This window comes from Antechinus flavipes, chromosome 3 (genome assembly GCF_016432865.1).
Source record: "Antechinus flavipes isolate AdamAnt ecotype Samford, QLD, Australia chromosome 3, AdamAnt_v2, whole genome shotgun sequence".
NCBI lineage: Eukaryota > Metazoa > Chordata > Mammalia > Dasyuromorphia > Dasyuridae > Antechinus > Antechinus flavipes.
The window spans coordinates 351,321,976-351,394,064 of NC_067400.1; the positions used below are offsets into that span (position 1 = coordinate 351,321,976).

Sequence of the window (72,089 nt, forward strand, 5' to 3'; positions counted from 1 at the left end):
TGTTGCTATTACTCCCAAGTACTTTCCAGATTTCACAATTTCACACGGAAGGAAGATGAGTAGTACGTACTAATGCCCACAAGATGTCGCTTAAGGCCATTATTTGGAAAAGAGATTCTTCTGTTTGCCCAGATGACATCCTCAATTTTTCATAAGTCTTATGAGATAGGCTTGGGTTTTTAGAATAGAAATTATGATGACTTTGATGTTTGTCTGACTTGTGCTAAGAGAATAGAATAAAAGAGAATAGACTAAACAACTATGAAAAGGTGTAAATAGCCATTATTGCCTATAGGGACACGACAACAGCAACAGCATGAACAATGATTATAAGATTTATGTAGGTCTTTATGATTTGCAAAGTGATTTCCATATATTAACTCAGTGAGATCAGTTAGTAAAAACCAGCATTCTCTCTGCTCCTCCCTATCCCATCTTCTCCAATCTTTTCCCACCTGTTGGATAGTACAGCCCCTAATTTTATGTTTACTGAATCAATCCACTTAAAATGCAAAAAGCCCTGGAAAGGATAAAGCTTTTTCTTCAAAACACATTTATTATGGATACTATAGGCAAAATACAACACTAGAAGAGTTACAATGATAAATATCTCCCTATTCTCAAATATTTTCTGATTGTTATCATTTTTTTATATTATACTATTTTTGAGAGATTTGGGAATGGAGCTGGGGAAAATGGGTTAATGAAAGGGAACTTCTCCTTAAGAAAGAATAAAAATATAGAAAATAGATTAAATAATTCTGTATCACTTTTACATGGTGGTGGTGAGGGTGTATTGGGGAGCTGCAGAAGCAAATTGGAACATTTAAACCCAGCCAGATCAGCAACTCAAACACCACATTTGGAAACCATATGACTCCAGAGTTTGCCAGCTGTTAAAATAGCCCTCCAATCAAATTGTACTTCTAGATGAGACATGCTGGAAAAAGGCCTGACCCATTCTGGCTCCAGGGGCAGGGCCTTAAGCAATTGGGATGTTCATTTACACTGCCATCCCAGATAGAGTCCAATTCCCCAGTAGCTGAGTTGGAGTTGTCTGATCCAGAAATCCTTTAGCAGTTTCTATTTTTGAAGTAATGGGAATCATTTCAATGCCTCTTCTCTGCAGTCTTTGGGAGGATTTATATTCTTTGGTCCTATTGTCACTTATCCATCTTTACTTTAATGGGAAATTAATTTGAAAGCCAAAATAAGTACTATCCATGCCAGGTAGAACATGATAACATACTATCAATTGAGTATATAAATAAGAAAATCAAATCTGAAATGCAGGTGTTGTCATCAAAACTTCAGGAATTTGGAAATTTCTGGATTTGGGGCTTAACTCCCCCCATTTTTCATCCAGATGTTTGTCACCCTATAACAGATGAAAGGAGAGGGGCAAAAAAATGGAAATTTAAAATCAATTTTTCCAATATTTTCTTAATCACACATTAAGATATTAGAGAATGGTTGGGAGAGAATGGAGGATTAAAAAGAACCAGGTTGACCAATTTCCCAGTCATAGAGGTCACTACAACACATAGATTACAAATAAACAAAACCATGAGTTATCTTGTAATGAAAGGGGTTCTTCCATTATCATTTGATGGCCAAGCAGGTTCTCTCACTCAAGAACAAAGGAAATGGAAATCAGCCCACACTATTTCTTCCTGAGCACACAAGAGTTGGAAAATCATGTTCAGCTATTTTGCTTCTGTGTCATTTGGAACCTGCATTTGGATCTTCTCTCATTTACCTTCAAAGAAAGCTAGAATATTAAGAAACCAGTATAACAATTGTAAATTTTTTGAGATCAGGAACTCTGTTTTATATATTACTTCATCTCCTTTAGCACCAAGCACATTTCACTGCCTATAGTTTGCTGCTTGTTTTCTTAATAGCTCATACTCTTTCTCTAGATTTGCATGAGTTCTGGATAGTTAGTTTCCTATGTCAGAATCTCAGAGAGGAGGGGCTGTCTTCTGGTTGACAGTCACTTTGTGGAAAACAACTTGAATCTGCAACTGCTGCTCTAACCTTATTTAGAATATTACCAGTCTCCCTGGAGGACTTATCTGATCCGGAGAAAGAGACTCTATGATGCTACAAGAGTCTAGGGAGGAGATGAGTCAAAGAACTTGTTAAAAATCAGAAGAATAGGTGATTCATAATATTCATCACCCTTTGCTTTCTCAAAACATTTTTCCTACTCACATAAAGTGAAAAATGGAAGCTAAAGCTACAAAGCAACAAACAACTTAAACTCAGAAAAACAAAAATGTTCGCAACTGAACAGCTTCTTCTAAATTTGCACTCCAACCAAATACAAATCATGAACATGGGACAGAAATGGGGTGGGGGGGATATATTTGCACAAAATATTCCCTTAAAGTGAAATCCAAAGAAGCTCACTGACTTAAAATGAGTTTGTATCCAGTTTGGTTAAAATGTTAACTCTCTATGGCTCTTTGTTATTCCAAGGAAAAATGAAAAAGATGTTGAAGAGTAAATAAGATTTAAAAAAAATCCTACCAGCTTCTGCTGGTTTCTGTCTCCATGGTATCCTTTTTAGTATTGAAGAAATGGAATTAAGTTCTTCTCATTTGACTATCAAACCTGAAGGAAGGTACCCTGTCTGTTTGAGGACCTTAAATGTCCACTGAAGGAAAGGTTTCTTTGTGATTTCCCTAAAGCAAGCTTCTTGAGAAAGAAAACACTTTGGGATTATATTATAAGGGAGAAATCCATCAGAAGGGAATCAACAATCACAGCCAACCCTTTCATGATCCCAAATATTATAGGCTCCCTCCATCAGTTTTTCCCTTTGGGGTTTAGAAAGATGACTTATTCAGCTATGAGAATCAGACATACCTTTAGAGGGACTCTGATCTCCCCAACCTCCACCTCGAAGCTAATCTGACTGAAGGATGGAGTAGTTTGGAATTTTCTAGAATATACTTTAATCAAGAAATTTAGAAAAACAATCATTGTTTCATAAATGTAGAGTTGGATAGGATGCTTGGGATCATCTCTATTTGACAAGTGAGGGAAGTGACTTGTCCAACAGCACATATGTGGAGAAAAAAACAGAAGCAAGAACTAATTCCAGTTCATATCCTGTCACCATCTACATAGGCAAAAACTCCAATCATTATCTTTTAATCCTCTGAAACACTGGTATGTTACCTTCCATAAAGGATTTATTTGATATTTTTGAAGGCTTTTCACAAATCTAAAGAAAACCAAAAAAACACAAATGCTAGATGACTGTGGGTTATGTAAAACAAATCTATGAAAAGAGATATTGTTTGGGGCATTTAGGATGCACAGTGGATTGAGCACTGACCCTGGCGTCAGGAGGGTCTGAATTCAAATTCAGACACTTAGTGACTGTGTGACCCTGGATGAGTCACTTAACCCTGACTCCCTTAAAAAAAAAAAAGACAATGCAATAGAAGAGAAAAGGTAGATTAGGGCAAAACTATAGAAGAGCTATAGGGCTATAGAAATTGACTTTTGTATATGTGTGCATACATGTGTTCATTCTGACATTCTTCTCAGAATAACTTAGCTATTCAAACTTTACACATTCTTTAAGATCCAACTCAAATGATGTTGCCTCTATGAAGTATTCCCTGATTTCCAAGGGGAAAGACTGTCTCCCCTCTGTGAATTTCATGATACTCTTCTCCTTTCTTCTGGTACTTATCATGTTCCACTTTGTATCATAGCATGTCTCATCACTGCAAGCTACCTGGGAGTTGGAAATGGTCTATATCCAGCAACCTGATCAGACACTGAAAAGCAGCATGGCATAGTGGAAAGAATGTTGGCGCTGAAATTAAAAGAAAAGCAGAATCCAAATTTCATCTTTGATACCTGTAAACTATATGAGCAAAAATGAGTCTCTTAAACTCTCCAGAGTTTCAGATTCCTTATCTTTTCAAATAGATTTGATAATACCTTGAATGATTACTTCTCTGGGCTATTATGATGATATTATCAAATATGATGCTTTATAGACCTGAAGTTCTATATAAATATTAATTATTATTAGAATATGTGTTTGATATTGTTTTAGTTGAAATAAATGTTTAGCTACCTAATCTAGTACTGAAATATTGTCTGAAATGTTTATATTCAGTGGATTTGCATCATCTCATGAGAGGATGATCCTTTGAATTGCAGATTTCATAGTACTTAGCATATCCTACTTTATCTTATAGTTATTATATTTGTTTTATTTCTTCTACTAGACTGTAAGTATCTGAAGGTCTGGAACTATTTCTGATTCATTTATGTATGTCTAAAAAAGGTCCAATACAGGACTTGGCCCATGGTATTCCTGAATACATACATACACACACGTATATCCATATGCATGTATATATTTTTAGTCCATAGAATAGTTAATTTTATAATCAAGTGCTGAAATATCAGGCTAAAATGTTTACATTCAATGATATTTGGGCTGTCTCATAATGTGAATGTAAACTTTTGAATTGCCTGATATTTCAGTGGTTAAAGTTAAGAAAATGAAAACTCAAATAAAGAAGCTCCGAGGAGCAGATGGCATGGTGCTGATAAGAGAAGATCAATACAAGGCTGCTCTTTAGGTCACATGAAACTGAAGTAGCTTAAATGGAACCCGGGAAATGAGAATACTGATAGACAGCTAATGTATCATGTAAAAGAGCAATGACTTCTGAGTCAAAGGAGCTGGAATTGAACCTGGTCTTGACTACTTGAACTTGCATGGTCCTTTATAAGTTACTATACTTCTCTGAGGCTTATTTACCTCAGTTTGAGAAAAAAAAGGGCACTGCAATGAAAAAAAATCAAATCCAGGGATGGAAGAAAGCATGCTGTCTACTTTCTCACAGAGAGCTGATAGACTGAAGATAAAGAATAAGACATGGATTTTTCTGCATAGCCAACTTAGGAATTTGCTCTATTTGATTGTTCTTATTTGTTAATAGAGTTTTTGCTTTGTTGTTATTGCTCAGTTAGTGGGGAGAAAGTACAGAGAGAAAATTAATGGTCATTAATGGGGAAAAAAGTTTAAAAATAAAATAAAGGCATTGGGCTAAATGAGTATGTGACCATTATGGTAAAGAGGAAAGAGTCCTGCACATGCTGTCAGACAATATGTATTCAAAGCCTATCTCTGCCACTTATTATTTGTGGTATCTTGAATAAACCACGGGACTTCTTTTTCAATTTCCTCGTTTGGAAAATAAAGAGGTTGATTGAGATGACTTTCAGGGTCTAAATCTTTGATCCTAAGAGGAAACCATAGAATTCATGACCTTCAGAAATCATGAAAATGTAGTACATGACTACAGTCTCTTATATCCAGAATGAATAATCAGACCAAAATACTTTCTCCTAATATTAAATATCTTTAAAGATACCATAGTTTCTTTATGTCCTATTTTCTTCTGAACTGTTTAAAGCTTAGTGCAGTAAGTTGGTCAAAGCATAGAATGAATGTGAATCCTGAGCAAAGACAGATTTCTAAAGTTTGTGTATGTCATCTCAGAACTGAATATGAGAAATAGGGTTGCCTGAACTGCTTTCTAGAAATCAGATTATCACCTTCAGTGATTTTAGGCAACCCTCCATATTTTTTAAGATTAATATTATGGCATATAGCTAAGAATAATGGAGTATGCCAAAATCTTTAAAGAATCCAAAGACAACATGGTTGGCAGGCAGGAGCATCTGACCAATGATAAGGGAGTACAAGATATGGAAATGTAGGGCAAGAACAAGAGGTTAGCTTGCCAGGGAGCTAAAGTGAGGGAGAAGAGATTATCAAAATGAATTTACATTGATTCCCAGAATTTCAAAGGGCTCAGAATGATTCTCAATATTTTTTGCTCCCCAAACTTCTACACAAACAATAATCAAAAAATTATTTTTGTCCTCAAAGTAATTTAATATGCTACACATAATATATTGCAATCATTTATACTAAAGAATTACATTAAAGAAGATTAAGATTACATTAAAGAAATTTTAACATGAACCCTTTGGATGTCATCTCAAATCCCCAAGGACTTCAAGAACCAATTACTGGAAACCATTGGCCAGGAGAAGGCTTCCAGCAAGTTGGATAAATCCTCTAAATAGAATTTATAAAAGGGCTTCTTTAAGAATCACACAGGATAAAGAAACATTAAATATACTGGAAGGATTAGCCAACTAGATAATTTGAAGTGTTCAAATTTACAGTATCAAATCGGAAGTTAAAATTTTTCCCCTTAAATAAACAACAACAACAACAAAATTTTACATTTGTAACAAATTATACTTCATATAAACCTATCATGTATGTTTTTTAAAAGTATTGCTCTCACCATTTTACAAATTAGAAAACTGAGGAATAAATGTTAACCACACAGGTTAAAAATCACACAATTAGTACCAGAATAAAGATTCAGACTCAAGCTTCTAATTAGACAGAACACATGTGGACTAGACAGAATACATGTGGACCAGACAGAATACATGTTCGGTGCTCTCTCTCCGCTGTATTATGTCCTTTGTTTTCACAACTTTGTTCTTACTACTGTTTAGAGAAATATTTGCATTCTTCACCAAGTTTACAAAGTTCTATATATAATCAGTTCACATTCAAGATTTATTGAATTGAAATGGATTCAATTTTATTGAAAACCAAATGTAAATGGAAAACAGATTAAAGTTGAGAAATGCCACCTTGGCTCAAGAATGTCCATGGTTCTCCCTTCTCTGATAGGCATTTGTGAAAAGACCTGCTTATTTTTATTTGATGTCCGTCTCACAGTTAAGAAAGATGTCTCAAACACCCCTCATTTTCTGTGTTGATGTTCAATTGATCAATCATGTGTAACTCTGCATGTCTGTATATGGGGTTTTCTTGGCAAAGATGCTGGAGTGGTTTGTCATTTCCTTTTCTAATGGATTAAGGGAACTAGAGGTTAAGTGTCTTGCCCAGGGTCACCTAGCTAGTTAGTGTCTGAAGTCAAATTTGAACTCAGATCTTCTTGATTTCAGGCCCAATGTCATATCCACTTCTAAATCACCTAGTATGTTCCATAACAACCTGCTATATAGCTCCATTATCTAGAGTAATGTTAAATTGTCGACAATTTCTGGGAAGTACATTTCAAATTTATCTTAGGATAAATTAGAACCTGTTTTGTTGTTTTCTTTTGTTTTGTTTTGTTTTGTTTTCACCCACTGGACTCCAGTCCAGTGGACTGGACTATATGCAAAACTATATGCAAAAAGTGACTTCAACTTATATCTATTCTAGAAGAGCAGAAGATTTAAGTGAGTCTTTGGATCCCCTGCCCAAACATTCAAGTCTTCAGGCAAAAGTTCTGGGATCCCAACCGTATATTTCACCAAGAGACCAGAGTTGATCAAAGTGACAGCCAGATCAAATTTGGAATCTGGAATCTCCTGAGTAAAAGAGTGTTAGCAGCCCCCATCTTGATCAAACACTGCAGACTAATTATATATGCAGCAGAAACCTTTGGGGAAGAAGGGCAAGGAACCTTTCATTAGTGCATGTAGAGCTTTCCATCAACGTCTGGCTCAGGAATGGAATGTGGGGAGTCCAATCTGGGACTTTATATATCTTGCTGCAGGGCTGGGAGTGAATGAGGAGTGCCATTCAATGGTGAATATCCCCCATTCTCCTAACCCAAGCGGAGGCTGCAATTGGCCCTACCACTAGACTCTTTAAGGATGTGCTCTGTGGCACATAATTACTGCTATTATGATTATTGTTAGGATTAGGCATTTATATGGCATTTAATATTTTCAAAGCACGTTATAGTAGTTTAATTAGTTATTTCTTGCAACATTCCTGTGTGGTGGGTGGTAGTCAAGTTCCTACTTTATAGATGAGGAGACTGGCAGTAAGAGAGAAAAAGATGCTGCTTAAAAGGTCACCAGACAACTGGGGATTTGAAGTCGAGTCCTTTGGCTTGCATCCCTCCGGTGACATGGCCAAGATAAATAACCCTGGTTCAAGTCAAGTTCTGTCACACCAAACATTATATCATTTTCCATAGCTGAGGTTACTGCTTCCCATTGGATGATTCTCCTAGAATGGTGTCTTCGGTATCTTTTTCCTTGATGTATCTTTGGCTTGAGGGCCAGACACCTCTCACAAAATGTCTCTGTCAAGTTCCAATTCACATTCATTCAAAAGTGCTGACACCTTTTAACTGGCAGGATGACTCCCTTTCCAAACCTCTCCATTAAAAAGCATCTATAAAACCACAGCGTTATAAGACTCAAACATGTCAGTTTCTGATAGGAAGTTTTTAGCATCTGACAAATGCTGAAATTGGTCTATAAAAAATATAGGAGAATGGGAATAGAAACGGGAGATGAGGAGGATGCGGGTGGGGGGAGAAGTCAGGGCCTTACCTCTAAGCTCGACGAGAGACTTTAATATCTGCTAAAAAGATTAGTGGAAACTTATTTTCACCTAAGATTTCTCTCAGCCCTCCAAGTGTTACAGGAAGCAGGCAAATTCATTTGCGTCCATAACCATAGCACTAGATGCGCCAGCTCTGGATATAAAGTGATCCAACTGCCCTTCCTGATTTTGTAAGAGAGGAAAGAAGACAAAAAAGGATAGAGACAGAAACAGAAATAGAAAAACACCGAGAGAGACTGAGAACTCCTTAGGAGAGCAACAAGACGTTTTCCACACTTATTCCCACTGTACGACCTCCTTAACTAGTGCAATTTCACTTGTAGAAAAGGACTCAAGGATAATAAGTAACTTCCCTTTCTTCCCTAGACACCTGGAAAACTCCTACAGGAGGCTCAACTTTTCTTCTTTTAGAAAGTTCCCAACCCACCATAACCTTCTTCACAGAGTTAGAGATGAAAAGATACCCCGTGGAAGAAGGACCGTTCGTGCGGGGTTGGGAAGAGCGTCAGAGAAACCGTTCTGTTTATAGCTCTCCTTATGAGGTTGCAATACATTGCTTACCTCATTTGAGGAAAGCAGATTGGTTAAAGCACGTCAGGAGCGGTTATCATTATAAATACACCATGGGGTGAGGGAAATGTGAGCCTCGAGAAGCCTGGGGTTTATTTAATCTTCTCTCACCTTTCCCTCTTTAATTCTCATTTCTTTTGTTTCCAGCATTTAGAGCTTAAATTCCTCGAGGGCAAGGACTGCAATTTCCACTCTACTCTATTTCCACGCTCCTAGTCCCTCGCTCTTTCCAGAATGGGTTTCCAGTCCTGGGATTTTGGTTGTATCCTAGGACGAGTCCTAAGATAGATCAGGGAGTCAGAGACATCCTCTGCTGTTCCCCCAGAAACAAAGGCAGGCCGATTACAATAAGATAGTTTCTTAGGTTTTTTTTTTTTTTTTTTTTTTTTCCTCTCCTCCCTATTTCAGTCACGAACTCTTTTTTCTGACTTTTGTCCCTAAACTCTGCACTCGCCACTCCAAAAGCTTGGTGTGGGGGGCGAGGGAACACAGCCCCAGGAGAGCAGATTGACAGCTAGGTCCTGGAATTGAGGTTTCGGGCAGGAGAAGTTCTGGGAGCGTTTCTTCCTTCCACTCACTGGTCTCACTGTCTACCAGCTTCCAGAACCTAGCTTTCTTTCTTTCTTTCTTTCTTTTTTTTTTTTTTTTTTTTTTTTTTGCACACCCCTTTCCCTACTCCTGGGATTGGAGACTCGCTAGCCCGAGACTTTCCATAATATTGATTTCTCCCATGTGGGTCAGACCTATTCGGTTTGGTCCTCGCCAGCTGCACACTGCACCCTCTGACCCTAGCAGGCCATCCCTCTCCCGAACGAGTAAAGGAGCCCCACTGAAAGATTTCACTTCAACCCCAGGTGGAAACAGAAGCGGATTTGCCCCCTTTTGCTGGGCAGGATTCCCCTCCCCACTCCGGAAATAACGAGAGGTTGGCCAGCTCCAAAAAGTTTGGGTTTAGAGAGGGGGAGACGACATCTGTCTACACATGCTCTCACTGACAATAATTCTTCCTACAGTCTGGGAGACAACCAGTTAATGCATTTCGCTCTCCCACCCCATCACTATGTCTATCGGGGGTTTCCTTAGCAAAGTCACATTCTTACCCAGTTATGTATTATATTAGATTTAACACAAGAGCCACGTGATGGGTGGTTTGGGATTGCTGAACCATTGGGCTGTCCCTGATTGCCTCCCTCTCATTCTGTCTTACTGGCTCTCTAGTTCTTTTTTTTTTTTTTTTTTTTTTTTTAATTCTGCCTTTAAATCCAAATGTTTGGAATGAAAAGTAGAAAAGGCAATCCCCAAATCTTAGTTTTAAAATCAGCAACATGGCAAACAACCAGATATTTGGAACTATGAAGCGATGTATTAAGTTGTCCACTTTTCATCTCAATGTTTGATTTTAGAAATAAAAGTTTATATCTCTTTCTTTCCGCGGCATATATGAGTGCGTTTTATTTGTTCCTAGATCTGTGTTCCTGCCCCTGAAAGCCTTACAATGTTATGATATTTGGAAAGCTTCTAGCTTACAAACGTGGGAGAAAATTAGCCTTTCCTTCCATCTTCCCATGTTGTGGAATCCCAAACTATATAATCCACATAAACAACACTGTTCTAGTGCAAAACTCTCTCCTCACCATCTTATGATGTCCGAGCCTCTCTCCCCGATCCACTTGCCTTAATCTTGCCTAATTTGAATTCTGGATCTAGGGTCCTAGAGTTCCATCTTTTCCAGATCGTTCTGGAGAAAACCTTTTCAGAGGTCATCCAAGGACAGAGATCTGGCAGTCACCGCTCCGCAACTCTCAAGTAGGACTTGTGGTCCGGGAGAGAAACTTCACAGCCTTCCGAGCTGTTTTATACGAGGAAACTTGGGCTTTGTTTGAGAGTTTTAAAAAACCCAGGACAAGTGGCGATCCCGACCGACAAATGACCAAATTCATCAACTCACATACATCTTCCCTTCCCATTCCCATCTGGAGTCAGGAGAGCGGGCCTGCACATAGATTTTTCATTCTTAATTTAAAGCTCAAGCGCAGTTCACTATCTTCCCTTTCCCTAGTCCTCCGGTCCTTTTCTTCAGATCCTGCAAGAGGAAGCGCCGGCGTAAAGAGAGGAATCATTCATGATATTTAAGAATCAGTATCGGTGACTCGTTTTGGCCCTGTGGTCCACCTTCAGTGAAAAATCTCCTCTGTTTTTCGATTCTGAAACTCTGTGAATCAGGACGATTCACAGATTTTAGTCACGACTAAAGGGTAGAAGCCCCAGTGTAACAATGTCTATATGAAATAACTCCGAAAAGCACTCAGAGGCTCATTTTAGGGATGGCCAGAAACTTCCAGCTCAGTTCCCATGTTAAAGTTCGTATATCTTATCTAGGTGTTGTTTTCGTTTGATTCAGTAGAGTTTCTGGGTCCCCGCAACAAAAAAGACATGTGAGTGACACCGGAGTGTTTGAGAAGGCAGTAATGAAGTGGCAGACTCGAAGTTTCGGGTGTTTCAGAGGGAGGTAGTCTAGCAGGCCCACTTCCATGCACTGGTTAAGGAGGCAAAGTGACAGGACTACGGTCAGTTTGGAATGACAAGCCCGAAAGGCTCCTGAAGGCTCCGGATCTGATGGTAAATCTTTTTCCTTAACAACGGAGGATGCCAAGACCTTAGATGTTTACTCCTTTCCTCTTGCTCTGGCTGATGCCCTTTGAATCTCAAGGAAGACATCTTTTTGCCTTCTTTCCCTAAACAAATAATGTCTGCACATCCCATGAAATACACACAATTTGAGGCGGAAAGTAGCATATTTTAGCAAATTGAGTCTCCTTCTTAGCTTGGGCCTTTTCAGGGCAATCTAAATATACGAAGCAAAGTAGAAATTTAAGTAAGTTCTGATAAAATCAATTTCCAAGCAAAGTAATAAATTAAAACAACAACAAAAAATCCACCCCTTTTTAGTCTTTTATTGTTCGGATATTTTAAGTGAAACATAATTTGAGGACTGAATTACTTGGCTAATTGCTTCAATTCTAGGGTTTACTTTTTACAAGTAGATACAATAAGTTAATTTTTTTCATTGGACTCAAGACCTGCAAAATTTCCCGGATCCTTTGAGTTTAATAACTCCATTTGTAGGCTTGTGCACCTACCTCACTGTATGTTAGGATCTTATTTTATTTTATTTCTTTTCAATCTCCAAATTTCTCAGTTCTTTCATTTTGTCTTTTCCTATCTAGATTTTCTTTTTCAGGGCTCATCTCTAAAAATGTTGTCTTTAAGTCCTTTGAAGTTTGGGGGAAATGTAGGAGTGTGATGCATTTGGGAGAAATGCCCTGACCAGATAGTAATATACAAATATCTTCCCTGAATGGTAGAAATAGCCAATTTAATCCAATTTAACACTTATTATTTGTTATGTGCAAAGCACTATATTAAATTCTGGGTGTATATAGTGGCATATGAAAAATGAGACAGGCCCGTAACTTTAAACAGCCTACAGATTATCAAGTTGAATCCGGTGCATAAATAAATAAATGCTAGGTGAATCACCTTCATTCTTTAATGAACTGCAATATAAACTTTAAAATTAATTAGGGACATTAGGAAATTATTCCAACAATTTAAAGAAAAATTCAGTTCTACTGAAACATCAAGATGTTGAGGAAAATGTATTTGGATTTGGGAGAAGCAAGGAGAAGAAGGGACACTGAGAGTCAAATTTCATGGGAATAATGTACATAATTTATTTCATATATATGTATATAAACATACAGGATGTTATTTGTTATATGCATATGAACTTTCTTTCTGCAAGATGATATAGCAAATCCAACTCCAATACTAATTTTTCTCCTCACTAGTTTTGAAGTATAACTTAGGGCATTGTTCCTTTGCAAAATTCCTTCCGGATCCGTAGTTTCTGGCCCAAAGGTAGTCTTGATTGGGCAGTAAATTCTCATGAAAGGTCCCTCGATCTTTGAATCCTTTCCAGTTTATTCAAATACAAATCCTTGCCTTAGTGTGAATCCATATCCCGAAATTTCCACAAACACTTGCATGTTCTATAAAATGACGACAGGTGGCGCTTTCATCACGAAAATGATCCTCCAGGGTTCCGGAAAACCTACTGAACTGGTTGGGAGGCCAGCTGTTGTCTGTCTGAATTGGTAAGAGGAAGAAAGTGGGGTTGAAGACAAGAAAAACTCAAAATTGGGCTAGACACTGAACCCTCCAAACTCAAGGCTGAAATTGGAACTCTCTACCTCTCCCTTTAAAGGAAAAAGGGAAAGAAAAAAATACTGATGCTTATTGCCCTTTCTCTGCTTTATTTTTCCTGGATTATCTATAGAAAACTCAAACGTCATTTCTCAGGAGAGCTAATAAACATTTTGACTAATGGGTAAGGGTAGGCCACTCCAAGAACTCTGGAAATATAGTCAGAAACCTATTCGAAGCACACCTTACAGTCATTCTCTAGCCTAAACACACACACACACACACACACACACACACACATCTTTATCGAAAAGCCAAAGTCAATGTAACTCTGAAATTTTATCTGCCTTCCTTGGCTCCTTCATTCATCCCACAAGACTACCCCTCCACAAGCACCTTATGTCATATATATATATATATAATATATATATATATATATATATATACACACATATATGTATATATACATATGTCTTTAATAATTTGGGGAAGGAAGAGGGAAGGAGAAAAACGGAGAAGGAGAAGGGGAGAGAGGGCGCTTTTTCAATTGCTGCAATAATTGTCTGAGAGATGGGTTTCTTAATCTGTTCATACATTATTGACTTCTCCTCTAATATTTGGCTTTGCCTCCTTTATCGCCAGGAGATCACGTATTTGACTCCTTTGCATAACAATTTTGGAGAGGACATCCTCTGAGTTGGAAGGGACGTGACTGGAATTGAGTTGGGACCCCGCCGCCCCCATCTCGTCCCCACCTTTGGATCCTATTTCCCTGATCGCCGCTGGGCAGCAGTCAAACTGCGTCTCGTGAAAAAGAAAAAGGGCGATTCAGCTTCCCCAAAGATCAACTCGTTCTCCAGCTCCCTCTTATACAGTGGGGTGCTCACACACAGTCTCCTTTTTACAGTGTGTTGTTCACACACCTTGTCTAGTATGAGGAGAAGATTTAAAAGAAGTGACCCAACTGAGCCAGACTTCGGTGGTAGCTGATCAGTTCCTACTGGGAGAAGTTTGATGAGGACTTAGTGAGACCCCATTAGTAGGAGAGTCTACCAGATGACTACAGTACTTGTTCAGTTGCTTTAGAAGATGGGACGCTGGTTAGAACTTAAAGCACCACTCCAAGTGAATCCCCAATGGAAAAAAAAGATCTCCAGCCATTAGGAGTTGGAAAAGAAAACCAGAGAGGCCCATTTAACCTATGTAGATGTCAGTGTTACTCCATGGGAGGCCCTAGTCAACTTGATGCTTCATTGGCAACTGAAGGCCCTAATTAACCCAAATAAGATTTACCTTAGAACAGGAAGACTTTTCTAGGAACTTTGAACTTATTCTCAGATGGAGAAATTGGAAGTTGGGTATGTCCATTTAATGGAGTCTTTCAAAAAGAAAATCAATTTTGCCAGTGTCCCTCAGAATACAATCCCACGAATACACACACACACACACACACACACACACACACACACACACATTGTCCTAGTTAAGAATAAATTCATCTGAAGTTTGAAAGAATTTTGCAGAATAGGGAATATCTCTTTGCCTTTAGCTCGGAATTTTGAAGTGACCTTCTCAGCCTGGTTCCTTTCTGATTTTTGACCTTGATAGACTTGAAATTCGAAAATCAGGAAGAGTACGGATAAAACTTGTAGATCCTTAGATTCTAAAGGATGCCCACCGTCTTCCTATAGCCTCAAACTCTCCACTCGGTATGTGGAATTAATATTTTTCCCTTCTATATATCCCCCCAACTACACCAACTGCTCCTAGTCTTTCTTTTCCGAAACAACTAACTTTGGAGTCGGAAGTCCTCAAAGCTCTGCCGGGAAGTCTCCACAGAATTTTAAGCATTTGTAATCCCAGTTGCGGCTGCAGGTTTGGGATTTGGAGAGTGCGAGAAAGTGATGAATATGACCCAAGCCCAGTGAAGAGTTCAGGGAAGCTGAAGTTGAAAAAAAAAAAAAAAAAAGAGGGGAGGGGGATTTTGACCTTTAGTTGTTGGGTACCAGTATACTTGCCTCTGGCTTAACCAAGTGGCTGAAGTCCCAAAGAACCGAGGCCAAGGTCCTTGATTTGCCGAGTGTGTGTGTGTGTGTGTGTGTGTGTGTGTGTGTGTGCGCGCCCGCGCCCGCGCGCGCGCGTGTGCATGGGTTATGCCTTTCCTTTTCATTTTCAGTCCTTAACTGCTGTGTCCAGACCTGCGTTCTAGATCTCTATCTAAGGAACAACCTCCTGAGGGTGGGGGTGAGGGTGGGAGACGGGGAAGGAGTCCTTACTTAGGGGCTGAAGATAGGGAAACAGTCAACTTTAGAAGAAAGAAAAATTTTAAAGAGAGAAAACGTGGAGTCCTTTTGGAGGTTTCTAAACAAACGACTTTGATTTTTTTCTTTTCTTTTCTTCTCTGTTTGATCTGGGGCCGCTGGAGAATGGATTTAACTGAATATAGAAAGAAAGCCCAAGAGGCGGGGAAGGCCCCCTCCCCGCAGACATGCACGCACGCATACATACACGCATGCACACACTCGCACAGCTCGTGTGGACTACGCACCGCGACTATCCGGCGATCGAATCCAAAGCTGAGACTCGGACAGGTGGGGACTAAGAGATCCACGACTCCCAAGCTGGCTCTGCCTGAAGAGTTCTAGAATGGGGTGGGAGAACGGAGTTTTCAGTTGTATTATGGGCGGGAGAGAAAGAGAAATAAAGGACACAAGAAAATCAAATCAGAAGCTGCGTTTTAACTTTGGTTTTAGTGGAAGGAAAGCGGGATTACTTTGGATATTTCGGTCTTGGGATTTTGGATCCCTGTGGTTCGAGCTGAACAGTGTATCAAGGTTAGGGACGGGAAAAATAAATAAACTTTTATCATCTCTCTCTCTCTCTCTCTCTCTCTCTCTCTCTCTCTCTCTCTCTCTCTCTCTCTCTGTTAGAAAGCTATGGTTACCAGAAATTCTTACTCCTGGTGTCTGTCTCTTTTATGTATTTTTCTGATACTCTGAAGAGACTTATTTAGGGATAGGAATCTATAGAAAATTCCCCCTTCCCCAAAATCGAAGACAGAGAACTAAGTTTTTCCTTGTTCTCTATAGGAATCCACAAGGGTTTGCACTTGTTTTTCAAAAACTGTGTATGCATGATTCCTCGTTTTAAAATATTTTTTAAAAATATACAACAGATCGGGAGGGATTGGGGGTAGTGGTGTAGTGACAATGGAATAAGTTTAGAAGTTAAAGGAAATCGTGCCCTTCTTTGAATCTCCCTCATTTTAAAAGATGCTTTATTATCTTAGGGATATTATTTCCCTCCTTTTCAAAATCTTTCAAAGGCCAGATTTGTAAGGGTTTTGTTTTCTCCAGGGAATCTTGTTCTGTTCTTGGAAAGGATGAAGGGGAAACATTTATTTCGAACTATATCGGTCCAATAAACTTAGAACCACTTCACCCGAACAGACACTGAAGGAACTTTAATACCTGGGGTGAAGATAAGAAGTTGGGAGAAATGGGACAGTAGAATAAGAAAAATAAAATCCAATTATTTTTTATATTACAATTCCCCAACCCTACCCAATTTAATTAATATTAGGATATTTCTTTGCATACTAGTATTTGACTTTCCACGAACATGCACACACGTGTGTAGTTTTAGATACACAAACTCATGGAACTGTATTTCACCTAGGGGACTATTGTCAGCTTACACAAATAAATCCACCATCACAATTTCTGGGGCTAAGGACATTTTGTTTCCAAGGGCCCTTCTCTTTTCCCCTTCTTTTTCTTCTCCTTTCTTTAGAATCACCCCAGCTCTAAGTTTCTAGCAGAACTCCTTCCGGTACCTATCACCAAACGAATTCCTCCACCCCCATTATTGCTTTCAAATGAAGACTGAATCCCCAAGCGATAATTGAATTAGTCTATTGAAAGGACTGTCAGGTACAATGACGTGGTTCGAGCCCGCACATTTCCCAAGGTCTATAGGCTTTGGGGACCTGCGATGTATAGTGTGACCTTACAGCTCATAATAATACTGCTGCACTTGTAGTAGAAATCTACTCGCATTCACTTCCAACAAAACCGCTGGTCACCCAGTCCCCGTAGGAAGACTGGAATCTATTGTGTTAGAACAACTCATTTATGTCCTGCACCATAAGGCCCCAATGTGATCTGATCTAGACTCGAAATAGGATTACCACCGTGTATATTAAACACATGGATATACTTCCTATCACACACAGAGAAAGACTGTCGATTTTTTTTTTTTACCACCAATTATTCTTCTCTCCATCTTTAAAAGCGGAGGAAACAAATCACATAGAACCCAAACTAACTTGTTTTAACAAAAATAAAAATAAAACTCTGGTTAAAACAACAACAACAACAACAACAACAACGACAACAACAACAACAACAACGGACACTTTAATTAAAGGAAAGACTACCCGGAATACACTTTCATAGACATACACGAACACAGGGATACAGAAAAACATAATACACATATCACGATCTGAGGTCTAGCTAAAGCTGGGTCCTCTAAGCGACGGGCATTGAGAGCAAAAAAGAAAATAAATCTTGCATATTGTTTTCTTACATTCCTAAATATCGCCAGAACCCTCTTCATCCCTGGGTCCTTGACTCCTTCATACTCTTGCTAACATTATTTCCCCCCGGGAGATTTAGTTTCTGTAACACATATGTACTTACCTCGTATCAATTCCCCCAATTCCTTCGTTCAACAGAAGGCTACCACTTTGGTAAGGTGAGAAGGCTAGGATCTGACAATTAGTAACCACAATGACCTTAAATCTGGGTTACAAAAATATTCCTTCCTTGAAAGGTGGACACGGGAAGGCAGAATGGCACACTGAGACTTATAATCAAAGTCACCTTCCCCCTTTAGATGGGAATGGAAGCTGGTCGGAGGGGAGACCAAAACTACCCGCTTTTTCCAAGGGAGAAAGTGAAATCTCTCTTGAACCCAACGCGAAAGGTTGACACTATGACGGAAGTGTTCTTCCCTTCTGCCCTTCCTCTCTAACTTTCCAGCGTGAATGGGAGAAAAGGAACCTGGCCAGACCGGGGGCACCACAACACCTACAAACTTCTCTACTGCTCTAAGATTCAGGCCCGGAGAGGAAGGAGTAGATAGATCCTTCTTTCTTCCTGAGCGCTTTCTCTTCTATCTCCTCCCTACTTCTCCTCCCCCCCTTCCCCCGCATAGTCAATGTTACCACCTTTTCCCACCCCTCCCTAGGATTCCAAATTCGGATTTTCTCCAGAAAGAGAATTTACTTCTCCCGAAGAGAAGGAAATTCTCCCTCTACGAAACATAGGCAAAGGGAGCCCCTAAAGAAGGCACCTCTTTAAGAGAGAGCATCCTCATCCCCTTCACGTAATTTCCAATTTTATTTTAATGTACCACAGTTGAGCCAGAGAAGAAGTAGAGCTTGGAGAGAGGGCAGGGAAGCAGGGCGGGGGTCTTGAGGTGCGGAGGTGAGCTGGCCGAGCGGCCATCCCGCGCTGGGGCCCCGGCTTTGGGGGCTGGGAGCGCGCATTGTGCTCCACATTACAGTCGGAGCTATAGGGCCGGCGGTGCATTTATCATCCCATTACTGTAACAAATCCGGGCTCCACTACATGAAAGGTAAAATGAATTACCGACGTTAAGCCGTCAATAAAGTCATTTCTGTAAATGGTGTCTCCAAAGGGCCGCCGCATTATTCAGCTGGCTTTATCAGCAGCCTGGAAATTACGTGGAGGAGTCGGGCCGCGTGGAGCGCGGGCCCCGCTCACTTTGATTAAGCGTCTTGCCAGCGCAATGTGACAGAGCTTTTGACCAGGTTTTTATTCACAGTCCTGTGATGAACGCCAAGCTGATCAGGCGGAATGAAGAGTAATTAAAACCTATAAATTATCTTCCGCAGCCCTTCTCGAGGCGTCTCCTGCAGGCGAGATAACGCGTCGAGACCCTATTTACGGTGCTGAAAGGGACCGCGCTGCACAAAAGCTACGTGGCTAAATAGGATATTGATAGTGTCCTAATTAGAATTTAATTAAGTACCCACGCTCGCTTGCGGGATAAAGATTTCAATTTTGCTAACTTAAATATAAATAAAATCCCACCCCCCATTTTGGTGCCTGGATGGGAGGGGGTTGAGGGAGGCACACTGGGGCAGAGTGCCCCAATATTTTGTTAGATGGGGGGGCAGAGGAACCCCACCACCCCAGGTGGGTGGCAGTGTTATTTGAGCGGCCGGAGTCAGCAGATAGAAGTCCCTTCTCAGTAAAAAGATCCGACGAATTCTCCTTTTGCCCTCAGTCTCCTTCCAACTCCCGATACCCTGACATCTTTTACCTTTATTCTAAAAGCGACAAAAATGCCGGTGCCTCCAAGGGAATCCATAGATTAATTGTGAGAACAGGAAGAGAAATCAAAATCTCCGAACTGGGGCTAGTTCATCTCAGTTACCTCAGTTGTAACTTGACATGCTTTTCATTTATCCCCCTCTCCACATCTCCCTCCCCCAATTTAGTTTTCATAAAAACAATCGGACAATGACTCTGTGTGTGTGTGTGTGTGTGTGTGTGTGTGTGTGTGAATTCCTGAAGTGACTGTTGCTTAGACCAGGCCTCCAAAAGAAGATGGAGATGAAAATGGAAAATTGGCCTGGGATCTCACCCACTCCACCCCAGAGTCTCCAAATATCCAGCTCTTCTCCCAAGGGGAAGGGAAAAAAGAAACAGGTTAGGATTTAAATCCTTCACCAGAAATACTCTGAGCTTCTGTCTCCCAGAGAATAGGGGCTGAGGCAAAAGAGGTGTAATATTTCGGGGTGTTCATAAGCAGGGGAACCCTCCCAAACATCTCTACTTTCAAGGAAGTGTCAGTAAATCGAAGAACGGAGTTCAGTATCCTAGACTAGATTCAAAGTAAACAACTCCATAAACCATGTTCAGACAAAATTTTAAGAGTCCCAGAACATGGAGGAGGTGGTGGGATGATGAACTGTAGAGGGTGGCGGTACTTATTTTTAGGAGAATTGAAGAATAATCATTATTCTATGCCAAGAAAATGAGATAAGAGTGAATATTATACCAAGGGGCATATTATATGTAAGGGTTTGGGTTTTAAAAAAAAATTACCTGGCAGGAAAATATTTATCAACAAGATTGGCCTTTAATCAATGTCCCTATGGTCCAAAGATCTTTTCCTCCTGTCTTTCAAACAGAAGCTTCTCCTTCTCATCCCCAATATCAGCATCTGGAGATTTCCAGGCAAGCAACTTCTTTTCTCTCTTGAAGTTGCAGCTGCCTGAGCAGTACAGAAGCCTAACTACAGAGAGGAATCCTACTACTATTCTTTCAGAGGGTTAACTGTCAAATCCGCTTCTGACTAATAATAAAGGTAAGACGTGTATATTGAGATCTTTGCTATATGCTCAAATACATCCAAATTGGATTTCTTGCACCCCAGTACTTGTGCTGGCTGGCTGTGAGTTATTCGAGATAGTTAAGTAAACTCAACTCAGCAAAGGAAAAAAGGACGACAAAAAGGATGAAGGATTGCTTATCAGATATAGAAACCCTAACCGTATGAACTGCCTAAACTAGTCATGTTAGTTTGTCTCTGATAGTTTCCTTGGTTCGATTAAGAAAAAGGAAAAAAAAAACATATTTCTCTAAATCTATATCAAATTAAACCCGTGTTTAATAATATCGGAGAACAAATTTCATATCATATTATCGCCATAACTATCATTATAGCCATCACTGTCACTTATGTCCACTTCAGTCAAATGACAACTTCTCAGTTTCCAGAGAAGAAAGCAAAAGGGTTAGATTCTTGAAGTTCAGAGAGAAGGCACAAAAGTCTTTTCCCTTCTGGACCTGCCTGGTCTGCTGAATATGAACCCGTAATCCTACCCAGAATGATTAGAATAAGCTTTTTTTTATGGAGTTAATTTTATATTTACGTACACCCCAAATAACAGCTCCCCCTCTCCACACTCACACTTAAGGGCAGGGAAGAGGTGGAAGCTAAGCGTAGGAAAAAGAGGAACTTTGGGGAGGGGGTGATGAAGAGTAGGGGTGGAGGAAGAGACGAGTGGAGAATGAATGCACTAGGCTACCCCGCGACTCCCCCTCTCCCCGCTCCAACCCCAAGGATTATTTATCCGCAAAGTTCCAAGCCCACTCATTGGCCTGCGTCACGGGTGACAGCGAGAGTCGCGGTTCGCTATTGGTCTCTCACACGTGCGGCCCAGACTCACGTGCTTCCGGTTTGAATGCAAAAAGTGTGCCTGGGTGATTTTTTTTTTTTTTAAGAGAGAGAGTTTGTGCAAAGATCGGAGCTGTCAGAGATTTGAAAAAAAAAAAAAAAAAGGAAAAGAAAAAAAAAAAAAAAAAAAGCCCAGGCGCGGTGGCGGAGACATTCTCTCCCTGCAAAAAAAGCAAAGGCGATTAAAGGCGCTGCCAACCTCGAGCTGTGGGCAAAGCTGAGCATGACACTTGGGGAAGTCAAACCCCTCACTATTGCTTAGGAGGATGGCTAGATTTTAAGGACTAGATTTTTTTTTTCCCTTTAAGAAAAAATATTTTATTTGGGGGAGCTCTTCCTGGTGTGGCTTTCCTTCCTTAAAAACAACAACAACAACAACAAACAAACAAAATCAAAAACTGAATCTGGTTGCAAAAAGAAATAGCCAAGTGTCTTCATTTCGGGATATCTGCAAATTAGAGAGGAAAACATCTGCTCGGTAAAAGAGAGATTCGAGACAAGCGTCTGATCTTTTCCCCTCTCTTCTTTTTCTTCTCCTTTCTCTTCTCTTCCTCTTTTTCTTCTTCTTCTTCTTCCTCTCTTTCTTTCCTCCCCGCACCCCCACCGGCCACTGGCAAAGTGGGGTGGAGAGAGAAGCGGGGGGGAGGGGGAAGGAAGCCGCGTCCGGGGCGGCGGGGCGGCTGAGTATGGAAGAGCAGCAGCCGGAGCATAACAGTCAGCGCGACTCCACCGTAGGCACTGCGAGCCACAGCAGCAGCAGCGGCAGCAGCAGCAGCAGCAGCGGCGGCAGCAGCAGTAGTGGCAGCAGCAGCAACAGCAACTGCAGCAGCAGCAGCGGGAGCAGCAGCAGCGGCAGCGATGGAGACAGCGTGCCAGTGTCCCCGCAGCAAGCTCCTTCCTCTCCTGCAGCACCCTGCCTCCAGCCTCTACCCCATCACCACCATCATCACCACCACCATCACCACCACCATCATCACCAGCCCCCGCCGCCGCCACAGCCGATGCCAGCGCCTCCTCACCAGCCGCCCCCGCCGCCGCCGCCGCCGCCGCCGCCGCCCCAGCAGCATCGCACCACCAACTTTTTCATAGACAACATTCTAAGGCCAGACTTTGGTTGCAAGAAGGAGCAGCAGCAGCAACAGCAGCTCTTAGTTGGAACGGGAGGAGGAGGAAGTGGAGGTACTGCTGTTTCTGGTAGTGGTGGTAGTGGAGGAGGAGGAGGTGGTGGAGGAGGAGGAGGAGGAGGAAGCCGGGCAGAGAGAGACAGAGGCCAGACAGCCGCAGGTAGAGACCCGGCCAATCCTCTGGGCACGCGGCCGGCCAACCCGGCTTCACTTCTCTGCTCGGCAGATGCGAACTGTGTGACGCCCGACGGCTCTGCGCCGGCTCCAGCCGCGGCAGCTTCCAAAGCCAACCCAGCGGCCGCGGCCGCTGCTGCTGCTGCCGCGGCGGCGGCCGTGGCGGCGGCAGCGGCTGCAGCAGCCGCTGCATCCAAGCCTTCGGAAGGCAGCGGGGGAAGTCCTGGAGCAACCGGCGCTAAATACGGGGAACATGGGAACCCAGCTATTCTACTCATGGGCTCGGCCAACGGCGGACCCGTTGTTAAAACTGACTCGCAGCAACCGCTAGTCTGGCCCGCTTGGGTCTACTGTACTCGTTACTCGGACCGCCCATCTTCTGGTGAGTACCCCCTTTGAAGTGAGTCCTCACTCCCTATCCTTCTGGAGTCACTGATAGACACTCTCTATCCCAACTCCGCCAATAGCGCTTAGAAACCAAAATAATAATGCATTTTCCTTCCCCCGTTCCTCCCAACCTATCCTATTCCTTTCTCTATTCCTTTTGTTTCACCTCTACTTGCATATTTTATTTGTTCCTCCTTTTCTGCGATGTCTTCATCTTTCGCCCAGCCTGAAGTTCTGAAACAGTTGAGGAAGATTCACTATTGAATTCCAAGCACTTTAAAATATTATTCATAATAATTTCTCCCTCCTTCCTTTTCTGGGGTTGGCTAAGGAGGACTTGTATTTGATAAATATTAGAAGGCCTGGGCTAGAAAATTAGATTTTATATCGAAAAGAACGTAGCCTGCGATTATAGATATGTGTGTATTAGAATATGAGAGAGAGAGAGAGAGAGAGAGAGAGAGAGAGAGAGAGAGAGAGAGAGAGAGAGAGAGAGAGAGAAATTTTTTCCTTGGGTACGGGAAGGAGAGGCCCTGTCGTGAGGCAAAGAAACAAGGAGCTTTTGTAGAATAATGCTCATAAGGAATCACAAGAATCCCCTGGGTTGTTAAGAGAGAGAAAGTAGACGTTAAGATAGTCCAGAAAATGAATCTTCTCTTTAGGAAGAAGGAGGTAGGGAGAGAAAAAAAAAATCTATAGGACAGAAATAAGAAAAGAAAGAAGCTTGAGCAGGCCCGAAGGCCAGCTTCTGCGTCTTGCTGCTTACACTGCACTGTTTGCCTTCGAAACTAGGCTCTCAAAGCCCCTTTTTTTCCGTTAGTCCTTTTTCCTTTGCTCTCGGTCAGGACACAACACCTAACCATTCGCGATTGTTTTGAGGTGTTTCTCCCCTTCCCCCAACGTTCCTTCCCCCCCCCCTTTGGTGACACAGCGACATTAGCATGATTCCCATTAGTGTGTCTTCTACTTCATTGGGCTGCTCCTAGGTTGTTTCCTCAGTCTTCGATATTGGATCTCAACTATTAGGCCCTAATTCTCTTCTGGTCTTGGTGGGGAGAGAAGAAGGAATCCTCTCATCTACCCAGGTCTCAAATCCCACCTCAGTCAAGCCAAACTTGGGCTGAGGAAAGAGGTAAAAGTTGAGAGACTGGAGAATATTTCGTGGGGTAGGAGCTCAGAACTCTATGCAGGTATCCGGGAGTTTTCTAACTTCCCATTTCCGTTTTCTTCTCTCTTCACCTTCCCCTTCAATTCTGTCCCGAATTCCTTAGACCGCAGAGCCAATCGATAGACCGCTATCAGCCTCAGCCATCTCGATCCCCCCGTTATTGACACGTCGGTCTCCCTGAACCTCCGAAAAGCTGCTTTGATTGACTCGCCTGATGGATAGAGTGATTGAGCTGTCAGATCGGCTGCTAGGGCTGGCCGGCGAGAAACGATTTTATTGCGTTTCTCTGCTGCTATGTCCATACACATGCACCATCATAAACTTAGTCTTAAGACATACATAGATAGGAGTCCAAGCCTTTCTGGCTGTGGTCGACCCTCTCCCTTCATATTACCAAAGAAATAAATTAAATGCTTTCTCTTTCTTTGGAATTCTGCCTTGTCTAACTTAGCGTCTTTGCTCTTGTATCGAGAGTTTTAGCATCAGGGATTCGAATAGTATCTCCTGTAACTTCCTGGAACACAGGATTCTTCTAGAAAGAATGGAGAATTTTGATTTGTAGTGGAAAATGGACTTTAGACGTCTGCTCGCCAACCGGAAAGGGGGGGGGGGAATCAATTCGCAATAACCTAGGGAAAGCTTTCCCCAGAAAGAATGAGCTCCAGGATCCCATAAATGAGCCCCCTTTTAATCTAGTGCTTTGATACTATGATATTGTATCCTCTTTTTTCCAGCATGAAGAGACTGGATTATCTGAGAGAAAGATGTCCCCAGTCTCTAAACTATATTCAGGAGTGGCTTGGCTAACAGGCCCCAAATTCCCTAGGCCTTGACTGTAACCATCAAAAGCTAATGGTTCTTCCTTTTTGGGCTCACCGTGGGGTTCATAGCCCATCTCCATCTACTGATGGGAGACCAGAATTTGTTCAAAGCTTCCATGTTTGTATTCCTTTCTGGTAGCAGAAGCCAAGTGAGGGGGCATTTCCCTTAATGGTGGCACTGTCACTGAAGTACTTCAAGCTTTAGGCTTTTTATAAATAGAAAGGAATTAGCTTCTTAACAAGGAAAGGCTAGGAAATTTCGCTTCTACTGCTTATCCCTTCTCAAAATCTCCATTTCTAATCTTTCCGTTCTCAATTGCAAAAGTCCTTAAGAATCAAAAACATATATATATATATATATATATATATATATATATATATATATATATATATATATATATATATATATATATGATGGGAATATAGGTGTACTGAAGCATGGATCAGGTAGAGGGATAGGCCAACTGACAGCTGTGAGATCTCAAAATCTCTATCTGTCCATTTATGTAGCTCTGTAGTTCTCTATCCTTATCTTTATTCTATTTCCAGTCCCCTATCAACTGTCAAAATACTACATAATGTAGGTGTATAGAAAGCTCAGCAAGCTTGCAGAATTTATCGCCTGGGATCCATGGATCCTGGCTGCTGTATGCCTATATCCTTGGCCTCTGGATGAAGTCCTGAATTATATGTAGAAGCTTTTCCCCCGGTTCCCCCTCTCCCTTTTGTGTTTTAGTACAGCAATATCGATGAGGGAAGCAAAGGGCCATGGAGTCCTTTATCTTGGAAAAAGCAGAAGGGCTAAAAACAAATAAACAATTCCAATTTCCTTATCTTGCTTTTCTTTCTTTCTTTTTTTTTTTCTTGATTCGTTACAGTTTGTTTCCTTTTGTTTGTTGGTTTCTTTTTATAATTAGTGAAATGCATAGGCCTTAAAAACATAAAAATATCCAAAGTAATGAATTTCGAAATTCTTAGAGGCTGGGATCACCCGACAGTCTGGATAAAAGCAGATATCCCTTTCCAACAAGTGAACATTGGTAGAGTGGTAATCTGGGAAGAGAAAGCCATAAGGCTACTGATTGGGGACGCTTATAAAGATTCACTGTGATCATGCTGAGTTTTTTCGTTTCTTCTAACGTTAGCCAGGACCATGGCTTTATCTGCTGTTCTAAGCACAGAGTGCCCTAGCAGTCAATATTATTTCCCACAGCCCTCGGGTCTGGCTTTACTTCATTTGACGGTGCAGAAACTTGTCTGTAGCAGAAGGCATCGAACTTCCTCTTTTTCTGCGGCGGGGTCTGGAATTCCCCAGGGTCTCACAGAAAATAACGGAAAAGAAATGGGCCTGGAGCGCTAAAGTCCAACCCACCCCGGCCGGAGTTAGAGTGAAGCTTGGAATAGAAAGAAAAACAGCTTATGGCGGGGGCCGGAAAAAACGTTGTCTATTTCTTGGTCTTTCTCAGGAGGCCTTGACCCCGCGGGCTTAATTTTCTCGATCTCTTGGCTTTTCTTCTGATGCGGGTGAGGATAGGGGTGGAGTGGGTTTTTCTAGATTGGGAGGTGGGGGTGGGGGAAGGGATAGCAACAGCGATGCTGTCCATTTAAAGGACAGCACGCATTGGTTTGAGGTGATTTCTACTAGCATTTATTTTCTCAGTCTCGGTGGAGCCGGGATTTGAGATCTTGGAAATTAAAGGATTGGTAGTGAAGTCGGGGTGAGGGGGACACACAAAGTGATTCGCCCGGGATTCTAGCTCGGAACCCCGGATCCTCTTCTCCCAGCTGCCTTGTCCCCTTCCTCATTGACATGGTGGGAATGGCTGGTGCCAGCCTGCACAGTCTGCTTCTATAGGCCAATTTTGGGTTTTCCGTGGGGGAGGGAGAAGGCGAAGAAAGGAGCAGAAGGAAAGAAAACTGGGCGGGGGCTCAGATTTCGTTCCTAGCAATTTCTTTCTTCCTGGTGATATTTTCTGTGCCTCTTCTGATTCTTGGATTGCCTGGGGCCTGGATAGTTAGAATCTTATTCTCAGGTGAATGACTTTGGCTCTCCCTTCCCGCCCCATTCTTTTAACTGTATGTTTCCCAAGAGGGGGAAATCCTACAAGCTTCCTCTTCCCCTTCTTCAATCTCCATTGAGATTGTGGGGGTCCTGCAACTGTCGGTCATTCCCCCCACCTCTTTCTAACTCTTAACAATCCATCAGAAGGAAAAGAGTGGGTAATAAGAGACAAAGGTTTTGGGGCAGGGAAGACTTCTTGAATTGGGGGCAGGGTCGGGATGCTATGGAGACGAGGGAGGGGAACTTCGCAATCAGAAGGGGCTTTAGTATCCATAAAGTATGATGCACCCCCTTTCACTGATACAATTCACACAGCTGCCTCTCCACCTTCCTCTTTCTCCCTCCCCGATCCCCATTTTCTTCCCTCTTTCCCCATTTCTCTCTGTCCTCTCTCTCCTTCCCTTTTGCCTTCCCCTCTTTGGCCTGTCTCCCTCCCATGTAGGTCCCCGCACCAGGAAGCTGAAAAAGAAGAAGAACGAGAAGGAGGACAAGCGGCCACGGACGGCGTTCACCGCAGAGCAGCTGCAGAGACTTAAGGCGGAGTTCCAGGCGAACCGCTACATCACCGAGCAACGCCGGCAGACCCTGGCCCAGGAGCTCAGCCTCAATGAGTCCCAAATCAAAATCTGGTTCCAGAACAAACGGGCTAAGATCAAGAAGGCCACGGGCATTAAGAACGGCCTGGCTCTGCACCTCATGGCCCAAGGATTGTACAACCATTCCACGACCACCGTACAGGACAAAGAGGAGAGCGAGTAGCCGCTTCCCCCTTCTCCCTCCACCCCCATCTCTTGCTTCGCGCTGGCTCCTGACACCCTCCCATCCCTATCCTCTCCTCGTTCCCTTCCTCTGGCTCAAACGATTTTTTTTTCCCAGTGAAAAAATAATAAACAAAAGAAAAGGGGAAAAGACTTCGAACGACAAAGTCATGTTGAAAGAAAAATTTTTTTTTAAAAAGAGAGACTCGGACAGGTGCTATCGAAATCAGATCTATTCTCTATTAATAGTATAAGGGACGAAAATGCGAACACTTAAATCTCTATATAGCCAAACAGCTTACGACCTTGTATATATTTAATTTCAGGTAAGGGAAAAAATATGTGTAGCGATCTCTATTTGCTGGACATTTTATTAATCTTCTTTATTATTATTATTGTTATAATTATTATAATAATTATTATTATTTTATCCCTTCCCCTCTCCCCGTTTCGTTTGCGTTCCGATTTTCTTTTGAATGTGGTCGCTTCTCGGTCCTCCCTCTCTTCCCACTCCTCCACCTTTCTTCACTATTTCTCTGCCTATCTTGGACTTTTCTTTGTGTGTGTGTGTGTGTGTGTGTGTGTGTGTGTGTGTGTGTGTGTGTGTGCGCGCGCGCGCGCGCGCGCCTCGTGTCTCTCCTTTAGTCTCTCACCTTTCTCGTTCCTTCTTCCTTTTATTCCTTTCTTCCTTCCCTCGTTCCTCTCCCTTTTTTTTTTTTCTGAGACTTGTTTCGACCCCACAGACTGCGAGACTGAACCGCCGCTACAAGCCAAAGATTTTATTATGTTCAGAAACCTGTAGTCTGAAATAAAGTGTACACTGTGTTCACAAGCCAGCGTCGCTTCTTCTCTTTTGGGCCTTTGCCCGTCCGCGGTACTGGAGCTTCAGCTGGTTGACTTCGTTTGACTGGCCTTTCGCGCCTGATTGGGATTTTGGAAAGGGCGGATGGCGGGCAGAGTCGGACCTGAGCAGCTTCACTTCCCACTTTCTCTTATTTTCATATACATGAGGAGCTGAGTTGGAGTAGACTGATGTGAAGGAGCAAAGGGAAAGCCGTTATCTAATCCCAGAGTGATTCCAGGCCAAGGCAATCTCTAGAGAAATGAGACTTCCATTTCGGGGCTACGGAATTCAAGTGATCTCAGATCTCACGGTGAAACAAATACCCATCACTGGGACAGAGGGGAAGAAAAAGCAGGAATGGGGCGGGGGGGAGGTAAGAAATATCAATAACAAAGCACTTTTTCTTCTAGGGGAGTTCCTAGAGTTGAGTTGACAGGGGACTTTGCCTAGACTGACACGTGGACCCGACTCAGGGAGCTGTGCTCTCAGCGCCCTCATCACCTTCTCTCTTTAATATGTGTTTCCTTTAAGCCAGAGGGAGGAAAAGCATCTCCCTATAAGGAGATGGGGGTGGGGTGCGACGCGGATCCTTTTCTGAAAATGATCTTTACCCGGCAGCGGGTTGCTTAGCAGCCTCTTAGTAAGAATGGTCCTTCTCTGCCCCTATTCCTCTACCCCCTACGCAGACTGATTCAGTCTGGGGACCCCGTGTGTGTGTGTGTGTGTGTGTGTGTGTGTGTGTGTGTGTGTGTGTGTGTGTGTGTATGCGCGCGCGCGCGGGCTTAAGCGATGGCTTAGGATGTAAAATAGAACGAACCCACAAGTTTTAGCCTAACCTCTGCACCAGCGCGCTCTCTATCTCGCTTCAGGAGAACTGGGCTCAAAGGCTTCCTTAGTCTGGGATATTCACAGCCACTGCAGTATGTTACTATTAGCTTTATTAAGGTTGTCGATGTCTATTCGATTGCCCCAAAGTAGACTTTTGTGCAAGCTTATTATGACAGTACTGTAATATTTTTAATAACAAAATACATAACAAGATTTCTAACAATAAAAACAATCACACTCAGAGTATAAAAACATTCCCATCTTACGGGGATGGGAGACATGCCAGAACAGACCAAATCTTAAATGTGCTCTCTCCGTTGCTTCTTCCAATTTCCCCCAAATCCTCCAGAAGAAGGAACCAGGTTATTTCTTATGTCTCTGGTGATTTTGGGGTGAGGGTGAGAAACTTGAATAGTTGACCGTTTTCTTCCATCTCTGAGTGGTTGGTTGCTGGGATATTTTCTCTAGGGGTATAAAAAACAAAATCATAAAATGAATCTCTGCTCTTTACTTTGTCTACTTCTCTACCTCCTCCAACTTCACTAGTGTGTGTCTCTGTGTGTGCTATGAGTGGATAATAATGACTTCTTTTGGGATTTCATTTTATTTTATTACTACTTTGATCTACTCTGTGAATATTAACATCAACTAAGATTAATTTGATTGGTTGCTTTCCAACCCTCTGATTTCTTTCCATTTAGGTTGAAATAATTTTCCCTTTTGAACCTGCCTGAGGACCAGCCCTCTAGGATCTCAGTAACCAAAAATGTCACCATTTCCCGGGGTCTCAGAGACGATGAGGGTGAATGGTACACTGAAATTCCCACATCAGACACAAACATTATTTCAGCCAATTACTTCATTCTTCCTCTTTTCAGTATCCATCTGAAATTTTAGTATTGGGATAGAATAAGATGGTTAAAAATTCTGGAATAGTTCAGATGAGACACACAGAAATGGAGGCTTAATGCTGGCTTATTGGGACTTGTTTGATATAATTGTTTTCAGTTGGGAAGTAAAATCTATGTACAGACTGGGTTTTCCAAGTTTGAGGAGACTGAGTGAGGTCTTCTTTCTCATTTATCTAGTCCCATTATTTAAAATCTCTCAAGGAATTCCAATTCAGTTTGTTTCAATTTAATTCTTCATAACAAGTTTGAGGGATTCAGACAGAATCTAGCAGCTCTCTCGTCCCCAACTTGGATGAGGTCAGAATAGTGTGTAGTGTGTGTGTGTGTGTGTGTGTGTGTGTGAGAGAGAGAGAGAGAGAGAGAGAGAGAGAGAGAGAGAGAGAGAGAGAGAGAAAGAGAGAGAGAGAGAAAGAGAAGTGGAGGAAGATAGAGGTAGATTTTAGAGTTAAACTAATTTAGAATAGGGAAAGAGGACAAGAATCAGACACAACTCTACCAAAAAAATGTTTTCCCCTCCTATACTACTCTGAGATCTCTTCTCATCCTAGAATTCAAGGGGAAAAAAGCATACAAAGGGTGGCATCAGTGGAAACTTGATTAAGTTAAAGTTTCCTTTGACATGATCAGTCTATCTGGAAGAAAACTAGAGAAGGTCATTTGTTTTATAGTTTCACTCTCCTCCTTTTCATCTCCTGAGGTTCCCCTTCCATTTCTTGCTGCCTAGTTTCCAATGAAAAGAGATTCTGTTTGGCTAGGTCTTAGCCAAGAGATGTGTGTATGTGTATGTTTGCGTGTATGGGGGGCAAGAAAAACACACTTTTCCCTTCTTTTTCATCTTCTGAGTAGAGTTGATAGAATCGCTTTCTCTGAAATCCCTCCATCCTCAAATTAGATGAGGATGGGACTGGGGAGAAATGTAACCATCAAAATGAATTGAATGTCACTTTTTAATATTATTGTTATAAGTGCTTTTCTATCCATTTGTTCTCATTCTTCCATTGTTGAGAGAGATTGAAAAATTATTTTTCTTCCTATTACACAGATCAGGAAACTGAGGGCTAAATGTTTTCTTGTTCACACAGCATGTTAGTGGTAGATCCAAAGACCGGAAACCAAAAATCTCTTGATTTAGTCTAATGCTTTGACTGTATGTATGCATTCTCTGGCTCTGTGTTCAGTTTCAGGCTGTTTTTCCTCTATTCTAAAAAACTGACTTTGAATCTGAAACTGGAATCTAGAAGGATTTCCTTATATTTCTCCACCCCAATCCCAGTCCTGATCTCTAGACCTCTTCTTCACTGATCAGACTACTTCCTTGTTCCCCCTTTAGGAAAAGTAATAATAACCATAAAAGGAATTGATTTCTATGATTTATGGGGCTGGCTTAGCAAACTGTATGTGAATTAAAGTCTGAAGCTGCACTGAAATAAATATCAGAAAGTACCACCAAAATTTCCTTCATTTTCTTTTTTTTTTTTTTTTAAGATGAATTGAACCATAAACTTAAATCTCCCTCTGCCTAAGAGGAAACAGACTACTATCTAAGTCCAAACAGTATTGATCCAAGGTCCTTTGTAGGCAAAAGTCTCTGTTTTCTAGTGGAAATTCAACTTCTTCCCTCTCCCTCCACCCCCCCCCCCCCCGTTGTTGGAATTAGGGTGTGTGTGTGTGTGTGTGTGTGTGTGTGTGTGTGTAAGAGGGTTTTCTATCCAATTTTCCAAGTCCAGTCTAGCACAAACTCAATCAGAATAGTTTTTGCCTAGCAAAAAAGAACAAGCCTTTCACTCTTCCTTCCAGTGGCCACTCAGCAATAGCTTGCTTTTTCAACCAGTGGTTATGGTTTTGATAATGCTTCCAAAGCAGGAAGCTCACCCCATCTGTTCTCCACTCCCCCCTCCCCAGTTTTTCTTTTCTCCATTTGGGGAATAACAGCCAGAGCCTGAGTAGTGATGGGACAATCAGATGAATAACAATTAGTAAGAGGGCACAAGAGAGCAATCCCTAAGGTAAGAAAGAGAAAAAGAAAGGGGAGCTGACTCAAACTATTTTTCAGTCTACTTTCTAGGCTTTGTTTGCCTTCACCCTCTCTGTGTGAGACTCTCTCCATCTACCTCTATTTCTTTCTGTAGGTAGTTCTTGGTTTTTCAATCATAAACCTTCCTTCCTCTGCTGTCTGGTCATTGTGACAGGTTATTTCTCACTCCCCCCCCCCTCCCCTGCCCCCACCATGAAAGGGATGGAGTTCAAAGGCTGAGGTATGATCTTGATTCACTTTTTCAACCTCTCTTCTGGGATAGGAAGCTGTCCTTCCAGACCAGGTTTTTGGAAGGTTTCTCTAATCCAAATGAGGAACTCGGTTTGAAATAGTGGGTTTATTTGCTCATAAGAGATCCTAATCATCAAAGAAAAAGGGAGCCTTTAAGTTTTCTCTCTTTTTCTTTTCTTCTTACTCCAACACACATACACACACACACACATAAACCATCACCACCACCACCACCACCCCCACCCCCATCACCACCACCACTACCACTACCACCTACACAAATACATTTTCTGGAGCCCAGTCTGTATCTCTTATTTCCCAATTCTCTGGACCCCGGATTATTTCAAATGTGGGTCTGGTAATGAATTGGGGTCAGTAGCAATAAATATTTTGCTATTGTAAATTTGGAAAAAGGAAGTAATTTGAAGATTTTAAGCCTGAACTGCAGATTACTGCAAAGGGGTAACAAAAAACAAAATGCAGAGATTTAGGAGTTAGCTTTTTACTACTGTTATACACAATATACACTAAATGTGTTTATTTACAAGTACGCAAAAATATTGAATATTATCTGCACACATATATATTAACACAATTTGTTAAATGCATGAAGGCTACATACATGCACCTGTTGTCTTTGTGTATACATTATCAAACACCCATTCTTGCACAGAACACACACATATGTACCAACAACTATGCAGTCTGAACACATCTAACACACTGACCCTTAAGAGAAATTTATTATATATTCACAATAAAAGGCATTTGCTCTGTGAAGAAAGAGATCATTTTGTTCTATCTCCTCTATTACTATTTAGAAATGAATCTTCACAAGCCAGTCTCCATCCTGGTTAAGTTAGTCATATACTGTATGAAGAAATATTAGGAAGGAAAATGTTATTCCTGGGGAATTGGGGACAGATCATGAACAGGAAGATCCAGACAATGAAATCCTGGGAGTTCAGTGACCAAGTTTAGGTTGTCCTCTTCTTGGATCCCTCACCTCCCTCCAGCACTGACACCTGGGGTTGCACACAGACTTAAACCTGAGCCTCATTGGGTCAGGAAAAGTTGAGGGCACAGCAGCCTGATAAATGGATAGGAGAGCACCAAGTGCTTTCTCTCTTTGAAGAGGCCCTGGAACCCAATGTGTCTCTTTGTACACAAAGAGATTGCCAGCCAGGGCAAGAAGACCTGACAGGAATTACCCTTACACATAGCACAACAGCTTTTGAGACAATCTCTCTCTCTCTCTCCCCCTTCTTCCTTCTCTCTTTCTCATGTACACATGTGAGCGCGCACGCACACACACACACACACACACACACACACACACACACACACGGTGAGCCACAAAGATTTTCCAACCTCATCCAAGCATAAGCACTTTCCATCAGCACCTCCTTCCCTACCTGGCCAGAAATCTCGAGCAAAGAATGTAAAGGGAACAGATTAGTTACTAGTTATTAGTAAAGAACTTTTGGGATGTGGATCCTAAGATTTTAAGGTTTTCAATAGCAGTTGTTGCTATTGGGGTTTACTTGGTAGCTTTAGTTAGGCTATAGACCTTACTGACAAACAAGAGCAACAACACCAAAAATCACCATTGAGGGGTCACCTTTTCGCAGACATTTTGGCAATGGGTCACACTAGTCCTTCTTAAGATTTGAAAAATCTCTTGCTCTGAGGAGCACATCAGCCAGACACATGGGAGATGGGATAAGGAGATAGATGTGGGAAGACCTTAATATTTGTAAGGGTCTATTCCAAATATTTGTATAAGAACTTTTATCACTTTTTCTCTCCTTTGTGTGATGTGTGTGTGTATGTGTGTGTGTGTACACATACAATATATATACATTTTATATAGGTGTATGTATTTCTGAACCGAGGAAAGTTAAGCAATTTTCTTTTGAAACTATTATGGCACATTTGCTGAAATACACGTGATTTCAAGTAGACCTATCACTATCCCTGTTCTCTAAAACTGTGTAACTTTTCATTTGAATAGAGGTAGGGTTTGGCAGAAGGACTAAATTGCCTCCCCTTTCCGCTAGATCCTGTAAACCCAATGGGACCTTCACCACATTGCTCTTCTCCCACTGTATGTCATGTGGGTACTATCTACTTTACACTTCTATAAACACTATGGAGGAAAGCAGACATCAAGACGTTGGGGTATTTGCTCACTAGATGTCTCTAAGGCTACTGCTTTTGTTTGGGACACTATCACTGTCACACTAGTTCACTACACTGAGACAGACTTAGGCTGCCAGTAAGCATAGGAATAATAATATACACCCATAGTGAACATATATTCCTCAGCTGGATAATTGGATTAAGATGGGTACTTTCTATGGGAAAGAGATCTAAGAATATCTTCAAGTATAATCTTTGAAGTGCTTACTTGGACAGATCCATAATAACAGACCCCCAATTCTTGGCCAACAGAACAGAAGTTCTGTTTTTGGATAAAAGAAAGTATACAGTTAAATGTATTAGTATAATTGACTTCACATTTTAGAATCATTGCCAATACCTATATAGAAAACACATAGCTTCTCTAACTTATGAATTAAGTTAAAAAAAATAGAAATCCAAAATTCAGTGAATTCACCCTTTTCACCTTCTTCACCACAACCTTCTCCTTCTTCTCCTACTCTGCATTTTTTTTCTTTTCTCTTCTATTGTTTTGCTTTCCTCTCTTCTTCTCTCCTCCTTTCCTCTCTTCATTCTCTCTTTCTCTTCTCATCTCCAGAAGAAAGTGATATTCACCTTTAGGAAACAATTCACAAGGTAGTACTTTATGTCAGGGAACTGTTTGAAAAGAAGTATGGTGAAATGAAAAAAATATCTGGACTACGAGTCAGGAGAGAACTGTTTGAATCCTGTTTCTGACATTAGTGATGTGATGGACAAGTAAGTCACTTAAACGATTTGAGCCTCAATTTCCTCTTTTGTAAAACTGGGACTATTTGTTTTAAGGATCAAATGATATATATGTAAAATTTAAAACTAAAGACCTACATAAGTGACAATTACTATTCCAACTAGTGATTTTTAAAAATATTATTAGTCAATGTTGATCCTATTATTAAGATTTTATATCTCAAAATAGGTAGCATGGTAAAATGGAAAATGTTTTGGAATTAGAATCAGGAGCCTCCAGTTCTAGCTTGAACTTCTGCCCCTTGATCTGGAGTAGTTCCCTTAACCTTTCTAGGCCTCAAGCTCTTCATCTATAAAATCAAAATATTGTGTTAGATGACTTGAGGGTAATACTAGAAATGTGAATCTGAGTGAGTGAACCTCTGGGAGCCTCAGTTTTCTTCTGAGTCAAATTGGCATTATAATGGGAAAAGTTTCGTAAAATGATAAAAAACTGATAAAAATTATAAAACTCCTTAAAAGTGAATTATCATATCATATCATAATTTTAAAAAATGTGCAATGTCCCAACAAGTCTTATTACATAAGTCTTAAGCTTTAATAACTTAAAACTTTACTGATACTTTTGGGGATAGGCCATTTATTAATATAATCAATAATACTGTGTATCATGTCCTATTAAAGACCAGGTCTCATGGGACTCTTATTTCCCCCCCTGAAGTTTGTTTGAAGACTCTCTCAGGCCTGTTTTCACTTAGGCTTGAATTTGAGGTCGAAGTATTTCATATTCACTATTTCCTCACAATTCATATTCCAAAGAGCTCTTTTTCCTTCAGATTGACGTAAGGATTACCACACATCTTCCCTGATCATGACCAGTCTCTACTCAATGTGACTGGGTGTAGTTGGTCTTGAAGCAAACTTGTTAGAGGAGGCTGGAAGCCATGCATCTGTGAACAGTCTTTAGAGAGCCCCTAGTCTTTCAAATCCTGACAACATGAGCCCCTAGAGAATTTTCTTTCAGCTTCAGTACCAGCCCCTGGAAAGGATACTTGCTTCTCTTTCAAGGTAGCTCTTCTCTCACTTCCCTTTCCACTCCTAGATTTATAGTGTAGAGGAGTCATTCTTTTTCTATGTCCCCTCTAATAGAAACTTGTTGATAGAAGTGCTCCTGTCTTTTGACTCAAATTTAGCTACCTAAGGACTCTAGAAGTAAATCAGCTGAAGAGACCAGTGACACCACCCAGATTCTTGTTCTTTAGAGAGGCATTCCTTTTCTTTGATGTTTCCTTAGATCACTAATTGGATTAGAGGGTTAAGTTGAAGTCCCTGAATGCCCCATCTTCCTCACTCAAATTAACATCCCAAACTGGAATCTTTGTCTATCCCACTAAGAGGGAGATGGTGACAATGTCGACCTCCCTTTTCCTCATTCTTTGGAAGAAATTGTCTCCCTCACTTTTCCCTCATTCACCCCCCTTTACTGTTTTTCCCAGGGTGGAAGGGCCCCATGAAATTTGAAGTCCCAGCCTGACTCCCTGTTTTATCAGGCTTAAGCCCCAAAACAGCATCCAGGTGTGTGGTCTGTGCCTGCCAGAAATCTCTTTTTCTTTGTTTTGATCTATTTTGTAGCTTTTAATTTTTTTCCCCCTTTTCTTTTCTTTTCTTTTTTAGTCTCAGCTTCTAACTCATTTTTATGTTTCCTGTCTCCTTCTTCGTTTTTTCTCTTTGCCGCAACATTTCTTTCTCCCTCAATGAATTTATCTCTGTATTTGTCTCTTTCTCCGTGCCTCTGTCTCTCATCTCTTTATCACTGTGTCTCTATGTCTCTTTGTCTGTGCCTGTATCTGACTACCTTTCTGCCGTTTTGATTCTCTGAGGGGACCTCTTACCTTTCTATCCTTTTCTAAGTCCCCCACCCCCACCCCCACCCCAGCATCCAAGTTTGATCAGAAAGTTATCTAGTTTTTCCATGGGGAGAAAAACAAGTGGGGATAGAAAACAACCTGTTTCACAGTGGCTAGGGACTTGGGCTCAATGTGCTATGGTACCCTTTGAACTTGATGCTGGACAGAATTTAGCACAACTCCCCCTTCCCCCCTCCCTGCTCTACAATTTTTACAAATTGAGTCACTCATCTTGTCTTGGAATAGAGGGGGAAAAGGGCAGTCTATATAGGGGGTTTCGGAGACACATGGGGCAAGAAAGCAGGAAAATTCTGGCAGGTCATTCCATCTTATTCTCACTTTCAGCGCCGCTTGGAAACATAGGCGACTTTCCAATCTTTTCCAAGCCAATTGAGGATCTGAGACAGACCAGCTTGGGGGTCAAAACCTCCAGGGGAAGGGGTCTACGAGGGGAGGGGGAGGAGGGGGAGAAAGGGGGAGCGAATAGAGGGGAATCTTTAGAGCTGACGGGTTTGGGCTTTATTTGTGTTTCTCCAACTTGAGAGAGAGAGAGAGAGAGAGAGAGAGAGAGAGAGAGTCCGAAACCTGGGTTGAGAAAGTCTTTCTTCTGTTCGAACCCATCAGTCCTCACCGACCTGGCGGAGGCAAAGTCCAGGGTCTTTGGAGAGAGACGATCTAGCACAATTCCTTCTTCCGGGGGAATAACTCCGGGCACTCTGGCTTTGAGGGCCCTGTACTGATCTTTCCAGGACCCAGGTGAGCGCCTTCCGAATCATTTTTCTGAGGTACTTCCTTTCTTTCCCCCACAAGAAAAGTGGAAGCAGATTTCTCTATCATCCTACGATCTTTACCCCCTTATTTCTCTCTCCTTCAATATACCGATCACAAACAGGGACGGAAAAGTGAAAATTTCAATTTCCATTCCTTTCTTTCCTAGAGAGATTTGGCAACCTCACTTGTTAGGCTCCTTTGCTCCCCCGCTGGGGTGTATTCTTTACAATCATTTCTTTTGTACTTGCAAAGCCATTTTCAATACATCCCACCCTCTGCATCCTTCTTGGCTGTGCCTGTCCTCTCCTTGCAGTTAGTTTTTTCCGCATCCTTAGACATCTGGGGATCCTATGGGGAAATACAGCGGCCTAACCTCGTGTAGGGTTAGTCTGTGCTGCTGAAAGCAGTCTTTGGTCCAGTTATTCCCTCTTCTATTCCCCTAGCTGGACTTGTTCTTTGCTCCCTCAGATTCCAGATGTGAGGAATATAGAAGAGCTGCTCACGGCATCGAAAGAGCAATCGTAAAGAAGAGGTGGGGAGCTTGGAGCCAAAGTTAATCTTAGGGTTTAGTGTAAAGACACGGAGTCCTTATTTTAGGATGATCAGCGCGTAGCTGGGGTCCTTTCTAGGATGTTTTCTATTTTCCAAAAATCTCACTTCTGGGCACAATCATTACCTAAGAATTCTAGATACGTACGGATTTGAGATAGTTATTGAAAGAGAGAGACCAGACTCCCTGAGGGTGTGTGTGGAAAATGTTTTCTAAGCTAGCCTGCAGTTTAAGTGGATTCTCAGACAACTTTCTCGCTCTCCAAAAGCGAATGTGAGCTAAAGTACGTTTGGGGTATTTCTGAAATGACAAAGCTACCAGTTCTTTCCTCCCCGCCCCGCCCCGCCCCGACTCTTCTCGGTCTCTCTTCCAAAGATTATGGCCTGACCCGAGAAGTGGTGACTCCGGACCTGATTGGTAGAGCGCAGTGACTGGGACACTGGAACGCTGCAGAGAAAACTTGCAAAAGGGCGCTGCAGCAGGGACAGGTGTCACCCCGGTATTTTCTTCCTATCCTTGCATTCCATCCACTTTCTCTATTTTTCCTTTGAAAACCTTCCCTTCAACCCCCACCTTTCTTTTCTTTTTGAGTTGAACCGAGATATTTCAGTCACAGAGCGCAGAGATCCTGCACGCAGCGTGTGCTTCTGATGTGCGTGCTTGCGCGCAGAAAATAGCCCGAAAGCTTCTTCTCTATTCTAGTCCCAAACTGCACTCCCCAGCTACACATTTGCCTTAGTCTGGCAAGCTGCCTTGGACTTTGTTGCAAGCCCATTATTAGATAAAGATGGCATTTGAGGCAGAGGGGAAGTCACAAGAAAGAGATGGAAAGCAAATGATAGTCCCAAACCTACGACTGAATTGAGGGACTTTGTATGAGGCTACTGTCTCTTTAGAGATACAATTAATTTCCCATTGTCTTCCATAGGGTCCACAAAAGTCCCAAATATTTCTCTGTCTCTTTCTGTCTCTGTTTCTCTATTTTTCTCTCTGTTTCTTTGTCTCTGTCTCTGTTTGTCTCTCTCTTCTTCGTCGTGGGCTGAGAAACACTTCAAATTTAATCGTGGACCACAGATGTTCAAGCGCTTTATCATTAGGCTTCGAGCCAGGCTCAAAGATGCCTCTTGCCTAGGCTTTAGGAAATCGGGATTTAGGAATACCTTCTCGGTTTAGGACCCTTTTACTTTTGTGATTGATTTTACACACGCACTCATACACAGTGTGTTCTTCCTCCCCTCCCTTCGTTCCTTCGTTCCTTCCTTCCTCCCTCCCTTCCTGCCTTCTTTTTCTATCCTTCCTGCTTTTCCTCCCTCCAACAGTTTCAGAGAACCAAGCATGAAAACTCTTTCTTGGATATTATGGATGCTTCATTTATTTCTGTAAAAGGCAAAGAGGGACAAGGAAAATAGCAATCAATCCCTAGTCTTGGACCTCCATCCCATTCAGTAGTCACAAGTTCATTTGGCAGTAAGAAAACAGGAGAGAAGCATCTGATACTCTGAAGATCTATGAGGAAAGTCTTCAGAAGGATATTTTGGACAATGTGTTCAGGTTGAGCTAACAGGCTCAGGGAGAAAAAGTGGTTGAAGGGGACCTGGTCAGGTGGCTTCTGATAGTTGGGGTGCTTTATATAAAATAATAGGTCCCTAGCTATAGGACTGAGGAAGATAAGGGGAACCCCAGGCTAAGGTTCCCTCTGAATTGATGTCTATGATCTGAATTATTCTTTGATCTCTTTGGACGCCATACTTGCCACATCCTGAGGCTGGACTCTTGCCTTGCGTCCTGCATCCTTTCAGGTTACCCCACCCTACTAATACTTCCTCTAGAGGTCCTGAGGGGAACTGCTTGCAGTCTGTTGACATTCCTGATTCATCCTTACAGGAGCTCTAATTACTACTCCAATTTTCTTACAATGGGCTCTCTGAATTGCATATAGAAAGATCTTTATTGTATCAAGGGAAAAGTAGGTTGGGGGAAAGTGAAAATTTTAAAATAAAATATAATATTGAAAGTCTAGGTCATACTAGCACGATTCACAATGGTGGGGACCATTCTTAAATGGTCCATCTTTTTAAAGTTTGGGATAAAAGAAAAATCACCTTAGTAACCTCCTCCTTTCCTATTCAGTAGAACTTTTTTTCCTTTCACAAAATATAGTTGGTGGGGTTTGAAATTGCCTCTAAGGAGAAAAATGACAGAAGGTTTTTATTTTTTGAAACAGAACTGAGAGGTCTGAGAAAGACTTTAAGTTCTCAGAAGGAGAATTTCCAGAGTTCAGGCTTAAATTCCTTTGTGACACTGTATTATTAACTCCCCAAACGAAAGCTTCCCCACATTCCTGCCATCCCACCCCAGAAGCTCCCTGTAGCTCCTAGGGGTAAGGGAGGGGAAACCCATATGCAATTTGTAGGGAGAGTGAGAGTGATGCTTTTTGAGAGGTAGGGAGTAGTTTTTTTTTTTTTTTTTTTAAAGAAGAAATCTTGGGGGTGGGGGCAAGTGGAAAATGTGTGTATGAGAATGCCCTTAGGTGTAAACAAAAACCTAGTTGAAAATGATGACATTTTCCTTATTGTAATGCTAGTAATATGTATTTTGCTTGCAAAGGAATCAGGTTTCTTCATAAAATGTTCTTTGATAGATCCTATTTTCTTACCAGTCCCCATTAAAAAGGAGGGCACATGACTTAAATGTTGTAAAGACTCTAGGAAAATTAAATTAAGCAACACATTCCAGACTATCTGTTGTCTGTAAGCTGATAATAGTGTAATGAGTGGATTGCAGCATTGTACACATATAAATATATAACATATTAAATGTAGAAGTAGAGAAGAAAGTCCCACTGCTATGCGTGAACAGTTGCTAACTTTTATTAATTACTCAGTCATTTTAATGTAAAAACAAATACCACAATGCACTAGTGCACATTCTGGATTAATGGCCTGCAAAATTAGATGAAAGGAGCAAAGGTTGAAGGTTTCAGGAGCATTCAGTCCTCTTCTCAAATCTGAAGAGAGAGAGAGAGAGAGAGAGAGAGAGGGAGAGAGAGAGAGAGAGAGAGAGAGAGAGAGAGAGAGAGAGAGAGAATGTGTGTTTTCAATGTAGTTATACTTTTTGAATGAGGAAGGGATCTCTGAGACGGAAATAAAAAGGCCAAACTAACTTTATAGCCATGGGCTTCACAGGTATGTGGATTGCATAGAGGTAGTATTTCCACAACATAATACCTGATGGAGAAATGTAAAAAAGAAAATTCAAACAAATATACAAATAATCTCTTTATTCCTTTTATCAATCTTGCCTTTATTCAGTATCTATTTGACACCACATACTATACTAGTTCTGAGACTGCAGTAGATATTCCCATGTATTTAGATATTGAGTTGGGTAGACCAACAAAATGTCCATTTTAGTTGATTAAATCCTTTCAGTTTAGCCTGGGTGTTTGGTGTTATGTAGATGCATTCTAACCTGAGCCAGTCCCTTAACTTCTGTAACATTTGCGGCAGCTCCTTTGGGATCATTTTCAGTTGGTTAACTCAATTGTGTCTCTGATCTGTGAAATAGAAAATGAAATCAGGTTTAGGTGCATTTACCTCAGTTTATTATTTCAAAAGCTTCAGAAAGAAAAAAAAAAAAAAAAGAATATTGTTTCCCTCCTCTTACCAGATAGAATTTGTTTAGGTAGAAACTAGTGGAACAACAGGCTTGCAAAAAGCTAAGGGATTGTGTTCACTTTTCCTTAGGAGGCTTCTTTATTGTTTTGGATATTGTGCTAATTTCTACCTGAGCCTTCCTTTGAATTCCCTATTCTTTTTTCTTGATCCTTGTTCAATGTTTAGAGATTTGATTGCTCAGATCAGCCTTTTCACCTTTCGGGTTGGGGGGGTGGGGGAGGGTTCAGAAACACCCTATTTGGGAGTCCATGCCTATTTTAATTTCTGACGGTGTCATTCACCACATTTAGGGGAGTCTCATTCATTGGATTGAGTCTCAGGAACTGTGCCAACATATTTTCATTTGTTCCTTTCTTGTAGATCACTTCTGTGTAATATTCCCCCAAATTGTGATAAGGATATACTCTAAACTATCTACATTTTCTCTCTCCCTCCCTCCTTCTTTTTCCTCCTTCCCTCCCTTCTTCCCTCTCTCTTTTTCTTTCTTTCTTCCCTCCTTCCCTCCCTCCATCCTTCCCTTTTCTATCTCTTCTCCCTTCCCTCCCTCTCTTCTTGCCTTCTTCCCTCTCTCTTTCTCTCCTCCTTCCTTCCTCCCTTACCTCCCTTCCCCCTCTCAGAATTCAAACTTCAGTCCTTTTGTATTTAATTGTGTGATTCTAAGGACATATGAAAAATTCATTGATCCACGCCCATTTCTTGAATTTTACATTCCTGAAATTCTTATATTCTGGTCTTCTCTTTGGCTACATTTACACATGGTAAACTGGCTTGGAAGGGGAAAAAAAAAGAAAATGTTTCACTTCTGTTAAATGAGAAATGGTTGACTTGAGTTAAATGTCTCCTCCTCCCTCCCCCAAATAAACAACTTCTGAGTGCTGAAACATTCATAACCCCCTTTAAAGAACAAGAAATCAGTCCTCTCCAACTATATATAAACTTTTGATCAACACAGTCCTCAGTAATGACCTTGGATCATACTTCCTAGACTCCTTGTGTCTGATGACAGGTATGGCACAACCTGGAGACCATTGGCTGGGAAGTATGGTAGTCATTTCCAAAGATCCAGAATGCTAAGGAAGCTTGTGAGTGTCTGTTCAGAAGGGTGATTGCAAATGTTTCTTTAAGTACAAGGGACATTGAGTCACCCCATATGCACTCCACCATAATCCAGGGACAGTAAATCCTCTGGTACCCTGCTGTGACAGTTAGGGGAGGACCTCCAGAGAACACATCTGGATGAAATGTGACCCTTGCTCCTCTAGGTATTTGATTCTTCTCTCTCAGTCTTTGTTGACAATTACATAGGGCTCATTCTAATGAAGTATTTGAACATAACAGAAGGAAAGAGTCCTGCCCCTTTTAGTTGTATGTTCTTGGAGCCTCTTGAGAAATTGCTATTCTTCTCCTTCATTGGGACCACTTATATAAATCCTCCAGCCTGCTTGTGAAGACCAGAGGAGTTTAAAGCATACTGGGATGGTAAACTAGTTGTCTTTTCTTTCTGCTTGCATTTGTATCATCAGCATTTAACACAGTACCTCGCACATAATAAATGCTTAATAAATGTTTGTTGACATCACTAGCTCCTAATCACACACCATCAGCCACCCAGACCCCAGAATAACCCAGAAAAGGGCAACATAAAAGCTGAAAAAAAAATATCTCCTGGTTTATTTAATTTAACATTTTTTTTTTGCATATCAGAATGAATACAAAGTTATACTCATCTAATCATCAGTTTTTCTAAACTTATCTGGAGCCTCCTTTCTGACCTTTTCAGAGAATAATGTAGAAAAATGAAAGTGGAAGTTAATTTTATTGTTTGAGCATCTCATCTGTTACTTATTTATTTTGGTAGGCCGGGGGGAGAAAAAGAGTAGAGAAGAGAATTTCTGAGAAACTTTAATGGGGAAAAGGAAGCTAGAAAAAGCCTGATCCTTTAAAAAAAAAAATTGAGTTTGCTGTTTAATAAATAAAACTCCACATGTCAATCTAGGAAAGGTGACGGTTATTTGACTGAATAAATCATTAATGATGAATTGAATCACGGGATCTGAAGGGCCCAGACAATCCATTGTAGGGAGCACCCTGAGAGTGATACCTGGCCTGTGGTGGAGAGAATCATTCTCCTGTCAGGTATCTCAGATTGGGACCTAGGCCCAGATTTACTGGATGATTCTCTTAGCAACTTATCTCAGAAGCAGAGGTTAAAAAAGAAAAGTAACTGAAAGTTGCTCAAACAGATCCAGAAAATTAAAAGAGGTAGAAACCTAAATTGTGGCTCTTAAAGCAAAACAAAACAACAACAACAACAACAACAACAACAACAAAACAAAACAAAACAAAACAAAAAAAACAGGACATCACGGCTGTCCCATCCACAATACTGGTAGAGGGATATAGGTATGTTGGCTAATATTTGGAGGGGAGGTAGGAGGGTGGGAGGGTAGGGAGATGGGGCGAGGGTGAGGGGATTAAGAGTTAGTGAAGCCTATGGGAGTTTTCCCAGGGATTTTTTTTTTCCCTTTAAGCAATACTGTATATCTTTCTACCAAAGAATATGTAATGGAAAACTCTAATAATAATTTGGAGGCTGATATTAGTGCTGCCAATGAAGTTTTAATTGTCCTTCAGAATGAAGTCACCTTATTCCTTTTGTATCAAGTTATAAAGTCCTCCTTATCAATAAACACATAATAATAATATTAAAAAAATTGATATGTAAAGCTAGGAAATCATTGATATTAGCACTAGTCAGCCAAAATATCACCTTTCTATTCTAGAAATAGGTAGGTGACTAAGCAGAGAAGAGCCTAAAATCTTCTTTGCAATTACTTCTCTATTGCCAAATTTCTCTTGTATGAAGTATGCAAATACATAATTGTTTGAGGAAAATCCCATTTTTTAATAGCATGTGCCATGTGATGGATAAGTATTAAATGCTGCTTATTCTATATATGCTTCTTTAGATTATTCATTTCAACCTCCTTTTAAGGAATTAAGGGATTTTGTATTTTCTGATCAAAGAAATCTTGTTCACACCAAAAAAGATGTTAAAATCAGAGTCCCTCTGTCTTTGTGTCTCTGTCTGTCTTTCTGACTGTGTGCATAATTACTTATGTTTAGCACAATTAGAGTTATTTCCAGGCATCATTCTGAATTATTGCTGATCAAAGAACTTGATTTATGTAGTGCCTTTTTAAAAAATAGAGCAAGTAAATATTAAAAGAAAGATAATTTTCAATCGTGCAGAAACAACAAAAATTCAATTCAGTTTTCCTATATAAGGTATTAGTCATAAGTTTCTGTGAAACCATCCATTGGGATGGTTATTTCCATGGATGCTTGACCTACCTAGTGGGCAAAAAGGTGTTTCTGATGTCAGACAATGGAATGGATCAAAAAGGGATAAATCAGATACTCCCATGTAATATCTGATGTAAATATGAGTGCTACATCCATTCCAAGTCATCAGAATGTTTTAAAATCTCTTAATCCCATTGATAGAGTAAATTAGGTTAATATTTGTGTTTGAGCAGATAAAAATTATTTAAATCAAAGAATAACCTATCTCCTTCCCCTTGGGGGCAGGGGGGGTGGGGAAGAGAGAAAAGGATGGTTAAGAAGCAGTCAATTGAACTCCACTCCAGTGAGTTCAGAATCTTGTCCAGTTGTATAGAACACTTGTCAAACCAAGATTCATTCAAATCCAGTTGCTTTTGAAACGGGGCCTCTAAGCAGTTGGATTTGGTGGATGTACTTGTCTGGAGTTAAAATGCTCTAAACCTATAAGAACCCTAAAAAGCTCTGATAAACCTCTTTTGAGGTATTTGTTGAGGGGTGAGGCAGTGTTTTAGTTGTTCAGGTGGATAACACCACTCTGTGGTCTTTGGTCAACTAAAGTTATTCACTATGGCTGAATTCCAGAACTGGCCACGATGTAAAATCAACAGGAGGAAACAATCCCCAAAATAATAAATTTTTCCTATTGTTGTGTACAAGACTCCAGATGATATATTATGGATTAAAGGTGTCTGAGAATGACTTTGGGGACCCACTACCTTCTTCTATGTTCACATCAGAATGTTCACCTGACAATACACCTGCCTGGATTTGCTTTTAAATAAGTAAGTTTGAGAGTGTATCCCTTGTTTAGCTAGCTCCAAGGAGTGACAAATACTTTGGAATAAAGCATTTAAGTCTCTTACAGTTATGGGCCTATTATGCCTTTGTGCACTTTGTTAATATTTATCTAGATGAACCAAGTGTTACTCAAATTTAAACATAGTAAACATGTTGTCTATTGAATTATTGTGTGTGAGAGAAGAGAAAGTAGCTAGTGGCAGAGATAAATTATTTAACATGATTTTCCTGTATCATAGATAGGCAGGCTGAGCCTCATTTTTGGATTATGATTTGTATTATGAAATGCTTATCAAATGTTTTCGAAAGATTAGTTTAATTTTAATTAAATAAACCTTTCTCAAGAGGAGGTTCCCAAGTATTTCTTGTACCCAGAGGCTAACGGACTTGTTGTTTTTAATTATTTTCTGCTGTTACCCAAACTGCTTTGGGTACTCCCGCCCAATTAAATCAAATGCATGGGCTCCTTATACACAATATGTTTAATATTTAATTTTAATTAAATTAATTAAATTGTTTATTTAATTTTATGTGCATTATTGTGCATGGAGTAATGCAAAATTTATGATAGGAATAATTGTCTGTGTATGGGGAAGACGGGCACTTTCAAACAAACTAATTATAGTCATGAAAGGGGATTTTCCTTTCCTTTCCAGTATTGGTATAAACATTCTAACATAAGGTGATAACAAAAACTGAACTTGTTTCAGTAACTACACTCCCACCCCCACCCCATGGCAGTGACTTTTGGCCTGGTTCACTAGTCTCCTTCTCATTAGTTCTCCCTTAAACTTCCAACCTCAGCAGCTGCTCTCATAGATGAAAAAGGGTATGTATGTTGGTTAAGCTGAATGCTCAAGTTACATTTTCTACTTAGTTGATCACAGAAGAGTCTGCACAGATCAACTCTGGTGAGGAGTAGTTTTCTACCCAAGAAAGCTAAAACTTCCAGTAATTTTCTCTGGCTCAGGATAGACCCAACTGATGATTCAAATGTCTAACTGCTTTTGAGTAGCTCCAAATCATTCAACAGGACTGTCATTGTAAAGGCGGAGGGGGGTGATCTTCCCTGGAGTTCAAGTTTTGATTGGAAGTCACCATTTTGAGCTGTTTTTCCTTGGCCAGGGCAAGTTTCCATTACAGTTTGTTTCTTTAGGGCATAGATTTTCAAGAATGCTTTCTTGGTGCAGGGAGATGGATTTTTACCATATCTCTCTAGGGCAGTTTCAGGTTGGTTCATAGGAAAGGGATTTCAATAGACATAGAACTCAGAGATTAAAAAAAAAAAAAGGTGACAGAATACTCGATCTTCATGACTCACTTCTGAATTGTCTTTAAAAGCAGCAAAAGTAAAGGGTTGGAAGTCCCTAGGTTAAAAGAAGTAGGTAAGTTTTAAGACATTTTGTTAGATCTTTACTCATGCTCCCTACCCCCATCTCTCCTACCCCCCAAATCTTAGTCAACTTTCCTTTTAAACTCTTTGCTTAACTTGTAGATAATAGTGTTATCATCACAGTTGCCCTGAACTTGGTCATTGGACTAGCTTGTGAATTAAATTAAATTATAGTCCTTAAATTATTGTGTTTAATGTACATTTTTTAATATTGTAGTTTGGGGGAACGATTAAGGGTTTTTAATGATTGTCATTTTAACATAGATTATATATTTATAGTATACATATATTTTTCCTTTGCTGATTTAGACTTTACAATGTGTAGTGAAATACGATCTTTAAATTTATTAGCACACTGCTGAAGAATAAATTTACCCCCTTAGTGTCATGCAACCCCCATCTTCAGATCAGATGGATTGGAATTATTTCCCCATTAGTTTCATACGGAATTGGTCCTGCTAAAAATATTTTCTCCCTTTCTCTCTAAACTGAGGCACTGGTTTTGTTTCAGTAGATTAAATATTATCATAAAAGTAGCTGATGATGCAGTAAATTAAAAATCAGGTTGTGGAATATTTTTCAGACGCCTTTTCAAATCTATTGCAATTACCCAGTCCAGGCAAACAGTTTTAAATCAGTGACATTCGTCAGAGAGAATTTTCACTGCAAATGAGGACACTGAAAATATTAAAGAGTAAATTAGCAAGGATGGAGAGTTAAAAAAAAAAATCTCCAGAAGTTTAGGGATAAGCCAACATTATCTAGATTTATATATTTATTACCAACTGATTTCCTGACACGTTTTCTATGTTCCCTCTGTCCATTCATGCTTTATATCCATAAATACACACATGCACAAAAATACCGATTATAGAAAATAAATTCACATAGTTATAGGATACACATCCATGGGATGCACCGACATTTAAAGGACGCTGTCCTGTTTCACCATGTTCAGCATCAAATTATGAATTAAACAAGAAGAATGAATTACAAATTAGGATTGGGCTAAGATTAGCTTTGTGCAGTGGGACAATGAAAATTTATTTGAATCCCATTCCTTGATGAGGTTGCAGATTTTCTCACAATAGAGGATATATATTAATATTGTCAAGGTGATTATTTTTAAGTTCATTCACATACACACATAAACACAAGCCATCTCATGAACACATAGTACTACACAGATATGTTGCTAAAACAATAAAAGAATTCTTTTCATGGAAATGTGGAAAACTCTTATGTAGATCCAGATTTTAAAAGTCACTGTACCTCATTTGATTTGTCTAGCTGAACTTAAGCTGGGGGAGTGATTTGATGAAAAATATATTATGTGCTAAAGCATTTTGTTTTTAAAGACCTATCCAGGCTGAATTCTCATAACTGATATGTGCATTTAAAACAATCCTCCAGCACATGGCATTTCAGAGCTATGTACTAGAATTCTAACAAGCAACAGACTTCCTCTAAGCCATGCTGTTTACAAATGAACATGTTTCCAAAAAGCTGAATTTGATGCAAAACCACCTTGCATTATTTCTCAAGTGCCAGGCAACTGCCTCTCTTCAGTTAACTGAAACTTGAAAATAACGTGACGAGACCTTCACTAATGCCTTCGCCACATGTTGGAAATTGTGTGTTATAGGAAGAAAATACTTAGTGGGAAAGCTAAGGATAGAACAGTAGAATTATTTTACAGTATTCCCGGAGTTGAGGCAAACTTTTCAAATAACCGTATGTAAAACAGTACACATTTAGTCATCCTCAAATTGTTAGAAGGTGCTTTTCTCTCTCTCTCTCTCTCTCTCTCTCTCTCTCTTTTCTTTTCTTTCTTTCCTTCTTTCTTTCTCTCTCTCTTTTCTTTCTTTCTTTCTTTCTTTCTTTCTTTCTTTCTTTCTTTCTTTCTTTCTTTCTTTTTTTCTTTCTTTCTTTCTTTCTTTCTTTCTTTCTTTCTTTCTTTCTTTCTTTCTTTCTTTCTCCCCCCACCCCCAAATGTAGCTATGGATTAGAAGAAAATACATTGGGGATTTTTTTTTTTTTAAGGAAAATCTAGTACAAATCCCAGGGAATTGTTCCAGGGTATACTTTGCTGCATAACCAATGACTTTCTCTGAAACATGTCATATTTGCTTAATTATTATTTATAAAATAACTATAATAAAAATTTATAGATATGTACAAATTAAATATCACATATATAATTAGCTTCATTGTTGGACAGAAAAAGATAAATTATGAAAGATTTATTCCATGTCTAATATCACATAGAGGTTTGAAAAATATAATTAAATTCAGACAAACAGCTGATTATTTTGAAGTTAATCTGTTGAATTTTGAATTTAGCTGTACAACTGGTTGCTTTCAAAATACACAATTATCTGAATGACTTCAACTATATCTTTGTGAGGATAACAATGAACCAATTTGGCTATATAGATATTGCCATATTTCATATTTGTCCAAATGCCTCTTATTTCACAGATTTTCTCTTCTGCCTCTTGCATAAATATTTCCTATGATCTCCCAGGTCATTTTCAGAAATGGAGGACACTGCCGCAAAATCTGATTCCCCAGTTCTCATCCATACCTCATGGCCCAACAAGTATATAGGAAGTTTCCCATTTCTGAGACCCATATCTGTTGGGAATTTCATACAGAGCCAGATGCTATTGGGAAGTGGGAGGCTTAAATGAATAGAAGGTTAATTGTTCTATTAGATGTAGCTTCAAGATATAATTACTAAAATAAAAAGGGAAATATGCCTTAAAATAAATACCAGCAACTTGATTGGTTGCATCTGAGAGGAACCAAACATGGCCAAACTCTCTCCTCTTGCCCCCATGCCCTTCACCAAAGCACTAATCACATTCAGGCCAAAGGCAGGAGCAGGGCTACCAAGCTTAAGCCCAGAGGAAATTTTATTTTATTTACAGATGAGCTAGTAACCCCTGAAATATGGATTCCTCTGGAAGCCCTGGCAGAGCTAGCACCTACCCTAACTCATGCAGCCCCAGACTGCTATAGTACTTACCTTAATTAGCTGTGTCATTCACAACATAACCATGCTGGGGAAGTGGGGGTTGGGGGAAGAAAATTGGGGGCGGGAGAATGAAGGTGAAGAGAAGTATGTTTCTGCCAATCTTTAAAACATTAGGGGCTCATAATTTTTTGTTTGTTTATTTTGTATTTTAAATTCATTTGTAGCCTGAGGTCTGACCATATGGTTGATTCCAAATGGAAGTTCAGGTCTTCATGCCTGAAGTCTGTCTAGTTCTAATGCAGCAATTTTTAACCTGAGGTCCATGATCTTCTTGGATTAGATAGACATCTGTGCACATGGATGAGAAAACAATCACATCTTTTTTTCAATAGAAATTGGTTTCCTTTGTAATGCCTTCTGTAAAGATATTTAAAAAGATTTTTATGAGAATGGGTCCATAGGTTTCACCAGACTGCTAAAAAGTTCTATGAAACAAAAAAGATTAAGATTTCCAGAAAGTATTTATATTTAAATACACACACACACACATCTTTTGTATCCAAATGAGTTTTAATTCCTTCTTCAGAGAGTCACTTGAGGCTGCTGGGGAGAAGAGGAAAGGCAGGATGCTGACTTGGTGTGTGGCTATGCATTCTACCTAATGATGTTGCTATTGCTTAAAGTATTTTTTGGAATTTTATTTCTGGGATGACCTTTATAGCCACTTAAGGAATAATCACACTTTAGTCTCATTACTTTATAGTTGCATCATGTTTTGAACTTAAAAAAAAAAAAATTACCTTCCTAGATTTCTGGAGTCATAAATTTAAAGTTGGCTGTAACCTCTAGTGGTCACCCAGTCTGACCTGATTTGACAGATAAGGCTCAGGACCTTGTACAGTCATACAGTGGTCAGGATGCAAATTTATGTCTTCCAATGCTCTATCCAGTTACTCAGCCTTTTCACTACATTTAGCTCCAAAAGATTTGTAACTATTTCCAAAAGTGGAATTTCTATTTCAAGATTAAATATTTCCTAGCACAAAATGATATTTTAAAAGAATGTTAGTGAGCTTCAGTGGCCATTTCCAGAAAGAAGCACTGCAAATATTTTGAATGATATCAGTATCATTGAAATATATATTATTGGCCTCCATAGGGAACTTTGCCCTGAAGGGGACAGTGCTAATTAGTATGGACACATTCTTGAATGTTCCTGAGAAATCAAGTCATTCTACTCTGCAATAGCATGCCTGAAATATTTGCTAGCTTTGTGATACTGGGCAAATCAATTCCTCATCTGTAAAATAGAATTAATTATATTTGAATATCTATCGCACTTACCTCACAGGGTTGTTGTGAGGATCAAATGAAATGAAAAGCTTTATAAATCAAGAAGTGCTACAAAATGTCAGTTACTGATTTAATGCCCTGTATACACTATCTGCTTGAGACAACATAGTATGGGAGAGAGAGCAATAAAGCCCCCAGAGACCATGGTTCTAATTCTGCCCATGCCACTAACAGAGTGATCTAGTTAGATCATTTGGGGGCCTCATTTTGCAGATCTGTAAAATGAGAGGTTTATACTGAATAATTCCTAGAGTTCCCTTCAGAGTCTGTGATTCCTTCAGTTAGTTACTAAATCAGATTTTTTAAATTCCATTTATTTGAAAGAGTTGTAAGGGTAATAGAAAAATCCCTGCTAAATGCAAAGACAAACCGCCCTATGTTAAGATGGTTGGAGGCCCAAACTCATAATGACAAATACTCCTTGGAAAGGCATAGTGAGGTCCATAAAGTCAAGGTTTTTGATAGCTGACTTCCTCAATAATATAGACATATAGACTATAATAGGATATAAACATTCATTAACCACAAACTATATTCTTAGAATTCATTTCTGATGACAAAAGACCTCAACTGCATCAAGCTCACTTATTTTTTATTTCATTAATTCATTATTTTAAAAATGAGATAAAGAAACTACCCCCCTTTTACACACACACACACACACACACACACACACACACACACACACCCCTATCAAACTGTAGGAGTTTTTAGAAGCAGGAGAAAGGGATTAGTGAGAACTTTTGTTTGGACTCCTGGCTAATGTCCCTATTAAGGCTGGGAAGATAGGTGTTATAATGACTGGTGTGTTAGGCTCAAGAGACTATGAAGTACTTCGATCTGGCCATTGCTGTCCATGGGAAAAAATGTAGGTGCCTTGGGAGTCATGGGCTTTCCCAAGCAAAATGGAGTTAAAATGGATGAACTAGGGCTGGGCAGAGATGAAAAGTGGGAAGAAAGCTGGGTGAGGGTGGCACCAGGGCTTAGAGGTGCCAATTGATGCAATATGGGGTCTGGGTGAGGTCAGGTGTGGCTAAGGGAACACCTTAGATGTGTGGACTAGGCTAGATAGAAGAGATCCACCCCAAACACAGTGGGTGGATTGACTTTGCTAGAGCAGGTAAGCTCTCCAGAAAGTCAAGTCATTGTAGAAAGTGGCTTGTGGCTTGGGCTACCCACCTTCCTTCTCCTGGCTTGAGGAGGTGAGGAAACAGACAAGGAAGATATATTTCATGTTGCTTGTGGGTGTGCACATGTGCACATTCATTCTTTCTCTTTGTCTCAGTATCTATCTCACTTTCTCTCTATCTCTCTGTGTCTGTCTGTCTCTCTGTCTTTCTCTGTATGTCTCTTTCTTTTTTCCTCTCTTCCCATTTTTCTAGCAACATCATTTCTCTTTCCTTCTCCCCCTGAATCCTTCCCTTCCTCTTAATCCTTGGACTTTCTCTGGGAAGATTGATTCTGTACCTAAAGAGAAAAGGTACAGAATAGGAAATAAACAAGGACAAAAGCAATACTAGCTTTTCAGCAGACAGCTTTTCTGTAAGCTTAGCTATACCTCTACATTAGGGAATGAGGGAAAGCCACAAATATCAAAATCTATGGAGGAAAATACTCAATTATTTTTACCTACAACTTTATTGAGCCTTCAGTCCAGTCTGCCTATAGAAATCATCTGGGGCTTATTAAATGCTCACTATGTGCAATGAACAGTTCTTTATCTATTTCTATATTCCTCTTTATCCTCATCCTCCACCAAATATCTTTTGGGGAATTGTATTGAGTCAAGAACTATTTTTTTAAAAAAATGCCAGAGAGGAAGAAGATAGATTTTGGTTCTTCCTTTAAACTGGTATTAAGTCCCACATAGGACCATAGGATGATTGATTTAGAGCTGAAAGGGATTTTAGAAGTCAAGTCCAACCTTCTAATTTTACAAATGAGGAAACTGAGGCAGAGGTATTAAGTGACATGCCTAGGGTTACACAGTTAAGCATCATCAGCTGTTCTCATTGATTTTTCTACTTAAACTCCTACAGCATTTCTAATCCATAGAACTTGATTTAGTATTTGATTTTATACTGTCAACATTTTGGAGTTGTCTAAGTGTTATTGTGGTATACTGGCTAGAGAGCCAGATTTGTAGTTAGAAGACATGGGTTAAAAAAAAAAACCTGCCTTCAACATTTTCTTACTATTGTGATCATTGGCCAGTCACTTAAACCCTCTAAAACTTATTCATCTATAAAATTAGATAATATTTGTAAAAAGCAAAGAAGGCTTAGGTAGGTTAATGATATGTACATGGGAATTGGAAGTAGCTAGTTGTCATGGTATGTAAGTATGGTATGGTATGGTAAGTAAGGGTGGTATGGTAAGGAGGGAACTAGATGACCTTCAAAGTACCTTCTAATTTTTAATTGAGTTTCACAAAGGGTGCAAAGACTGAGCTAGGAATTAAGAACGTGAAGACAAAAATAGAGCCTTTCCTGCCCTCAAGGAGTTTATGCTGGATTATGCAGAGAGGTAGGGAGCCAGGTACACAATTTATAAGATCATAAGCCTGGAGCTGTGAACAGACTTCAGAGGTCACCTAATTCAACTTTATTTTTAAGGATGAAGAAACAGGTCCAGGGGTTAAGTTACTAGTTCAATCAAAGTGTCAGGAATTAGAGATGGGTCTTGATTCCAAATCATCTGCCTCCACAGTCAGTGCCCTTTCCATTATAGAGAGCAAAGAGGAAAGGAATCTCCATATTCTATGAAAATTGGAGGAAAGAGAAGGCATTAATTAACAACTGGATAGAAGAAAGTGGTGGGAAGGATGGATCAAGGAGGACTTCATGGAGATGGCACCTGAGCTTTGAAGGAAGGTAAAGATTTTGAAAGGATCACCAAATATAAGTGTATAAGATTCAGTGACTAGGTTGACATGGAGATACCTTGATGGAGAGTAATGAGATGGATGAATGCCTCTTGTTCTCATCAGTCATGGCAAGACTACTACTGCTGTTCATATCCCATGCTCAGTGATGTACAGAGTGGGAGCTGTGAGGGAATAACTTCTTGTTTCATTTCATGGTGCTGTCACTCTGCCAGTGTCTGAAGCTAGTATAGGGATAATCTGAAGTAGGAGAGATTTATGTCAGACCATAGGAAGAACTAAAGGATTTCTGATGAGTTAAAAATCAGGTTATCTTGAATAGATTTTGTTCTATGCAACAGAAACAAATTTTTTGCCTTTTCCTACTGTGATCCTTTTCTCATACCAGTCTGTCCCTGACACTGTATAGACTGGAAAATATGGGGAATGCAAATAAGAGTGCATGCTTGGCAATAGTAATTTCTTGCAGGTGGATGAGTACTCTTGTTTGAAACAGATTCTCAAGCCACTCTGGGAGAAGCATGGTGAAATTACTTTGGGGTAGATAGATTTGTTCTCTTGAAGATTATGCCTATCTATTGGCTCAGTCAAAAAGAGCAGCTTCATCCTTAACTGAATAGGCAACTAGAAATGGGAGCCCTTGTATGCTTTGATTTTTGTTTTGTTGTTTCCTTCAGTGAATTAGTGGTGACCATTATATACACACATTCAGTTGAATGCAAGCTCTTTGAGGGTACGGGCTATTTTTTATTTCTGTCTTTGTATTTCTAGAACCTAGCAGAGTGACTCTTTACATAGAGGAGGCACTTCAGAAATGGTTGCTGAATTGAATTTCTATTCACTAGTATTCATATTTACTCATTAGCTATTATAAAGATCCACATATAGTATGTATATAGGATAAGGGCATTGGTTGAGCTAAGATCATCAAGTGAGTTTACAGGGACTGAAGAGTTTTTGTTTGGGGTCTGATGATGAATTGAGTGGCTCATATTATTGTGTGTTATAAAAGGTTTTGTGGCAAGCTTGTTGTAGGTACCCAGAGGGAAAACTGAGCAAACTGGAAATGAGACTTGAGAATTCACCTGGCTCTAAGGTTGTGTAAGAAAGCCTTATATATCTGTATAATCTTTGTTGGAAGTCTTAGGAGTGGAAATATATTGTAACTGTATATGGTGACACTCACATATTTTGAGATGTAACAGAGGAATTATGGGGGAGAGTCACTTTCATACATGGCTCTAGAACAGAATATAGTCACATGGCCCAGTCTCCTATATCAAAATAGGGGCAGAAGAGATTTTCCCAAACTATGCTGACTCCTTTATCATGAGTTGTTGGACCCAGCTGTGGATAGGATATGTCATAATCCTTTAATTTACAAGATGATAGCCATAAAGGAAGGTCAAGCAGTGGGAATTCTTGAATTCCAACCTTTGAGAGGGATAACAGTTTTTGGGTCAAAAATAAGCATATGTCCCCTCCAAAGCTGGAGGAGCAGTGAGGGACTGAGTCACAACATGGAGGAACAAAAACCTAAACTGGAGAAGGATGGAGCAGTCCACTTTCCTCATTTCTTCCAAACAGTTCTAGATAATTCACCAGATTTAATCCTGTTGAAAAAAAAATCCAAGAAAAAGTCATGGCAAGTCATTTTTCCCAGACTGGTTCAACATAAGGAGACAGAGATTTGTGGATACTACGGACAAAGTCTGGCCAGGAGTGCATGTGCAAAACTTTTTGGCACATGTTGTTATGGTGAGGTAAGAACTATACCAGCACACTCTCAAAACCATACTAGGGCACTGAAATAAGAACAGGTGTCAAATGGCAACATTCTTATTCAGTATCCAGTTCTAGGTCATAGATCTTTAAAGCTAGAGAACTGTCCTGTAGTGGCAAAAGGAAGTTCTGTTCTAAGACAGGCCCTAGATTTTATGTGGGGAGAGAGAAGCAGGTTTAGAAGCAAGTAAGTAACAATGTGGCTAAGACCTTAGAGCAGAGCAGGATCTTAGATCCAGGCTTTTCCAGGGAAGTTTATAGTTCTGTCACTCAAAACCAGTAAATGACTGATAGACTCAAGTCCAGGACAGGAACTCCAAAGAGCTCAGACTGGAAGAGAGGGGGCAGAAATTAATTAGATTTTCCCCAGTATCAGATACTCTGGAAGAACTTAAAGCTTTCGTATCTCCAGACTGAGCTGTCCCTAAAATCTTGGAACATAAGGCTCAATATTTTTAAAAAGTAGGACTTTTTCTCCAAAACTTTGCCAAGACTGGCCCTACTATTAAGTCCAAAGTCAATAACTGAGCTTGAAGAATGAGAAAAGAACAGGATAAAAAGGATACCATCATTCAGAAATTTTAGGGTATTAAGAATGCTCAAGATTCAAACCTAAAAGAACAGAATGATTCTGAAACATCTACAAACAAAGCTTGAAAGAAAAACCCAGCTAAAGTACAAGTTCAGTTAGAATTTTAGGAAGAGATGATGAAATAAGAGTTTAAAAAGAAAAATGAGGGGCAGCTAGGTGGCACAGTGGATAGAGGACCAGCCCTAAAGTCAAGAGGACCTGAGTTCAAATGTGACCTCAGATACTTTCACACTTCCTAGCTTTGTGACCTCAGGCAAGTTACTTTACCCCAATTGCCTCAGTAAAAAAATAAAAATTTAAAAAAAGGAAAAAATAAGAAAAATGAGTTGAAATGAGAGTACTTGGAAAAAACTGTCAAAATAATGAGAGCTATGGAAGAAAAAACTGGAATGGGAATTTACAACTTGGCAAAAAAAAAAAATACAAAATTTTGCTGAAGCAAGAATTTCCTGAAAAATAGAGTGAACCAAATAGAAACCAATGATTCCATGAGACAACAAGAAATATTAAAACAAAGTCAAAAGTTTGAAAAAATAGAAGAAAATGTAAAAATCTTATAGCAAAGCAAATGATCTGGAAAACAAACCAAAGGGAAAAATGAAGAATTATTGAATTACTTGAACTCCATGATAAAAAAAATAAGAGTTTATATATGCTACTTCAGAAAAACAATTTAAAAAGAAAACTGTCTGGATATCTCAGAATCAAATGGCAAAGCAAAAATAGAAAGAATTTAGCACTCAATTTCTGAAAGAAACCCCCAAATGGAAATTCCTTGGAACATTTAAATTAAAATCCAGAACTTCCAATCATGATCACATGATGTGACTCATTAGTTGACACCAATATAAAAAATTAGAGACCTTAGAATACTATATTTCAGAAGACAAAGAATATAGACATAATAAAAAAAAATCACTTGACAGCAAAACTAAGTATAATCCTTCAGGGGGAAAAATAGCTTTTTTAATAGAGGACTTGCAAGTCCTCTACAAATATCCTAATGAAAAGATCAAAACTGCATAGAAACTCTGAAATTCAAACACAGGAGTTAAGAGAAACATAAAAAGATAAAAATTATCGATCATAAAGGACTGAACAAAGATAAACTGCTTACATTCTTTTTTTTTTTTCCTGATGAGGCAATTGGGATTAAATGACTTCTCAGGGTCACACAGACAAAGTGTTAAATATCTGAGATCATATTTGAACTCAGGTCCTCCTGACTTCAGGGTTGGTGTTCTATCCACTGTATCACCTAGCTGCCCCTTGCTTACTTTTTAATATTGAGAAATTTTATATATACATACATACACACACACACACACACACACACACACACACACCCGCTCTCAACCCTGTCATCATCATAGAGGGAGTCTAGTTACATAGAATCTGATCTTAAGGCAAGAATGGAAAGAGAGAAGAAAAGGAAAATTGTGGTGGTAGAAGAAGAGGAGAAAGGAAAGGAAGATTATGGGAAATTATATCACATAATCAGGGTGTACAAGAAGACATCTTTAAAATAAGGAGAAGGGAATGGAGAGAAATAGACCTTTGAAATTCATTCTCATCTGAACTGGTCAAAGGGTAGAATATCTACACATGACTGATTAGAGAAACATATTTTACTAAAAAATGAAATAGGATGAAACAGAGAGAAGGGGAATTAGAGGGAGAATAGACTAAGGAAGGAATTAATGCTAAGAAAAAATAAATTCCAACTAAAAATATGCCAAAAAATTGATAGCTCTTTTTCAGCTTACAAAGAATAGAAATCTTTGGGATAGCTTAGAAATTGAAGGATAGTTGATGAAATTTTGGTATATAAATGTGATGGAAAACTATTGTGTTACAAGAAATTATGAAAGAAATGGTTTCAGAGAAATCTGGAAAGACAAAGGAACTGATGAAGATTGAAGTCATCAGATCAGGAGAATAATTTATACAATGGCAATGTTATGGTAAAGACAAGTGACTTTGAAAGAATAAGGAACTCTGGTCCTAATGATGGCCAGACATGATTCTAGAGGACCAAAGATAAAGAAATGGACAATGGGGAAATGTTTTATTTGACTATATACTTTTGTAACAAGACTTTTGCTTTTAATTAGTTCTCAGTTTGGGGAGGGGAGGGAGAATTGAGCGGGGGGGGGGGGAAGAAAAAAATATTGCTTGGAAGAAAATATATTACAACAACAATGATAAACCCTGAGTTTATCTCCCTATATTTTGACTCATCCCCTATTGTTCTCTAGGGATCATTTGCTTAATCCTTGGTCTAGGACCCCTTAATGTTCTTCTAGAAAGCAGATGTTTAGGAATTATTCATATGATTATGTCCTCAATCCACTGGAAATTTTCACCTTCATAGTCTCTCTCCCTTTCTCCCCATCTTTCCACTTCTTTTGCTTCTTGTAAAATCTAGAGAAAGAACTCTGACAATGGGAGCCATTTAAATTCAAGAATGGTTCAAGAGATAGCTTATGTCTTTTCTGCCAGTTTTGAGGTACATATTTCTATCTCTCTGAATTAAGGTTAACAGGAGAACATAAACTCTCCTCCCCTCTCTCACCCAGCCCCTTCCAAGTCTTCAGGTGTCCTATGAGTTGCAGGGCTGGCGATGCATATAAATAGATTCCAGGTATGAACTAAAAAACAGATTTCCCCTCCCTTGTTTTTATAGCTCTCCCTTACATCCTTCCCAGTTCAATGTAGTAAGGAGGCTCGGTGAAGCCTTCCTTTTTTTGGACAGTGACCTAGCATAGTGATCTCTAACCTGTCATCACTAGGGCTTTCAGGAGAGGTGATATAAAAAACACAAAATGTTGGGTTTGGAAGTTTTGGATTCTGATTGCATAGGGTAGGGACTGGCATAGAAAAGGAATGCTGTTAGGCTGGGAAATTAGCATTGATATATGGTAAAGAAAGATTTCCTGCTATATTTCTGGAATCTCACCTCTGTGAGGGAAAGCTTCCTTTACCAAAGCTCCTCTCAGCTACCCATCAACACAACATTTCAGAGTTTCCAAGGGAAATTAGGAACCAAACAGAGAGAGGGGCTGGAACCTCAGAACTTCTCCAAAGCTTTTGGCTTTGACCTGAAAGAGTGCAGGGCCCTGGAGAAGGTGTGGCCACTATGGAATCTGCTCCAGGCCAAATCCCCTGGGAGCTGGGTGTGGCTGGTTTAGGTGACTCTATTGTTTACAGACATCAGGTCCAAACTTCTCCACAGGGTTTTCTTGGTCTTCCACAATATTTTGGTTTCACCTTTCCTCTCCTATTTATGTTTTACAATTCTTGGATAAAGACTCTTTGTTCCAGTCGTGGCCTATTCATTTTTCTGCCCCAGTCATGCTCAGACCTCTTCATTGCCTTTGATCATTCTATTTCTCCTACTTTAAAAGCCATATTTGAGACCTAGTTGTTATTCCACTTTCTTCATAAAGCCTTCAGTGATGACCAGAACAACTTTGCTTTCTCCTTTCTTTGAACTCTTAATGGAGTATAAACAAGCTCCTTTTGAATAGGAATTGTTTTATTCTGTATATTTGTGCCCTCAGTGCCTAGCACAGAGCTTCGCACATAGCAGATTTTTAACAAATACGAATTACTTGATTACCTGAGAATGTTTCATTTCTTTCTTTCTAATGAATGTTAATTCTAATGAATTGAATTATTGCACGTATAGTCTCCATTATTGCTTGGTAGTTAAGTGTTTTCTAATTGCTTCATATGAGTTATTTCTATCTCCCCCTCTAGATTATAAATTCCCTGAAGGTAGCAACCTTTTTAAAATTTCATATTCTGAATAAGAATTAGTATTTTAAGGTTTGGAAGGAATCATAGAAATAACCCATCACTAAAAAGATGAAGAAATAGATATAGAGAATTTAAAAGACTTGTCCAAACTCATGTAGTAATGATGGGAACTATGAACCCTGAACAGGATGGGATTCCTCCAGGACCTCCTGATAAGAAAAGAAAGCAACCTGGCTTCATAGTTCCTGTCTGTAAGATTCAAACTTGCATGACAGTATGCTGCAGATAAGATGAAAGATGTCTTGATTTGGAAAAATAAATTCTGAGTATAATCCTGGCTTAGTCATCACTTATTTTCTGTATGAACTTAGACAAACCCCCTCTTTAGTGCCTCAGTTGTAATGTGGCCTTATGTGTAATATAACTGCCATTACTATAAAAATGCAGAGAACAGGAAGCTAGATGGTGCAGTGCATAGAGCACCAGCTCTGATGTCAGGAGGACCTGAGTTCAAATCAGACTTCAGACATTTAACACTTCCCGGCTGTGTAACCCTGGGCAAATCCCTTAACCCGAACTGCCTCAGAGGGGAAAAAAAAAAAAAAAAGCAAACAGCTTGGAATCTTGTTTTTTTAGAAAACAAAGAATACAAACTTAAGAATACCTGTAATGATTTATTCAGCAAAATGACTATAATCGTACCTGGCTAATTAAAATCTAAGACCTATCCAGCCCTAAATCTATGATTCTGTAACTTGCAGTAAGAGTTCTAGGTTTAAGCTGCAGCGAATTAAACTTTCTGATCTTCAAGATCCTCACTTGTTAAATGGGCTTAATAACTCTACTGCATGAGAAAAAGCATGTAAACATTGTGACATATAAACATAATCTATTAATTGTGCATCTCCCATCATACCCATTAAAAATCTGGTCCTGGGCAAGCCAGGGTGGGGACAGGTTTCTCTGAGTTGTTAACACAATCTCAGATCCAGCTGAAAACAAAGGCCAGGAGAGGGGCAGTATGGACTAGTGGGAAGAACACTGAGAAAACCTAAGTTTGAAATCCTCTATCAGTTATGCTTATGAGTGTCTCTTGCTTATGTGTTGCTTAGGTGGTCAGGTTATTTTAACTTTCTGGACCTCTATTTCTCCATTTGTAGAATGGAGGTCATTACACCTATAATACCTACTTCACAAAGGAAGACACAATAGGAACATAATATATTGTGCTAGGACTGTTGCTATTGAATGATCTGGTAGGTTTGAATACCTGAATTATACGAATCAAATAAAAAACTAGATAATTGCCAGATACTCATTCCCTTTGTTTATAGTTAAATGTACAATGTTCGTTCTTTCTTTCCCAACACTATTGGTATATACTTGGAATTTGAGGATGGAGCTGGGGAAGTATCAGAATTAGTGAGAATGGGGAAAGTAATGAGGAACAGAGTGCAAAAAACAAGGAAATTAGAGCCTACTAAAGAAGGAATGATACTGTTTTAACTTGAAAAATGCTGAAATTAAACTGCATAGTCAAGGTGGAAGTAAACACACAGCATGCAAATGATGTGCAATAAGCATGTGACCCCAGATCACTTTTGTATAACCTTAGATGTGATTCCTGGGAAAAGCCTGCTGGACATCTTTAGGTACTGCCCGCTTCTTAATATCCTGTCCTATAATCTTCACATACAAATTGTAGAAACTCAAAGTGAATTTCATTAAATGGGGCTCAACAGTGGATAGTTGGGAAACAAATCACACTGCAGAACATGAAAGGAGAAAGGCAGGATCATAATGCTCAAAAGTATCCAAGTTGTTGGGGAGTAGAGAGGAGCAATATGCCTTGACTTTGGAGTCAGATGTACTGGATTTAAATCCAAGCTCTATGTGATCTTGAGTAAATTATGGATTGGGACTGGAATTGAATTTGTTGACCTCTAAGCTTCTGAATTTAACATCTTTGTAAATAAGAAAATTAGAGCTTCACATTTTTGTACTTCTGTTTTCTCATCTGTAAAAAAGGAGGTTGGATTAGATGGCTTTCAGCTTTCAACCTATATGATATGATTCTTTGATTCTGGGTGAATATTTTTATTTTCTCTGGCCTCATTGAAGACCAGTTAAAAGAGAAAGAATTTATTATGCTTTAGCATGTAAAATGCAGACTAGATAGTGGGAAGATTTTTTTCCCCCTGGAGTATATCTATTATCTTTTGATTCTTGTAGTTTATTAATTTTTTTCCAATTAGCAAGCATTTTTAAGATAAATCTATCTATCCTCATTACTCCTCCTCCACTGAGGAAAACAATAACTTAAAGATAAAGCCCTAAATACATTGCCGCATAGTCAGGCCAAAAAAACAACAACAACAACAACAACAAAAACAATTAAACATGTCTGAGGATGTCTTTGGATTTTCATTCCATCACTTCTCTGTCAGAAAGTAAGTGGTGTGTTTCATCTTCATTCTTTTAAACTCATGGTTTATCATGGCATTGACCAGAGTTCTGTTGAAGTTTTTCTCTATGATGCTATCATTGTATAAGTTCTAGCTTTACTCAGCTAGTCCTCCCATCAGGTCATAGAAGTCTTTCCAGTTTCCTCTGAAATTGTTCATTTCATCATTTCTTTATGGCATAATTTACTAACTTTAAGAATATGTTTTATTGATGCTTTTTGTTTTCATATTACAGTATTTCTGGGAGAAACCCACTCCCACCTATTCCCCCCTTATCTGTTGTGATAAAAATACAAGCAAAAAATATCCAATAGTGACCAAGAATGTCTACAATCTGAAAATGAATACCACATTCTGTCTTTGTTGATTTCCACTGCTTCTCTCTTGGTGGGGGAAGGAATATTTTATTGTTTTTCTTTCTGGTATATTATTGATTTTCAGTTTTATTTTTCATAGATATTTTAGTAATTATATCTTTTCCTTTTGATTCTGCTTATTCTATTCCATCTTCAATTCATATATATTTTGGGAAATAACTTTTTGTTAAAAGGAATCCTGAAATTTAGAATGGGCCAAGAAAGCAGCTTATGAGTCTTCTTTGTTAATTTTGAAAAAAAAAAAAAAGCTGGTTTTTTTTTTTTAGAGAGCTTACCTGCCTCTTTTCCTGAAACAAGAGAAATGGTTGAGATAATTTCTTGCAATTCTATTCTGCTTATGTGATAAATCCAGACACAGGGTATCTGCATGGTAGATAATTTCTATTTTCAGTGGTTTAGTTTGAATCTGATGTGGAGGGGAGGAACCAGATTAGTTGACCTCCAGACTTCTGGGTTTGTCATTGCATGAGAGAAATGAGAGATCAAAAAATAAAACCTTTGAAATAAGCTGAGAAGAGGGAATCTTGAGCTTGGACTAAGGGTTACCTGCCTTGACAGCAGAGAGGAGCAGAGATAAAACTCAGGAAATGGTGAATTCTCAGGAAGTACTGAACTGTAAAGCCCTTTTGAAGGGAATTTCTAAAGGGTCTGTATAGAGAAGCAGGCACCGTGGCAAAATGCTGGGGACTATTAGAGTACAGAGGAGGGCATGGTTGGGGGAATCCAGGTGGAGAAGCATCCAAGTCCGATTGGCACCAATCTAGTTATGTTGGTAATTACTATGAAAATGAGCTGAACAAAGGATGGGTATGTATATGGGGGAGGGGGATAAAGGAGACTGAGTGGGTAGGGTGTTGGTAGAAACATAGCTTTAACCAGATTTTGGAAGAACTCACTTTTAGAGGCAAAACCAAGGCACAAGGGAGATTAAGGCTAAAGAGAGAAAGCAACACTGAGGAACAATGGAGGCAGAAGACCAAAGGGATTATGAGAAATAGAAATGCATCTCTGACGCTTCAACAAGCTCACTGATGCCATTTGCCTTTGATGAGGCTGGTGCCCAGCTGGATTGAGGTGATAGGCTGCAGGCTACTTTGGACCAAGGTTGGAAGCCTTTCCTGACTTTACTTCCTTTATCCCATGAAAAACAAAAAAAGAAGAAAGTTATGTGGCTTTCTTTCCAGAAAGTATATCTTTCCTGACAAATGCAGGACAAAACTGACTATATCAGTTATGGAAGCAAAACATTTAAATAAAAATTAAAATCTGATTTTGTCCAATTTTTAAATATTTACTTGTTCAATCAACACACATTTTAAAGATTTAACCAAATCTAAAAATCTATAATAATCACCTTCACTAGATATTTACCCAAGTAACTGTGAAGTAATGGAAGTCATGTAAATTCAATTACTGAGCACCTATTGTAGGCTACTTATTGCTCTTTAAAAGAAAATAGAAGACATCTTCCCTTACCTCAATAAAGATACAGCCTTTTTTGGAGGAAAGGGTATATGAATGTGTGCAAATACAAAGACATAAAAATTATTAGAGAGGCTGTGTGATCCTGGGCAAGTCATTTAATCTCAATGCCTCAGGCAACTAAGATTATGAATTGCAGATAAAGAAAAGAGTGCTAAATTGGTATTCTCCTTTGACTATCTCTATCCAAAAGAAATAATGGATCTGGTAAAACAAAAGCAAAAGCAAAATCATATTAGAAATGGGTCTACATTTTAGAATCATGGCATTTTAGAATGTAACTTGCAAGGGTATGCTGGAGGTGGTTCAAATCTGCTTGTGAAAGGGAGCTGATATTTGACTTTTCAATGGGAGCATTTAAATCTCTGAAATAGATCACTTCAAGTCAGGGGACAGCTAGGCAGCACAGTGGGGATAAAGTGCTTTGAGTAAAGAATACTCATCTTTCTTAGTTCAAATGTGGCCTCAGAAACTTCTCAGCTGTGTTACCCTGGGTAAATCATTTAACCTTATTTATTTCAGTATCCCCATCTGTACTATGAGCTGAAGAAGGAAATGAAATATTACTTCAGTATCTCTGCCAAGAAAACCCCAAACAAGGTCATAAACAATGAGATGCAATTGATTGAATCAGGAATTTATTGTTTTGTTGACTATGTAGGGTTAAGAAAATGATGGAGAAAATATCAATGTAGAATAAATGTAAAAATATGGATATATACTTTTGATTACAGTTTTTTTCTTATCAGAGAGCTACTTATTAAACATTTATTTGAATATTGTTTAATGTAGGATACAATGATCCTTGGGCATCCTTAACACTGCAACATCAATGAGTTTAAAGTTTTGGAATCACCAGTAAAAGAATCACAGAATGATAAAATCATAGAATTTCAAGAGATGGGAGACACCTCAGAGAATATCCAGTCCAACCCATACCTGAACAAGCCCCCTTTAGAACATAACCCAAAGACATCATGTTGGCTTTGTTTCTTCTGAGTGGTGTTAAATAGGAGATATTGTTTGTTCTAACCTAGTATATTCCCTTGTTTCATAGAGCCTTTGAATCACAGAGCTGAAAGAGATTTCAGAGGTCATTTAGCTTAACTCTTATTTTGTGGATGAGGAAACAGATCTAGAGAAGTTAATCTGGTTACAGATAAAGTGCTGGACTTAGAGGCTGGAAGACCTGAGTTCAAATTCAGTCAATGACACTGTATGACCTTGGGTAAATCATGCAATCTTTCTCACTTTCCTCATCTGTAAAATGGGGATAGTGATAGCACTTCTTCTAGGATTGTATGAAGACTAAACAACATAATAACTATAAAGTGCTTAGCCCAATGCCCAATACACACTATGCAACATATAAATGTTTATTATTATTATTTTTATTAGACATGAATTAGGGTCAGAGCCAGTATTAGGATGGGTCTCTTGATTTTCTGTCACTGTCATTTTCCATCTTTTCCATAAATCCTTCTTTGATCTTCCTATCTGGTAATGACTTTTGTTTACTCTGTTTTTAAATGGTATTTCATTTGCCCTTTTCATTATCTAATTATGAAAATAGTTATTTGGGAATGCTACCAGACTTCAAGCTCCATTAGGGCAGGAACAGTGTGTAAGGTCAGATTTGCATTCCCCCAAGCACTAGGTGGGGGACCTCCAGTCCTCAGTGCTCTGCACTGTAAAGTCCTCAATAAATCTTTTTTGAGTTATGCCAAACCCACACATATATCTTCCAAATCTTCTTATAGGGTAATCTCTGACACATTATCTTTGATGTAATGACACTGACATCCTAGTTGTTCCACAAATATTCCACTCCATCTCTCAGCTTCCAGGCATTTTCTCTAGCTGACCTCCATGCCTAGAATACTCTTCTTCCTCCTTTACTCCCATCACTGAACTCACTGATTTTCTTTTAAATCTCAATTAAAATCCTAGAGGAAGCCTTTCCTAACTCTTCTTAATCCCAGTGTCTTCCCTGTTTTCATAGTTTCCCATTTATTATGTACATAGATTTGTATATAAATTGCTTTGTATATATTTATTTGCATGCTGTTTTCCCTAATAGATTGTAAGCTCTTTGAGAGTAGGTATTATCTTTTGCCTCTTCTTATAGCTCCAGAGCTTAGCACAGTGCCTGGTAAGTAGGTGTTTAATAAATGTTTATTGATTGGTTGATTGATAAAGATCCATAGATAGGTTTAGCCACATTCAAAGTACCTAGAACTAGCTTAACTCTTTTCCCTACACTTTGGACAGCGAGGAAGGACAATAGAATCAGAAAGGCTAAGTTCAAAGCCCACCTGGGACACAATGAATGTGACTCTGGACAACTCATTTAACCTCTCTTGACCTCAGTTTCCTTATCTATAAAATGAAGATATTGTACTAGATGACCTACAGAAAGGTTTCCATTTCTAAATTTAGGATCATATCATAATAATTATTTTGAGGACCTTCAGTGGTGCTTGGGATCATGTGGATAACTTGGTAGCCTTGAGGGAGTGGTTTAGGGTCTTGTAGTCAGTCAAAACAGTATGGAGGGGAAGCTGAGGCTGGAGAGAACAAACTGGTAGCCTGAGATTAAATTTTCTTTCCCAGGTTTGTGAAAGAGATGGACAAGATAAGGGTGACCAAGCATAGACTCTTTTTATTTGGGCTGATTATAAGGGAATTATTCTTATTTCCCCACTCAATCAGCTGAATGCTATTGGTGCCCATTTCTAGGAATATTCCCATAATCTGCTATAAATGGTGTATTGCTGGAATTTATTTTAGTTCATAGAAACATCTGAGGTTGACCCAGACATGTGTATTTCCTTGTGTCCACTAATTCTGGGCATATGTGTTCAGTGGACAGCTATAGGAGAGAGGGCTCTTCCTTCACAGGGCTAGAATCCCAATCCTTACCTTGTTGTTAGAGAAACCTCTGTCTCTTTCTCCTTCCCTCCTTCCTTTCCTCTTCCTCCTCTTCCCTCTCCCCCTCATTGAAGCATAATCTTGAACCCTTTGGTATGTTTTATAACTAGATTTTCTCAGGGGCAGAATTAAAGTGGACCCGGGGCTTACTTTCTGTTGCACCCTCAGAATAGAAGCCTAATTTTTTTTTTTTTTTTTGGTCATTGTGGTCTGTCTTACTCAGAGTAGTGGGACTCTAGGTCTAAACTCTTTCCCCCTTCCTGGATGATAGAGAAGAGTTAGGGGAAACAGGAAAAAGAAAAGATTAGAGGAAAAAGTTCTGCCTTCAGGTTGTTCCTAGCAGGCCTGGTCTGTGTGGATTAAAACTCCACTCCCTTTCTGATTGGAGCAGCAAGTGAGGACTCCATGGTAGCATTGAGCATTATGCCACAAATTTGGCATGGCATCCATTCAGAAGATTTGGTACATTTTTAGTAAACCAGGACATTCAATTTTATTCAGTCAAACAGACATTTATTAGATGCCTTTGTTCTGAAGATAGAAAGAAAAAAATGAAAAAAGTTCTTGCTTTCATGGGACTGAGCATCTAGGTCCTCAACTCTACTATGTCCTCTCTCTCTGCTCTGTTGGAGAAATGCATTGAGAGTCAAGCTTGATCTAATGATAGCTAACTTTTATATGATGATTTAAGGTCTGTAAAACTTTTAACTTATTGTTTCTTTTGATCTTCCCCAAAACTCTGTGTGTAAGCAAAACAGAAAATTACCTTTGTGGTAAAATTTCAGACCTCAGGTTGGGGGAAAAATCTTGCTTCTTAAATCTTTTCCCCTTTGTTAGTGCTGAAACTTCTTTTGCCAGGGAACAAAACCTTTAATTCCATAGTTTAAATTAAGGAATACTCCATAGAAGAGAAAATTTAGTAGAAATAAGATATAAATGACATCTCTCTCATTAGATTGTAAGCTCATTAAAGATAGGGACTATATTTATGTAATATATATTTTTTGCATTCCTAGCACTTTAGGACAGTGCCTTGCACATAATAAAAGCTTGCACAAAATAAAAAACAAATATTTATTGATTATGTCTAATCATTTCCTAGAGACTGTAATTTAATTGAAGAAGTGAGACGTCTTTGCTAAGGAATGAGAATCGGAGGCTAGTAGACTTTTCAATTAATCAATCAATTATTTATTAAAAATTTTTATACAAGATGCTTGACTTTGGGTTATGGATGATGGTGTTGGGGAGATATAGGTCAATAGAATGGAGGTGCTAGAGATGCAAATTTAATGCTTCCTGTCTTTTTCCTGCACTTTCTGAAAATTCTTTTAAGTACATATTATATACCAAGGTTCTATGGAAATTGAGGGCCTTCCAGCAATCTTTCCTGCTTTACCATTTTGTTATATGGGCTGGACCTGAAAAACAACCCCCCCCCCCAAAAAAAAAAATTGGCATTCATGGTGAATGAACTGTCCAGATTTTTGTAGGATTTCAGAGTCATAGCTCATTAGAACTCTAGAACTCATTCAGTAAAATGTTCTCATTTTATAGATAAGGAAACACTAGATCAAGCATTGGACTTGAATTAAAATTCTGCCTCAGACAATTACTAGGTATATGACCCTATGCAAGTTATTTAGCCTTCATCTATCTCAGTTTCCTAATTTATAAAATGGGGATTATAGTAGGACCTCCTAAGGTTACTGTTAGGATAAAATGAGATATTTATAAAGTAATTTGCAAACTTTAAAGCATCACAGACATGCATATAAGTACATGGACATATTATATGTTTGTCCTTTTTTTTTTTTTTTTTTTGAGCCCAGTTCCATCTTGGTAATGCCATGAGTCTCTCTATTAGCTTTTTGGGGACTCACAATTTTGGTATTCCATGACCTTTTCCTTTAAAAGATAATTTTTTGTTTCAGCTAGAAGCTTGGGGTCCTTTGAAATGTTGCATAAATCTCTGTTTCTCCTATTCAGTTCTAAGCCTAGTCCATTGCCCACTTTAACAATCTGTCAAAGATATATATATACTGATCATGGAATTTCTCAGCTTGTCCATTTAACTGCTTATCTTTGTCTAGCTAGTAGTAAGTATTCTTCATGTTCTCAGTTTTTTTCTGTGCAGTTCTGTTGAATGATTAGAGACTTAATTTAGGAGGCTTTGCAATGATTTGACAGGACTTGACAGAATAAATACATTGCCACGTGCAATCTGAAGCATTTGGAGGATCTCAAAGGTAACATTGCACTGGACATCCTCCATTGTGGTGGCAAGTATGCATCTCCTGCTTTATTTTTGACTAATTTCAATAAGATGAATACCAAAATTATCTCTGTTGTGGTGTTGTTGCTTTAGACAGTAAGCTCTTTGTAACTAGGGATTCTTTCATTCTCTATATTTGTATGCCCAGCAGCTACATAGTATCTAGTTGACAATAAATGGTTAATAAATGTTGCCAATTGATTGCTTATGTTTGGCTCCATATACAGGCATCATTCCATTATGACATGTCCCATTCAATTGTCATTGCCTCATGCAGGGCCTTTGATTTCTGGTTCTTTCGCCTATTACCTATAGAATCTCGGACAAGACAGTCCGACTCTTTCTTTAACAGTATGATCAAGAAATATTTTATGATGCTAACACATGCAAAGGGTATGCCATGTTAGAGAAATGGCATTTAGGCTACATGCTGTACTTTTAAATAGTCAACAAAAATAAACATATTTATAACAAATATATGATATGTTATAATCATTATAGTCTTGTTATTATTAATAAGAATAATTTCAATTTTAATATAAATAACCCTTGATTTTCTTCTCCTTCAGGGAAGAGAGAAAATATCCTTCCCTCCTCCCCCTCACTGCTCTGAGACAGATGTTATTGTAAGCGAAAGTGGGAACTTGGCCAAGTTTGTTTTTGGTATCCTCTCTGTTCTCCCTTTTCTTATTCCCTTCCCCTTCCCCCATAAACCTTGCTTTCAACCTTCTTATCCTGGCATCTTCATCCTTCTAGAGTTTGTTGCTGCTTTCCCACCCTCCACCCCCCAAACAACAACAACAACACAAACTCAAAACAACACAGATCACAAAAGCAAAATTCTATCCATGTATTAGACCTTATCCTTTCCAAATTTAACAACTGTCAAATCCAGGTCAACTGTGATGTACTAAAGGGAGAGGGAAATGAAAATGCTTGTACCTGAAAATGCCTATACCTTCTTTTCTCCCTCCCTGAAAAAGGGGGTTGTGTGTAACTGGAAGGGGACATGTTTTCAAGGCAGATATGGC

At 39.5% G+C, this 72,089-nt stretch overlaps 1 protein-coding gene across 1 annotated transcript; it reads left to right on the plus strand.

The window, feature by feature from the left end:
• Positions 1 to 21,566: 21,566 nt before the first annotated feature.
• On the plus strand, positions 21,567 to 28,579 carry EN1 (engrailed homeobox 1). Its single transcript, XM_051985759.1, has 2 exons — positions 21,567 to 23,179; positions 27,678 to 28,579. Exons 1-2 carry the CDS (start codon positions 22,186 to 22,188, stop codon positions 27,992 to 27,994), a joined length of 1,311 nt encoding a protein of 436 aa, XP_051841719.1. The 5' UTR covers positions 21,567 to 22,185; the 3' UTR covers positions 27,995 to 28,579.
• The last annotated feature ends 43,510 nt before the right edge of the window (positions 28,580 to 72,089 follow it).

What these genes read in the sequence shown, in the direction of transcription:
- EN1 (XM_051985759.1), top strand. Translation starts at nt 22,186, where the DNA reads ATGGAAGAGCAGCAGCCGGAGCATAACAGTCAGCGCGACTCCACCGTA. An exon ending in CTCGGACCGCCCATCTTCTG is followed by an intron (nt 23,180 to 27,677) that starts GTGAGTACCCCC and finishes CCTCCCATGTAG; the next exon opens with GTCCCCGCACCAGGAAGCTG.